General features: G+C 38.2%; 1 pseudogene; it reads right to left on the bottom strand.

The window, feature by feature from the left end:
* Positions 1-58,943: 58,943 nt before the first annotated feature.
* LOC131399733 (small ribosomal subunit protein eS6-like) lies at positions 58,944-59,688 on the bottom strand (annotated as a pseudogene).
* Positions 59,689-72,089: the final 12,401 nt, after the last annotated feature.

The following is a 72,089-nucleotide window of genomic DNA, read 5'->3' as shown; positions in this document are numbered from 1 at the left end:
CTTTGAACCACCCTACTGTATGGTCTTTTCAGCCCCATTTCCTGTCACGACACTTGGAAGCTAAGTAGGTTAGCTGTCTCCTGATGTGGTAGGGGAGAAAGCAGAAGATGAGAGAAGACATGGGTGGCAGCCTATTAAGGCAAGTGTTATTACTTGTAATCCTAGATCTACCACTATTTCTATACATCACCTTGGCTTGATAACTTGATGAATAAAATGAAGGAAAATGGACAAACTGGATCCAGATTTTTCCCTTAGATTGGAATATATTAATGGGTTTGAAGGGATCAAAGAACACTGAAATTCTGTGATGGTGGTACATATGTGTGCACATGCTAGGGCATATACATTTTTCTGGGAAGAAGATCCATGGCTTCAGATTCTGAAGCAAGTTTGTAATCCAAATATTTTAAGATGATCTTTAAGGTCCCTTTCAACTCCAACAGTCTGTGCATCTTCCATTGAGTCATAGTTCTTCTTTACCTTAATTTCTACCCGTTATAGAGACAACTTGTTTTCCTTCCAAAATGTATAATGTTTGAGGGGAAAAGAAGAGAAATAATTTTTCATTTTGAAACATTGTGCTCTAAAGTTCTTTGGTGGATGTTTGTATTTTGCCTAACAATTGCATCTGCACCTTTGAACAAATGCATTGGATATGGTCATTTCCACATCAATATCACCTATACAGGTGGACTAACTTGTATTCACTTTGTACAGTTAGAGAAGTTCTGGACAAAATCAAATGAGCATAACTCAACCATTCCCATTTTCACATATATAGTCACTGTGCCAATTTGTTGAAGCTAGAAAGTCTGGATTTTTTCAGTGATTTTAAGAAACTTATAAACTAAGGTGAAAAATAGAATTTTTTTCTTGAAGGAAAGGCTTCCTATGTTATGAGGAGAAATGTTTTATTAAGCATTTTTTAGTCAGGAAGTTATGACAAGAATCTTCACACATTCTCAGAGAAACCCTGAAATGGGTAAGTAATTCATAGGCTGGATTTGTGCAACATAATTATTCCTTGGAGATTCTAAGAAATACCTAGGGAGGATATTAGACTTTCATTAGTTATACATTTGGGACTTGACTGTGTTCACTGAATCTTAAAAAAAGAGGAATCTCCCATGAAGGACAGAAATATGAGAACAAGCAAGTAGTGATATGCTGGTAAATGTTTAACAACTGGGTTTCCAGAAAAAATAAAAAGCCCTGATTTGTAGTCTTTGCTGATTTTTGAAAGACCTTCTGAGACAGTAAGAGTAAAAATCAACGTGGACTGAAAAACAAAAGTCAGCCCTGCTGTGAATCAGGCTGGAAGGACAAACATACAAAGTCAGCTGCAAAGTTAAGAGGACAAATGGCTTATCCCAAGGTTCGGTGGGTATAAAATGTCATAACGCCCCCTTTATGAGTGATCACTACTTTCTCACCAGTGACACTCCCAGATGCTCTTTGCTATTCACAATTGGATGCCCAATTGCTAAACCTTCCTACCCTCATGGAGGCACACAACCCCTCGTTAATCCCCAGTTCTCTAATCCTGTCTCAGAAACAGCAACCAACCCAGAATGGATCTCCCCTCCCATAGGCCCTCCTTGGAATCCTCCAGCAGGAACCCAACATTTATAGACCCATCCTCTCCTCCTCCTTGGTCAGGTGACCCAGCACAGTTCCTCTGACTGCACTCCCTTGCTGTGCGTCAGTCAATAAGTCAGATTTTGCCAGACTACAGGCTGGAAGTCTTTGGCTGATGAGATTTTAACATTTTCATGGTGTTAATACTCCCACCAACGCTGATTTTAAGCTGCCCAAATGATGTCCCTGAACAAGATCTGGAAAAACATGAGCACGATCAGCAGAAGTAGGTACAAGCTGGCTCCACGGCTCAGGTTACACTCTCAACAGCCATGGAAGAGATATTTTTTAATCTCTATTTTATAGATACGGAAACCAAGGCTTAGAGTTTACATAAATTATTTAAGGTCACAAAGCTGGTGGCAGAGCCACCATTTAAATCTGTGTCATTCTGATTCAAAATACTATGATCTTTTAACTAACACCACCCTGTTCAATACATTATAATAGTATCATCTCATAATAATTTCATAGGTGTAGACCTTTTTAAAGACTGCACATTCCATTGCTTGTACAGGCTGCATTTTATAATACTTTTGTGTATCTTCCACACAGTGTATGGTAGCTGTGAAACTTTAGGTAAAATATTTATCATCAATGAGGTCTCATCTGTAACATGGGGACAAATACAGTGCTTATCCCATAGGGTTGTTGTATAGATTTTAAAAATTAATAAATATAAACTGATAAATATAAACTGCTTCGCATAATGACTAACACAGTCAGTACTTAATAAATGTTAGCTATTAAAATTACAATGCTATATATGTAAAGTGCAAAATAAATGTCATTTTTATGGGCATTCAACTTAATAAGGCTCTATAATTCTCATTCAAATCACTTTCAGATTTTCCTATACAGGTGAGATGGTTTAAAAAATCTTTCTATAATCCTGTTTCCATTAATTATTGCTGCTTTACAAACCAAAACTCATTGGTTTAAAACCACAATGATGTACTGTTTTTCACATTTCTGTGGGTTGACTGGTGGTTCTATTCCATGTAGTGTCAGCTGACGTCTCCGTACGGCTATGTTCAACTGGAAACTAGGCTGGGGAACCCTGGTCTTCTTCCAACTGGCCTCTCTCTTCACATGTGTCTCATCCTCCAGGGCCATTCCACATGGTGTCTCTCTCTAGCAATATAGTCTGGACTTCCTTATGCTATGATATCTAGGTTCCAAAATGGAGTTTTCTAAGAGGACAACTTGAATGAGCAAGCCCTCAACAAATCCTACTGTGTCACATTTGCTAATGTCCATTGACCACAGCCAGTTACACAGCCAAGCCCAGAGCCCTTGTGGAAGGGAGCTACACAAGGGCATTAGTATTGAGAGGCATAGTTTTTGGGGGGCCACCAATGCACCAGCCGGCCACAGATTCCTATGCATATTCATGTACAAACCTCTTTCAGAATCAATGAGAAGATGCCAAATAACTGATTTTATAGAGAGAGTCTTTAGTCCTGTGAATAATGAAAGCAGAATTGGAACTGACAAAGTTCCTGTCAGTCTGATTCTCTGCGCCATATGTGCATGGCCCTATCACACGATGAGAATTGAGAAATAATGGCAAAGTCATTTTAATGAGCTAGGGAAAAGTGAATAAATTATGATCCTATAAGTACCAATTTCAATCTACCTCTTTATGGACTAAAAAAAAGTGTCACAGATTATGATAATCATTCATCTAACAACACACACATAACGTCATCATCATTAGGGTTGTCATTATACCCATTACATTTTTATTAACGTTTTCTCCCTGAAATTTCCATTTGAAAGCCAATGGTAATTTCATTTTGAAATCAATTCTGACTATGAATGGCTCCAATACATATTTTGTTTCTGAAGTCAGCCTCCCCTGATAAAAGCTGGCCTGTTTCACTTTTTTCTTGTTCCTTTCCTCTGCTCTTCTGAGGGTGAAAAATAATAGCTCTTTTCAAAGAAAAGAGCTGTTATTATACGTCTACCATAATTATAAGCAAGATTCAATTACACTGCTCTAAAATATTCATTGAAAATTTATGATTTAAAGATATTTCATTTCCTATTCATGTGTAGTTCCCACACTCACAGTATAAATATTTACAGTTAATTATAGAAAATTTCACACATTAATCCCAGTAGCATGAAAATATATTAATAAATTTACATTAATAAGTGATTCTTTGAAAAATTATTTAGAAGTGAGAAAAGAGAAGAATGTCATATAACTATGGTAGTCAGAGGCTTAAGCTTTGGGATCTTTTATTTACCCAGGGCCTTTCCAAGGCCATGGTCACATAATCGTATGTTTTTGTAAAATCTATAAAATGAGGATATTTTATCTTATCTTAGGACCTTTGTCTCTTTCCACTTTGAATTCCCCTCCATCACACGTCCTCTCATGTAGGGTAGCATTGGAACGGCTGCGGCATTTTTAGACTCTGGTAAGGAAAAGTTAAGTGAGGAATACATTTAGTTTGGGTTTTGTGGGATGTACTTAAATGGCTTATGGTCACATCGATGTATAATTGTTATTGCCTATGATCTCAGCATAGGAAAGACCTTCAGAAATACTTCTTTCCAATTAAGACTATGCACACTCACACATTGTGAAGGTGCAGGCCACATGAATGTATCTTACGGTGTCTAGCATGGAAATTTGTTGGAGTAGAAGAGAAACACAGTTTGAAATTTATGGACTAAATTGTCTTTTTATTCTGAAGTGGAACCAAAAATACACACCAAAAAACTATAAAGGGGAAAAAAGTAATGTACAGGTATATCGGGCAATTCATTAATAACAAGTACATGTTTTCTTTGTGGATTTGTTCTGTTTATGGTATTTGTCAGCTTTTAAACTTTTGTAAATGGTTATGATTCCTCTTCTCAACCTAAATAAATATTCACCTTCATACTTGATTAGGTAGTAGGACTTTTGTATTCTCTTCTTAAAGAATGCCCCCCAAACTGTGCAAGCAAAACCTGGATCTGCTCCCAATGGTAACCAATCTCTAATACAGTGAAATCTTCTATTTGTGGGATTGAGCTATTGGACAATAATAAAACTATGTTAAGTAAATTCTCTTTTTGTTTCTGGATTTCCATTTTTCTTCTCTTTACTCATGAAGACTGATTCATTCATCTATAAAATGTGACTCTAGTCTCTTACTTTCACTTTAAACTCCGACACATAGGATTATAGATGAATTTTGGCCAGAGTAGATCGTTAATCCTGATTGACTGAACGTATTGGCCAGGGTTCTCCTGAGAAACAGAATAGAGAGAGCGAGAGAGAGAAATTTGTTATAAGGAATTGGCTCACCCAATTGTAGAGGCTGGCAAGCATGAAATCTGCAAGATTTGTTTTTCTGCCAGTCTAGGCCTGCAGGCTGGAGGCCCAGGAAAGAGTTGATGTTGCAGCCGGAGTCTGAAGGCAGACTGTAGGCAGAATTCCCTCTTACTTGGGAAGTTGGTCTTTTCTCTCTTAAGGCCTTCAATAGTGACGGGTGAGGCCACCCACATTTTGGAGAGTAATCTGCTTTACTCTAAGTCTACTAATTTAAATGTTGCTCTCATCATAAAGTGCCTTCACAGCAACATCTAGACTAGTTTTTGATCAAATATCTGGGTACTGTGGCCTAGCCAAGTCGACACATCCAACTAACCATCACACTGATGAACACACAGCGAAGGCAGGAAACAGCATTGCTACATTTACTTAAGTCATGACATGAAAATATATATACCATATTCTATTCTTTTGTAGGATGATGGATGCTACGAAACTAAGTATCCAAATTAGTAAAAAGGGACCAGATAAAGAAATCATGTTTTGCGTCACTATGTGAAACAAACAAGATGTCAGAAGAACACAAAAGGGCTTGACTGTAGAAACAGCAGAATGTTGAGATTTTGGCCAAAGTTATGAGACTGGCCCAGTCCCTACGAACCAGCTAGAAAAAACAGACTACTTTGAATTATAATTCCTCCAATCCCTTAGAGAATTCCAGAAAAAACAAGAGATCACAACTATGTGAACCAAGATCCGTTACAGTTTTAATATTCTGTAACTCAATTTGATGTTAAAAAATGAGATTCATAGAAGATGGGGGACGAAATATTGAAACAAGAAGATTTGATAATAGTTCTACACTAGATGTGTAGCATCTAGGTAGCTATGCTACCTTTTGCCTCAAAGAGCCTACTAAATCATCATCTTAAATTATCATCAAAAAAGACAGCTTTGAGAGGCAAAGGGGGTTTACAATCAAACATATTTATAGTTCACATCATAGTTCAGAGTAGCTGATTCTCTAAACAGTGTTTCGAAGAACTGCTTGTAAAGTGACTTTTAACAGGTGCTGACAGAAGTTAAATACAAAATAAGCCCCCTTTGTCATCCATAACTTTAACATTTTGAAAACAAAGTTTGTGGGGTGGAAAAGTCTTTAAACAAGTCTTATTAGATGACATGTCATATTTAACATCTTAGCAAAATCCCATTGTTAAGTGGAAATTATCACTCCAAATGCCAATATTCTTATTAGGAGATTTATGAGCCTTTTAATTTACGTTTCTTCCAACAAATATCATGCTCTCATGCCACTGTGCAATTTAATACAAGACAGTAGGGCCATATAGCCTATCAGTTCTAGCCTCCAAACATTTTCTCCTGTTAGTCTCTCATTTGATCCTCCTCTACATTCTGGTAAAAGGTCTGTCTGACATCATTCTCCTACACTTTCTTCACTCTCCAGCTTTTATGTCCTACTTCTTTATTCTAATCCAAATCTAATACCTCATTCAAAGATCAGACCAAGTCTTAACCCCTTAATAAATGTGAGTGCATAGAAGGGAAGCATCAAGATAATATGGCATTCAAAATTTGTAGCAGTGGTTTTCAAACTAGCGTTTTATAAAACAATGGTTTCCCTCATGCTGATCTGAGATATTTTAACTACTAAAATCTTAATATTGGAAGTTTTTTCCCAATCTGCATATTAAAAAATGTAAGTAGTAGATAAAATTTTCAATGCTAAAGAATTCTTTTATACATTTAAAGTAAAACTTTATTGTCAGCTAGTACCCACCAGACGACAAAATGAATGTATCAATAAATGAATACTAATGAAAATTGAAAAAATATTCATTTTATCTTGTACTGGGTATTAGCTGTTGCTAAATTTTACATGAACGTTCTCCTCGCTTGAAAGGAATATCCCCACTATACATTAATACATCAACATTCTGATTACTCATTAGCTTCTTTTGAAATAATAAGTTGCTGATATCCCAGTTAGCTCAAAGTGCACTGACAAATTGAGTTTCTTTATCTGAAGTTGTAGCATTAACCCTGAGCTTTCACATCCCCACCAAGGTATCACCACCATATGAGACCACACAGAAACAGTCAGCCTTCCAACCCACCATCATGTCTCATTTTAGAAACATAACACATTTTTTTTTTTATCCAGTTGTAAGTTCTTCAAATGCATGGACTAACTTTCACTTCAAATGCATGGACTAAGGCTCCACACCACCTATCACGTTACTGGCATATCAGAGATCCTTAACTATGATATTGTTATTTCTACCATTAGATGGCACCCTCTAACGTTAGATCTACCAGTCTTCACCCCACTACCCGCACATATCTTCCCAACGCCAGTCCCAGCTGCGAATCTGTTGATCAGCAGCAAAGAGTAACCGGAGACCAATGGTGTGTTTTGTTTTGTCCTTTTGTGTCCTCACCCCCACCCACCCACCCCCCATGTATCTAGTTTCTCTCCTCACTCTTAGTGACTGAAAAAGGAGCAAAAGAAAATGGTAAGCTCACCCACCTCTTTTCTGGCAACTAGACCTACGGAAACCCAACATACGTTGGCTGAGAACAAGAACAGCAGCATCAACATTAACAATAACAATTACCTTTATTAGGTGCTTAATTTGTTCAGGCATTGTGCTAAGCAGTTTACATGGATCATCTTGTTAATTCCTCTTAATGCACCTACCTGCATTAAGAGGCATTTTGTAACTGGATAACCGTTTTCCATAAATCCTAAAATGGGTCTGACATGGAAGAGAGAAATAGGGTACCCAAAAAGGGCTTGCAGTTGGGATGAGGGAAAAACAGCAGCCTTGGTGACTAAACCGCAGCCCAGCGAGAGAATGTCCCAGCTGATGCCAGCAGGGATAAATGACGACACCCAGGATCATGTGCTCTTCTTGACTTACCTTAGCACCACTTAGAGGAAAAAGAACATTTCTATATATGGGGGGAAGTTGAAGCCAGGTACCTGAGGGATACTGTACACATTAAACCAATTTGCTGTTTTTTCCTGTTTAATTTGAGGGGTGATTCAGGGGTCTCGAGGATTTGTGAGCTTGTTTTCTAGAGGATTAGTGAGCTTGTTTTGCAGAACAAAGAGAATGTCTTTGGGGAGGTTGTGATCACAAGATGGCTGGCCCTCAGCAGCTGGTGCAGCCCAGAAGTCAGATTGCCCCAGGGCGTATTGGGAGTGAGCCCTTCTTCCCTGAAGCTCCTCCTGCCCAGCCCTTTAGCTCTATAAAACCCCCCGGCTTTCTGTTCTTGGGCAGGGGGATTTGAGCGAACCCAGGCTCCCACCTACTCGTTTTGGCCAATTCAAATAAATCTTTCTCCATCTCCAAGCACTGATGTCTCGGTATTTGGCTTGCTGGGCATCGGGCACACGAACTGGAGATTGAGAGGTTCAGTATCAAAGTGACTCCTGAAACGACTGAGATTGTTCCCACCAATAGATGGATTGGGCATTCATAATAGATATTAATTTCAGTTATGGAAAAATAAATGTGTATTTCTTGCACATCTGAGTTTGTAGACCTAGGTACTAATATCACCCTATGGTTCACGGGGAAAAAAACCCCTGAGATTCAGACATTTGTCCAAGATCACACAGATATTCAGTGATGGTGTCTGGGTTTGAAGCCATGATGTCTGAATCCAGAGTTCAGTCTTTTGAGTATTGGATATATAAAAATTTTACAAACATAATGGGAATGGTGTGACATTAAAAAGGTAACCTGCCTCAGTATCATTTCTTCCAGAAGTTGTGTCCTTTCTGTGTATCCCTGGGTCACCAAGAAAAGGCACAAACGTATCTGTAGGCACAATCGTAGACTGTCCTATAGAACTATAATTCAAGCTAAATATATAATTTCAAATTTTCCAGCAGCCACAGTTTAAAAAGTGAAAAGAAACAGATAAAAATAAATTTTCATAAAATATTTCCTTTAAAAAATATCCAAAATATTATTATTTCACCATGTAATCAATATTTTAAAATTTCAAATAAACTATTTTACATTTTTTTACACTAAATCTCTAAAATCTGGTATGTATTTTTTTAATTGAGGTATAATTGACATATAACATTATATTAGTTTCAGGTGTACAACATAACGATTCGATATTTGTATATATTGCAAAATGATCACCACAAAAGTCAATATCTGTCACTACACACAGTTATAATTTTTTTTCCTTGTGATAAAGACTTTTAAGATCTATTCTCTTAGCAACTTTCAAATATGCAATACAGTGTTACTGACTATAGTCTCTGGTGTGTATTTTATCCTGACACCACATCTCAGTTCAGATTAGCCACATTTCAAGTGCTAAACGGCCACATGTGGCTAGTGGCTACCTTTTGGACAGTACTAGCCCAGATAAAACAGAGTAAGGGGGTGATTCAAATTCATCACAAAGGATTACTTTATGACCCCAATTCATGGCATCCCCAGGCGCTCCTTCCTCCACAAAATGCTGCGGGAAGCACAGCCCTCCTGTCTGTCCCAGAACTTTACCTTCCTTTGAAAAAAGTCTCAAAATTCTTAGGCGTCAAGCTAGCATTTTCTTTTAGTAAGACAATTTTCATTTAACTTTTTCTTCTCTCACTTTTATGAACAGCCTTATTGAGGAATAACTGGCATACAAAAACTTACTTTAGTGAGAAAACATTTATTTCGTTTTAGTAAGAACAAAAGTTTATCAAGCTTTTACTACCTGTCCTGTACTGTCCTAGCTTTTATTAATCTAAGTGAAATCTTGCAACCTATGAGTAGGTACTACCAGTATTATCTATCCCATTTCATATATAAGGAAATTGAGGCTTAGCGGACTAAGGCCACTTGTCAAGGTGATTCAGCTAGAAAGCATGGACACCTGAATTCCAAATCAGGCAGGCTGCCTCCACTGAGCAATACTGCCTTCAAGGTATCTAACTGCAAATATCAGGAGAAGGTAGGTTTGTATTATCGCACCATAAAATGCTAGAGGCAGAGGTGAGGAGGTGCTAGGAGCATTTTAATATAATTACCAAGAGAAATAGAAGAAACAAAAAAGTCTTTATGCAGATTTCTGGCTAGTCAAGCTAATCTCTCTTTAGATAACACCTATTTACTTATTATAGGCATGTGACTCTTCAGTCTTTTGCAACCTTAATATTTGTAAACAATGAGCTTTCCATAATAATTCTGCATAATGTTTGCTGAGCACATTACACAGTAGAAATACTTAATGAAACAGAATAGTGTTAGAGCACCTAATTTTTAGTATTATGCTCTCATGGTACATTCAAGAACGTTTGAAACTATACTCAGAGTTTCCATGAGATGTATTCTCCCTTCAAGAACAACTGCTAGAATAGTTTAGAAGCATGAGGACTGCCAGCATTTTCCACCTAGAGATGTTCCTTTCCCTTAACCTGGCACCACCACCCACTATCACCTTTGGCACCACTAATGAATATGGAGAGAACCCCCCTTGAGCCTAAGTTGCATTCTTCCTAGACTCAGACATGTCTGAGCATTTCTGGCAAACAGATAAATCAGAGCCACAAGGAATCGCGGGGCGGGGCGGGATGGGGTGGGGTGGCGGGTGCCTTTAGGCAAAGAAAGAAAGAGAACTGAAGCTCATTGTTTCTTCTATTAAAAATGTCCTGGGTAAAGAGTGAGAGGAGTAACATTAGGCGAGTGTGGCTCGTAACAATCAGTGCCTAATATCAGGCGAGTGTGGCTCATCTTGTTCTATGACTTCCCCTTCCTCCTAGGGCCCCACCTTCCCTCCCTCCAGGGACCTGGGCCAGATCCTGAGGTGAGGAGCATTTAACAGAAATGGAGGAGAGCTGCCTAGCTCAGAGGTCTGAGAAATATTGGGCACCCAAATCAGCACTGCTTTGGAAACTCTGAGAGACAATAAAACAAAGGTAGGAATTTTCCCCACTTGGAGATGAAGCCAGTGCAGACTTAAGAAATCAAAGTACAGAGTGAAGCCTTGGCATAACCTGAGCTCCAACACATCAGCAGTGTTGGGGACATTTCCAGCCACAGAGCAAAGCCCCAGTGACCTCAGCTCGCCTCAACATGGCAGGGGCAACATCCTCACAGCCACACGTTCATCAGCAGCCTACACCCACACTGACAGGCAGCACCAGGCAGCCTACACACCCCCAGAGTCTGGCATAAAGGAAGGAAAATGTTTGCCCTGCAGCTGAGTGAGCTGAATGTGAGCATTTATGGGAATTTATGGGAACTCCCAGAAATAGTTGGGATGGGGATACCTGAAGGCAGCTGGAGGTTCCACAGAGAAATAATCCATGTGTTGCTAGCCTAATTTTATTGCTAGCTTTGTGTAGTGTAGGCACAGGTTAAACATGCACTGTGCTGTCCTGCTACCATTTCTCAGACTCCAGCTCATGGTAAGTGTTCAATGATCGCTCAATTATTTGTTCCTGACCTCAGGAAAGAAAATAACATGTCAGCAGAGAACAGGCAAGGGAGACCACTGTGTGGGGGATGCCAGGGAAGGAATGGGCACCAGGATGAATTACTGGATGGTGTCTGATGACCCATCCTACAGGAACACACTTCCTGGCAATGGTGGATCCGGATCCTGGACCTATAACAAATGCGGAATGGACGGTTCCCCTTTAGTCAATTTAGTCAATGGTATTTTGGCAATTAATTATTACCAATACAAGTGATCATGTATACATGTAATACAAGTGATCATACCAACATACGATCGTATCCAACAAATCAAAAGTTTAATAAGAATTTAATTGCTTTACTGAGAGGTGTTTTTTAATGCCTTACGTTTGCTTTAATAGGAATTTATCTCAGTTACTCAGTCCTATAACTGAGCAAGAAGTGAGTCACATTGTTTCAGGAATTCAAATCACGTTGCACAAAGAAAGGGAAAAATGATTCATCCTTTCAGATTTCCCTAAACAAACTATAGCCAAGCTGCCAGTAAGACTAACACCAGGAGCATTTCTCAGCAAGAGGGCGCCAGAAGCTGACATTCTTAATATAATCTGCCTAGAGCCAGTGAAGATTTCAGAGTCTGATGACAAAGTTAAAGGGGCAAAGGAGTCAAATATATAAAAGCGATAGGCAGATGTATCTGGTTCACAGGCTTGCTTTATGCTAATGAATAAATAGTACTGAAATCTCCATAGTTGGTTCAGGATGTTAAATATGTAAATAGCAACATCTGAGCAAGGGAGATAGTGGTATCTTTCTACTTGAAATTGCCTTGCTGAATACAATGGGGTTTTTGTTAATGAATTAATTTTAATAGGCTTTTCTCCACTTAAAAGAAAACTCGAGGTGGTATTTCAATTATCAAAATCATTGGTACATATCCTTTTATGCAATGGCCAAATTGTTACACAAAACAATAGAAAGCATAACGAGGTATCTACTGTGGCATAAGTCATTGTTAATTTGCTAAGCAATGCCAATTTTAAGGATTTGGGTTTTGAAATGAAGCTGTAATGTAGGATACAGAGAGAGGGTTTTAGAATAGTCAGTTATCAAAAGAGAGAGCAGCCAAGTTGTTTTTAAAAGGGGGAGAAAGGCAAAGATATGATCCAAATTACAATAGAAATAGATTTTAAAAATAAATGTTTTTTAAAAGAGAAAAGAAAAGGTCAATGGTACTGAGGAACTAAGAGCCCGGAACTAAGAGCAGGAAAATGTCAAGCTGATGACTCTTATGACAGAGGCACACAGTATAGCTTTATTCAGATTACTCAGTCTCTCACACCTGTAGTGCTCCTACGCGTAAACAGAAACTGTATTAATGAGTTATATTCTTTCATTGTACCCTGTATTTCTCCTTTCAGCACTTAAAATAGTAACCTGAGCACCACACCCTTTATTATGGAAGAGTAGGGTAGCAGAGTTCATAGTCCTAAAGTCTTGTTTTGAGCCAATCAAGCAGACACACAGAATTCAAAAGAACAAACAAATAGCTCAGGTTAGAGAAACAAGTTCAACTCAGAATCCATAGGGCAGTGGAAACTTGAAATGGACTCTGTTACATTCATCTCTCAGTGTATTAGTTATCTCTTGCCACATAATTAATTACCCTAATACACAGCGATTTAAAACAACATAGATTTATTACTCACAATGTCATTGGGTCAGGAATTCAAGAGAAGCTCAGCTGGTGGTTCTTGCTCAGGGTCTCATGAGATTGCAGTCAAGATATCAGCGTGACCAGGCTATAGTCATTTGCAGGCTTGATTGAGGCTAGAAGATCCACCTCCTAGATTGCTCATTTACGTGGTTATTGGAAGCGGGCCTCAGTTCCTCACCTGTGGACCTCTCCATAGAGCTGCTTGAGAGTCTTCACAACATGGCAGCTGGCTTCTCCCAGACAGAGTGATCCAAGAGAGCCAGGCAGAAGCCACATGTCTTTCATGACCTAGACTCAAGACACACTCAATCATTTCCACAATATTCTATTAGTTACACAGGTCAGCCCTTTCCAGTGTGGGAGGAGACCACATAAGGACATGAATACCAGGGGGCTAGACTCACTGGGGACTGTCTTGAAAGCAGGTTACCATACCCAGCTCCTCCAGTGTTCTAGATATTCATGGCATTCCCATATGGCCAACCTAGATGTAGGCAGAACAATATTTCTGCCAAGGGACTTTTTCTATCTCCTTCCTCGCACAGCCTCTATGATTCTCTTTATATCCTTTTTTCCTCACTCTCACCCTCTTCAACCAGACCCTCATAGTCTCTCACTGGGTCTCTTCTTTGTCAGCTTCTTTATGTTCCATTGCCAAATTGTTCCAGAGATTTTCATTGCTGAAGGCAGAAGAGAAGGGAAAAAAATCTTCACTGATGTCAGTCTTTTAGATTCTCAATATAAAGCCATTAGCTTCTTCACACTAGCAAGATTCACACTTTTAGTATATCTCCTGCACTTTATTATGCCAAAGAATATTTGTCTCCTTCTTGATTCAAATTTCCAAAAACCCTGTTTTCTTGGTTTCAGTATGAGTCAGGCTCCAGGGAGGATGGGAAAGGGGGTATGTAATGAGGAGAGGGAAAGAGAACAAAAACCATATTACCATGCAACAATTGCAATCCATAAATTATTTGTAAATGATTCCTTTTGTATACACCTTATCCAATAAAATATAAGCTCCCCAAATGCAGACAGCATCTACTTGGTCACTGCTTTAGTCCTAGTACCCACAACAGTGTGTGGCACATAGAAGATACTCTAAGAATCATTTAGAAAAAAATAGGCAGCCGCCTCAATGACATTATTTGAGAGACTAAAATTGTCTCCTCTTGATATTCTAAGTGAAGATTTATAAATCTCTGTTAAAATATAATTATGTGATCTGGGACATAATATATTAAATAATGTTAATATATTGACCTCTTAAATTAATTAGTATATCTGTTCATTTCTTGATATGTATTTATAATGCATCATAATTTGAGAATAAATCTAAACTTTGTCATCCACAAAGTCATTTACCAAGCACCCACTCTATAAATGAAATCCTTCTATGGCCAGTCAATAAACAAAGTTACACCTGTTAGCAGAATTCATTATCAGATCACTGATGAATTTAAATATTTCTTCTGTTAGGTATACCATAATGGAATGATTTACCAAGGGATGCTGCCTCAATTTAAAACCACAGCTCGATACAGAGGCATCATCTTCAGTGGGGTTGAGGCCCCCAGCACCCTGGGCATTTGGAGCACTGGAATCTACAGTGTTGCACTCCATTTATCAGCCAGTATTCAGGAATAGAGGCCTCAGTGAGGCTAGTCTCAGTATACCTTTTGTGATGTTCCATCCAAGCCAAGGAGAGAGGAGATACACCATGAGAAATAGTTCAATGAGAAGGAGAGGCTATATCGCTCTGGGTCCCAACCAAAAGCAGATTACATTCACCAGATAATTCAAGGAGGAGGACTTATTTGAAAAGGGTGAGTTTTCAAGATGTGATGGGATGCAGACAAGCCTTGAGACAAAGTGCAAGTCAGAGGAGCTGGTACTGGTAGAGTGGCTCAACAGGCTTGGAAGAGAGGTGGGCTGCTGACACCCAGGTGCAGACCACTGTTAACAGCCCCCTAGAGAGGAGCCAGCCTCACTCTTCCATCCCTCCAACCTTCTACCGGAAGACGGAGAGGAGGGCACCTAGAACTTCCAAGACAGGAGAGCTTTATTTTATTCCTCTCCGAATCCTTCACACAGAGCAGTGCCTGCCACAGACAATGAGTCCTTAGGAAACGTTTTGTGTGAACTGAGCCCAGCCTCCCCTACTCTTCCCCCACACTCATGCTGTGACACCTGGCAGGTCACTTTAGCTCCTGGATACTCAACCTCCCACCTCTACCATAAGAATGATAATAACAAGAGGGATTCTTTCTGGGGAAAAAAAATGAGATAATGTGCTGTGAACTGTACATCTCTACCCAAACACGAGTCATGGGAGATCCCTAAAGGAATGCTGCCTCTATGTTTATTACACTAAAATGTCATCCCCTAGGAACATTTTAGTAGTGAAAGATAGTGCAGATTTTCTCCTTTAAATTATTCTGCTTGATAAAGTAGGTAATGTAAGGCAGAGGAATCTACATGTATTTCCATGTTACTCAATAATTCTATTTTTATTTTCCAAGGGCAAAAATCAGTCTTACGAAAGAAAAAAAAAAAGAGTTGTTTAATTGTTAGTTTAGACTTAACCAAATCTGTATAAAGATAGAAACGAGTTGTCCAATACAGAAGCCATGAGTCATATGTGGCTATTTAAATTTAAATTTTAACGAATTAAAATTAAATATAATTAATAATTCAGTCCCTCAGTCACAATTGTGACAATTCAAGTGCTCAACAGTCACATGTGTTGGACAGTGCAGAACATTTCCATTTTCACAAAAAGTTCTATTGGACGGCACTGAGCCTAGACGGATGACCTCTCAATTTTCCTCTAGAATTATATTTTGAAACTCATATGACTAAAATTAAAAATGACCACACTCTGGTTAGTTTATTCTGACCATGGCTGAGGTATGATCACAACATTAGATTCGAACTATAAATAATGGCTATCAGCATGAAATATTTGATTTTTAGAACGAAGACAAGCCTAACTATATTAGCTACTGTTAAGTTATATTTAACAAGAATGATGTATGTTTAAGTACACGGGATTAAGGGGATCTTTTTAAAGTTTATAATTTCCCTCTGCTCATATAGTAGAGGTTCTATAATAAAAATAATCACATCTTGCCAAGTGAGATCACTTATTTACATCTGTGTAAATATAAACAACGCAAAAACAAATGTGGTTCCAGGCAGTCGGAGCACGGATATGTTAGAATGTAATTTGCCACATCATTCAGCCTTTATAATAACAGAAGATGAGCTGGCCCTGTGGCGTAGCAGTTAGGTGCACGCGCTCTGCTGCTGGTGGCCCAGATTCGGATCCCGGGCCCGCACCGATGTACCACTTGTCAAGTCATGCTGTGGCGGCGTCCCATATAAAGTGGAGGAAGATGAGCACAGATGGTAGCCCAGGGCCAGTCTTCCTCAGCAAAAAGAGGAGGATTGGCATGGATGTTAGCACAGGGCTGATCTTCCTCACAAAAAGAAAATAATAATAATAATAGCAGAAAGTATGACGGAACCACTTATAGCAGGATGTGAAATAGGTTGCTCTTTGTTAGCTACAGCTGATAAAACCTGATGAACGTCCTACATTCTGAACACGTCCTCAGGGCAGAGCCAAAGAGATCTTGCAACCATCACACCCAGTGGCCCACTTAGGGAGAAGGATAGAGACTCACTGAAGAGGAGACTTTGAAATGAATTTTAGGAAGAGAGTGCCATGGTGTCCTGTGGGAAAGGGGAGTGGTGTGCTGCCCCTAAAAGCGATGCAAGTAACAGGAGCCCTAAGAGAATCACCCAGAGAGATTAAGGTTTTCTGCAGGAGATATTTCACTGCTCTGGTGGAAGTTTGCTGAATGGCAAAAATGTGTAGGCACATTCTATGAGAGTATTTTAGGAAGCTCTCACATCTGTCTCCAGGTGTTTGGAGGCATACATGAAGATACAGACTGGGGCCAGACTCAGGGCCCTCAAGGAATCTGTAGGCGAGAGGCAGCTGGGGCAGCCCGTAAGGCAGGGAGGGCAAAGAGAGAGACCAGCAAGAGGAATGGCCTGCACCAGCTGGGCCTGGATGCATGAGGTTTCCCATGTTCAATCTTTGCTGCCTGCCCATGGAAGAAAACCTCATGAGTCTAGCGCTAGGGCAGGAGCCGGAACAGGGATATTGGCAAGTGTCAGCCAACAAGTGCATTGCAAGCATCAGGAAACTACAGTGCAGAGATGCCTGTGGAGGGAGAGGAGGGCAGAAAACCCACCAAATCATCCCACAAAAGAAAACTAACTACGGACATCTGCCAAGGTAGAGAGCAATTGCATCCGAAACACAGCCCCAGGAGAAAGACCAGTACCCAGTAATAACAAACCCAGTAGGAATATGCAGAACAACTAACAATGATTGAGTAAATGCTTTACATAAATGAACTCATACAATCCTCACAACCATAACTCATTATTAAAACAGTCATTAAAAAATCATTATTGGCACTTCATAGATGAGGAACCTGAGACACTATGGAATTATAACCAAGCTCACAAAGCCAGTGAGTGGTAGAGGCTCTAACCTCAGGTATCTAATTCCAGAGTCCATGCTCTTAACCACTGTACTTACTGCCTCCCTTTTTACACCTTTACTGCTCATCACACTCCCCGCTTGAAAGCTGGAAGAGCCAGGCACAGCAGAGTGAGTGGAGAAGTGGAAGGGGATTTGAAGTAAGGATATTGAAAGAACAGTTAACACTTCCCCCTCCCCGCCCACATCACTGATCTTAAAACAGGGTCAGGGCTGAAACTAAAGGGAAAAAACTTTACACTGGAAGCAAGATTAAACTGTTGCTTTACAATAAACAAATACATAGGGACAGAGATTGGATTGGTGGTTACCAGAGGGGAAGTGGGGAGGGAGGAGGGTGAAAGGGATAATTCAGTACATGTGTGTGGTGATGGGTTGTAATTAGTATTTTGGTGGTGAACATGATGTAGACCATGCAGAAATAGAAGTACAGTGATGTACACCTGAAATTTTTACAATGTTATAAACCAATGTTACTGCAATAAACAAAAAATAAAAAAAAATAAAAAAAAAAAACCTGTTGCTTTAGAATGGACTTTTTAACATCTGTTAATGACTAACAAGCTACAAGATCTGTATAAAAACCTATCAAATACTGGGGGCCGGCCTCGTGGCGTAGTGGTTAAATTCATGCACTCTGCTTTGCGGCCCAGCGTTCTCAGGTTCGGATCCCGGGAACAGACCTATGCGTCGCTTATCAAGTCATGCTGTGGCAGGCGTCCCACATATAAAATAGAGGAAGATGGGCATGGATGTTAGCCCAGGGCCAGTCTTTCTCAGCAAAAAGAGAAGGATTGGCAACGGATGTTAGCTCAGGGCTCATCTTCCTCACCAAAAAAAAAATGCTATCAAATACTGGAGAAGGGAAAGCCTAAAAATCAGGTGTGACATCGGTTATAGAAGAATGAAGCTATTTTCTGATCGGATGCCACTGAGTTCAAAGAAGTCAATAAATGTTCCATTTTTACAAATATTTTTAATAGTTTGAATCTGACAAAGTTGTGCTTATAGCTCTGCCATGCAGATTAATAATTAAACTCACCAAGATGGGGCCAAGATTAATTTTAGTCATAGGTTTATCAAAATATAAGTCTAGAAGGACCTTGGGAAGTCATCTATCTTATCCCTTTAACAGATTGTGTTTAAGTCCAAACCAATAACGAAAAATGGTTGGGCACACAATGTAAATGGAATAGAAAAGAAAAAGGACTAATTTCTATATAATTTTTTAAAGAGCAATTGAAGCTTAATTCATTACCTAATAACACAAAAGAATAAACTAATAGAATATTTATTTGCATGTCTTTTCAAAAATTCTCAAGTTCAAAAATTCGCAACTTCAAAAATTGTGTTTCCTTATCAATTGATCCATCCTTTCACCTTAATACTGGCAGTAAGATAAATGACTTAAGAGAGTCAAACTAATGAAAGCTGTAGGATAAATGGAAAAATACGCTAACTTCCAGAAAACTACAACTTAGAGAAGTTTGAAATAAGTTGGACTAAGAACGTTTCTTTTTCTTCCACTCCCCCAAATATAAATCATTCTTGAAAATTAAACAGATTTTCCAAACAAAACTTCCTTTCTAGCAGGTTACACATTAAAACTCTTTCAGCAGTTATTGAGGGGAAAAATCTGTCAAAAACATATTGATATTTTGGAACAGATTATTTTAACCGGAAAGCCTACTCATTATGGTGAGTCATGGAAAAAAAAATCTTTTATCAGTATTTTTTTGAGTAAATGATTTTCCTAAGATATTTCACATATAAAAGTTGTCTCAAGAAAGAAACCTCATTAGAAAACCTAAATTGTCTATAGAGTCTTTAAAGTTGACTAATCTTGGAGAGAATAATCTCTAGATGAGAAAAAGAAGCATAAACACATGAAATAATTTCAAGAAGTTGAAACCCTACACAGTGGCTCAGTCTGAGGTCTGTAATTGTGCTCACAGAGGGCACAAATATAACAGCCACCTCATTTTGCTTCCTTCCTGACCTATTGTAATTTTCAAATGTTATATGTTTTCCCAAAATTAATTTTATCACCAGCTTCCTATCTTTAACTGAAGACAAAATTAAAAGGAGCCAATTCTAGCTTTTTGACCTAACAGCAATAAATGCATGGACCATCCCTCCAGAAATTCTGATTTGTAATTGATCTTGTGTTTTTAAATAGTCTCCCTGGGATGAGAACCACTGCTCTGGCTTATTTGTACATGCAGGAGTGGCTCATTATGCCTTTTACTAAAAAGACCTTCCATCCAAACCAATGAGAGGAGTTAGATGTAAAGCTCTAGTTAAATCCACAAGCAGAGGGGCCTTGTATGTTCAACATTCCTGCAATTCTGCAACCAGGTTGCCTCCTGGCCATTCACTGTAGTTTTTCCAGCACAATATATATCTTAATTGTGAATCAAAATTTTCATAATTAAATGCTAAGTAGAATTTAAAAGCTGTTTTTCAAACCATTAAATATGTTAGGTGCCCAGACACCAGGCATTTGTTGAGCCTTTGTTAAAACTGAAATTATGACATTGTTTTTACTTCAAATGACCCTCATTATAAATTTACCTAATATTCATTAGAATGACACTTTTTGTAATGACATTTGTATTCACACGCATTCATATTTATTTCTATGGATGTTTCATTTTAATTTGCCATTGATTAAGAATCAGTTGATGATTCTTCGATTGCCTTATTTGGACAGGAGAGTAGTCCTCACTGCTTTCAGAGGAGCTCCAAGCCTGGTGTAATCAGGAGCTCTGGGTGTATAAGCCAAAGTCTTTTGTCTCATTTGTCACCTAAGCCAATCATCATTTCAACTGGATTTGCACTTGCTGAGAGAATCAGGGGAAAGTTCATTCTCCAATTATAGTGTGGCGTATAAAACTGCACTATAATGGCCATGAGAGAAATGGAAACTGAGTATGAAAAATCATTTTCCATTTTCTAAATATAAAGGTGGTTTTTTAATCAGCAAGTCCATTCAGCCTTTTATTCAACTGCTGATGTTAAAATTAAATATCAGTGTCGATGCTTTTTATTCAAGAAGAAAAACACTCACTATTTAACCAGCATTTATATTACCACTCATGCATTTTCTCATTCCCATAGCAAATCTATGAGGCAGAACATCCCTCTTTTATAGACTGGTAAGGTGAGGCTCAGAAATATTTAATGATCTTTTTTTGCGACAAACAGCAAAATTATGGCAAGACCTAATTCTTAAATTCCCAATTCTTGCTTCATCCCTAATATAAATGTTAACATATATGAGTCAAATGCAGGATTATCTCTCTCAGTAATTGATCAAATAACAAGTATTTATTATTTGCCTAGCACTGTATCATCAGGCCCCATTAGGATGCCAAAGAGTAATAAAGCATGACCTCACGGAATTTACAATCTGGTTGAGTCTAGCTTAATTAACTATTTAATTTCAGTTAGTGTTAAATTTTAAATCCTGAGATTTTTTTAAGTTACATTTTCAATAATACTATGACAGCTGTAACCAGACAAACAAGAATGTGAGAAATACTATACAACTAATGATCTGATTTCTTCAACAAATGAAAAGAATGAAAAAACGAAAAAAAACAAGGAGAGAAGCCAATAGATTAAAGACTGTAAAGAAAAATGTCAACCAAATTTAATGTGTGGGTGTTGTTTTGATCCTAATTTGAATAAATCTATTGGGGAAATGTGAACACTGACTGGGCATTTAAGGGTAGCAAGGAACCTTTCATTTCTTTGAGGAGTTATAATGGTATTTTAGTGGCTTTTGTCGTTGTTGTTGAGGAACATTGGCTCTGAGCTAACATCTATGCCAGTCTTCCTCTATTTTGTATGTGGGTCACCGCCACAGCTTGGCTTGATGAGTGGTGTAGGTCCATGCCCAGGATCCAAACCAGCAAACCTGGGACGCTGAAGCAGAGCATGCAGAAATTAACCACTACGCCACCAGGCTGGCCCCAGTTGCATTTTTAAAATACCCCTCAACTTTTAGAAATAAAATTAAAAGGTTACCAACCAGTTAATAATGGTTGGTATTTTTACTGGGCATTTATATGTTCCAAGGACTGTGCTAAGTATATTACATGTACTATCTTGTTTAAAATTTATAATACTAAACATTGGGTCCCTTTTTACAGATGAAAAACTGAGATTCAGATTCCTTAAAGGTAATACCTAAAATCTTAGAGCTAGCAAATGTCTGAGCCAGTCTTTGAATCCAGGTCTGTCTGATTATAGAGCTCATGTAATAGGCACTCGACCTGTAGTTAATTGTGGGGTTTTTTTGTTTTTTTTTTTTAATCTACTGCAGTACTCTAAACTATGTTTTTAAAGGTAGAAGAGATAAGGAAATTTTGTGATTTTCTTTCTGAAACCTGAACAATCAAAACTTTTACTGCTGCTGAGTATGTAAGAAATGTCTCACTAAGAGCAACTCAGATTTTCTTTTGACTGTCACTGTAAGGAATTTAAGGAATTTCTTAGGGGAGGCACAAAGATTGTTCTTTTCCCAAATTGGTTCTATAAATTCAGCAAGTGAGTGAACACATTCAAGAACAAGGGATATGGCAGAACAAGCATTTAAATCACTTCAACTTCAAAATGCTTTGTGCTCTCCAAATCCTTTTGATCATTAAGCCAGCAGCAAGTGGATGTCTAAGTTAGAACATTTTGAGGAATATTTTCCAGAAAGTTCATAAGAAATACTGCTCCTTTGAATTGAATAAATTTTCTCCAGTAATTTATTTGAAAACAGATGAGCCACTGCTCCAAGGAGAAAGCCTATTGTCATTAATGTATTGAATCCTTTACAATGTCTTAGAAAATAATTGGACATGGTAAAACTTGAGGGGTAGAGAGATAGGATTGCAGGATGAAACACAGAAATACAGAACCAGCAATGTCTCTCAAAGGAACACATTTGTCCTAATGTCGCTCCCATGTGAGACAGTAGCGTGAACTAGCCTTAATGCATTTAAAAATTCTGGAAGGTAAAAAAGGACTATCGCCTGATCTCCAATCTGTCCTCTACTCTACATTTGTACCAGAGTCTGTACTATTCAGCACAGCAATGCTATGCATATGCAATACTTTGTGTTTGCAAAATATGTGTAAGAAAAGGCTAAATAAGGAAGGAGCTAGCAGAAGTGAATTACGGCCATTCTGTGGTCCCAGCTGCTGGCTCTTATCTCCAACTCTAGCAAAAGATTGTTGCAGGTACTTCTCTTACTACTCTCTTCAGATAATAAAATTTTAAATCTGTTACCAAAGAGTCACAGAAATTTAGAATTGAAGATGATTTTAGAAATCATCTAATCAAACTCTCTTGGTTTTCACATACAGAAAGTAAACCCAAAGAGGTCAAATAATTTGCCTAAGGTAACACAATAAAGTTGGTTAACAAAAGAGCTGGTAATGGAAATAAAACTTCTTTACCCCTAGGGCGATTTTGGAGCAAGCGACTGCCTGGATTGCTTGGGAAATTATCCTTAAAGCTTCAGAGTAACATTGCACCTTTTAGCTACATCTTGCTTTATGAAACAAACAATATTTTATGAGATGAATGATTTTAAAATCTCTATGTCATGAGAATAACCCAGTTCTGGAAAATATTTTTGTCCATTTCAAAGTGGAAACATTAATGACCCATATAGAAAATATTTAGAAAGAACTATAAATAAGTGATAGTTTCCTTAAGAAGTGATACATATCAGCCATTCTATTAAAAATGGCAAGCATTGAACATTGTATGCACTTTAAAGTATTCTTACACCAGGAAAAATCTTTAAGGAAGTCCTGTAATTTAACATTTCTGAACAATACTGGATTGTTCATCTGAAAGTCCCTGTGGTATTTTGATTTTTTGAATCTCTAGCCAGATTCAGAATTCTGAAGGTATGTTAAATTCCAACTCATCTAATTTAAAAATCCATAAGAAATAATATCATAAGACAGTCAACACTAAGAAAGAGGTGTTGAGTAGAATGTTGCAGGTAAAGTTACATCAAGAAGGAAACATCAATTTAAGGTCCGTTGTTCCCATCTCCAATGTTAGTCTTTGAACTTAACAGGAAGAATTTTTCTTAAAAAGACATAATTTACCATGGAATATAAGAATATCAAATTTTATATATATATGTATTTTAAAATCTTGCCCTAAAGACATTGAACAAACCAAGTAATTATTTCAAATTACTAAATCATTCATATGTGTAGGAGATGCATGTGGGAGAAAGCAAAATAGTAGCAAACCTGAAGGTGAAATCTTCTAAGACATGAAATCAAGAGGAATTAAAATATAACAGATGAATATGATCATGTCAAAAGCATAAAGGAGATAGTCTTAAGGGGCTCCCTCTGCTCAAATTTGGGACAATTTGACATCAAAATATTAATAGTGCTATTGAATTATTATGCATTGAAAAAAATTCGTAGTGTTAAAGAGGAGAGAGAGAAATTGAGAGAGGGAAAGGAGATAAAGCTAGTTTGGAAAACTATTAACAACTGGTAAATCTAAGTAAGAGATACACAAGAATTCATTGTACTACTCTTTTAACTTTACTGTAATTTTGAAATATTTCAAAATAAAATGTTGAGGAAAACAGCATTCCCTGCTATATATATATATATATAGCAGGGGGAAAAAAGTAAAGGATAAGATTATACATCTTTTGGTAGAGAATTAAAATTCAAATAAAGTGACCTAGGTAAGAGCTCAGAGGTGATAGGATTAAGTGATTAGTTATGGTCATAACTGGGAAGCTTAAAACCAATCAATTTTATGGACATTAACTTTTTTTTTTTTGCTGAGGAAGATTCACCCTGAGCTAACATCCATGCCAATCTTCCTCTATTTTGTATGTGGCTCACAACCACAGCATGTCCGCCTATGAGCGGTATAGGTCCGCGCCCAGGAACCAAACCCAGGCTGCCAAAGCACGGCACACTGAACTCAACCACCAGGCCACAGGGCTGGCCCCAACATTAGCTATTTTTTAAAAAAAGAATATATAAACAAGAATGGAGGGCTGGCCCCGTGGCTTAGCAGTTAAGTGCCCGCACTCCGCTACTGGTGGCCTGGGTTCGGATCCTGGGCGCACACCGACGCCCCGCTTCTCCGGCCATGCTGAGGCCGTGTCCCACATACAGCAACTAGAAGGATGTGCAACTACAACATACAACTATCTACTGGGGCATTGGGGAAAAAAAAAAGGAGGAGGATTGGCAATAGATGTTAGCTCAGAGCCGGTCTTTCTCAGCAAAAAGAGGAGGATTAGCATGGATGTTAGCTCAGGGCTGATCTTCCTCACAAAAAAAAAAAAAAACAAGAATGGAATAGTCTGCTTGTTATGTATGAAAGGGGAATTTGAAGAGCCTAATTTGACTAGTGCTGGGCTTCTAGCACTCTGTAGAGGACAAAGGGGTCTGACAAGCATAGAGCTTTGTGATAATTTGGCAGTCAAACCACTATCATGGAAATGGATATATCAAGTACCAGGTATGGTGGCACATGGCATTAAAATCATCTAATTTCCTGCTCATGAAGCTCTTTCTGTAGATTTTGGTAGGGGAAAGGGAGGAGAGGAACCATGTGGACTAGTCAATAAAGCTCTGTCCCACTGGCAGATATATTTCTGTTGACATTGTGATTGGTACATCAGTCTCCTCTAGTTTTAGTGAGTATACATGGTTAAATACGTCTAGGCGATTAGGAAAAATTGCGTTTCTGAGTTTTTAGATACATAAACATGGGAAACAGAACCTGAGAAATGACAGATATCAGGATGTTTTCTTCGAGTAGTGCCTTTATTTTACTGCCGAGTATTTCTGAAGTGACCTTGAAATTTAGTAATAATATCAGTAAGAAACTGATGTTGGAGGGTAAGAAATAGGTCTTCTTTTAGTGTTGTAAACACCCACAGGAAAGGCAAAAGAACTTTGACACATTTTCCTATAGAAGAAAATACAGACTCTCAGTGGAGAGAGATCAACAAGAAGATTTTTCCAACTCTCATCTGTGCTGCTTTAGAGGATCTTTGATTCCCACAGAAATGAGCGAGTTGAAATTAATTCATTCAAAAAACATTTGTGGGGCCGGCCCCGTGGCTTAGCGGTTAAGTGCACGCGCTCCGCTGATGGCAGCCCGGGTTCGGATCCCGGGCTCCCACTAACGCACTGCTTCTCCGGCCATGCTGAGGCCGCGTCCCACATACAGCAACTAGAAGGATGTGCAGCTATGACATACAACTATCTACTGGGGCTTTGGGGGAAAAAATAAATAAATAAAATTACAAAAAAACATTTGTGGGGCCAGCCCGGTGGCACAAGCGGTTAAGTGCGCGTGCTCTGCTGCAGCAGCCCTGGGTTCGCCGGTTCGGATCCCGGGCGCGCACCAACACACCGCTTGGCAGGCCATGCTGTGGCAGTGTCCCATATAAAGTGGAGGAAAATGGGCACGGGTGTTAACCCAGGGCCAGTCTTCCTCAGCAAAAAAAAAAAAAAAAAAAGAGGAGAATTGGCAGATGTTAGCACAGGGCTGATCTTCCTCACACACACACAAAAAAGAAACATTTGTTCATTTTCCATTACGTGTGAGGCTTCACTCTGGGGATTCAGCACTGGTCCCTCCTCTCATTGAGGTTTTGTTCCATTGTCTGTAATTTATTTTAAAATTCTTCAACATGGAGAGCTAAGTAATTTTCTTTCACAGGGGCCCTTATCTCTCAAACCACACTCTACTTCATGTGTTACACTGGCCTAACTATTGTATCAAATTATTTCACTGTTCAGCACAACACCAGAAGATGAACTAGTGGGATCCCATAATAACAAATCCAGGTATTGTCAAATCTAAGTCAGTTTTACAACCAACTAAAATTTTCAAGAGAGGATTTCCTGCCTGATGTACTAAATCTTTGGTATTTATCCTTAAACAAATTTTGGCCATATGAATTGTTTCCGAGATCACATGCAAGAGAGTTCCATTATCTGTTTAGATACCCAAGGAGAGTGTTAGTGATTGCAGAATGTGAGTAACAGGATATTAGCATTGGAACATGACCAATTTGTGGGAATCAATTCAGCACCAAATATACATTATAAATGAAATAATCTGAACACAACAGAAATTGTGGAACACCATGGGAATACCCTGGCAGGAAAAGATTACAATAAATGAATCAAGTACATCCTTACAAGGAATACAATGAATAGAGTAAGAGCAGTGATTACTAAGGGAACTTTACATAACAACAAGAAACAGATAGGAAATGCAATACACCGTAATAATTGTTCCCAGATAGCCATTTTGGCACAAGCACAATGAGAATTATAAAACAAAGAAATTATAGAATATGCATTAGAAAGCAGCCACATTGTGCAGAATCAATTAGAATTCTGGAGACAGATATCTGCTCAGTAAATTACCTCCAAACTCTAGAGGCAAAGGAAAGAGATAACATTTTTTTCACTTTCCAGAAGAAACTGAGGCCTAGAGTAATTAAATAGCCCTCATTGAAAAGAGAAAGTCTACTTGACAGAAGAAATTCAGCTAACAACTGTGAAATAGGGATAGAATTATAAATATAACTACATTTCAAGCCCTAAGGAGATTATTGATTCTGCTAAGTCTTATCAATTCATGTTAACAGCATTAGGCAAATGGCTGCTGGGAACCTGGAAATTCACATAGTTCCAACCAAATAATTTTGGTCACAAGCAGAGAGATATAACTTTACAATGGAAGAATCAGACTTTAAAACCCCTTAATCCTATGGCCACATTTAATATCACCACTGGTGGGACTACCAGACATTTGTGACCCCCAATCTGAGACAATGTAAAGTATTAAACATGACCTGTGATTTTAACTTTGACAAAAACATTTAAATTGAATTTTAGAAAGCTTTTAGATTTGACTCCTAGATTACACAGATTACTGGGTGTGAAGGAACAAGGAAAACACCACCACAAGAAAGGGACCAAGCAACATAAGATATTCTAAAGGACCACTAGGGGAACTTCAGCAAGTCAGAATGTCATCACAAAAGGTACTGCAACTCCGAAAGAGACTCAAGGGATTTAACACAGCGTGTTGGGATTGGATCTTGATTCAAATAGACCACTTGCAAAGGGACAATAAAAGAAATTTAAATATGGCCTGAGTATTACGTAATAGTAATAAATTATTAAATATTGTTAGGTGTGATAATGTCATTTTGGTTATGTAAGATGTTTTTATTTTTAAAGAAACATATTGAAGTATTAGGATGGAATGTTATATTTATTTTACTTAAAATACATCACCATAGGCAGTGTGATATATATGTACACATTAGCTTTAATCTACAAACTATAAGCAGAATACATACACCAGGGAGAGTTAGTTAGCATCTGGAAGACTATTCAAAAGCCCTTCAAAAGTAGCTGCTTCTAGTTTCAATGATCTCTATCTCCAGTCACCAAAGTATTTATTAACTGATATAATGGATGTTAGAAATTATTATTTTTTAATTATTTTGTATTGGTGAAATACCTGCTGTACAATGTACATGGATTGGCCAGAAATATTTTGCAGGCACACTGGTCCTGAATTCTGTTGCTATAATATTATTGCATTTTGCTTTGAGTAAACCTTCTATGCAAGTTGCTTGTCAGAGAACCCAAAAAGAAAGGGAACTGGACTTTACGGGGAATACAGACAGGTGGTATGACTGTGCTGGTGTTTGCATGCTAATAAATGCTTGCTGAGTTTCAAAATTCAGTCTGAGGCTTGCTTTATTTCTCACATTGTAATGTGTATCATCTCATACCTAGGTTGAGGGAAAAGAGACCTATAATCTTCACCTACATCTACGGGAAGTCATTAACTACCTAACTACCAAAGGAACTGAATTGTGAAGGAGCAATGCAGTCTTGACATTGTCAGCCTGAAATAGGGTCTAATGGACCACAATGGAGAGTAACTTCAGGTGCCCTTATGTGTAAACACTGTGTTGATTGCAAAAACGATGGTTGACCAGACCGGGAATCGTCCTCAAGTACCTTATTTTATGTAAAGACAAAACTCAAGGGCATAAAACTTTGTTTTTGTCTAATCTAAATTAAAGGAACTGTTAGAAAATGATTATTCTTTATTTAGCTTATCATATAAAAGTAACATCTGGGTATCTATTTTCAATCCAAAATTTAGCGCTCAGTTTAACTTCAACTAGTTTAATTTCCAATTCCTTGCCTTTTTATTTTATCTACAAAGTACATCACACTCCCTAAAATAGATTCTGAATATCTTCTTAACATCAAAAGTATAGGTATGCTAGTTCTTTGAAGCTAATCATAAAACATATTAAATCTAGAATTCCCACCAAAGTAAAAAAAACAAAGGATATTTTCTAGGACTCCAGGTTCCATCTAATTAATTGATCATAAAATCATTGCTTGCCATTTATATACTAATTCTAAATAAGGCCAAGAAAAAAATTCTCAGGTTTTTTTGTTCAAAAAAGCCTTCCTGGTACTGACTCTTGTCAAATAACTCCCAGCTTTGTGGAAGCACAGGGGGACAGAAGCTGTTTACTATTAGATCATTCAGGACTTGACATTCTTGCAGAGTCAGCAATGTATTTTTAAAAATCAAAGGTCAGATGTCAAACTTTTCTTGTCAAGTGATGACTTGTTTTAAGATTCCCTAGTCACAATTTGTTAGAGCTCTTTCAATATTTTCTACCATTAACCATTTGTGCATGAAGTGGCTTATATAACTAAATAATACATATTTTGTTATTTTAATTTGAAACTAATTACATGGTATTTAAATACAGATATTTTTGCCCCATTTTATGTAATAGGCCTACTTCTGAAAATTGTCCAAACATCAAATATTTGTGGAGTATATCTTTGAACCTCACCAGAAGTCCTTACTTAAAATAAGAGCACAATGAAAAACACAATGAAAAAAATCCTTATGTAATAAGAAAAATAATTGACACTAAATTTGTATGTGGTTTAAGACATTAACTTCATGTTTGAATATATTTCAAGAGCATCTTTGGAATTTCTAAATAAAGTAACACATAAATTTTAAGGCTCATTATTTCAGCCAAACAAGTGGAATTAAAATTTATTGATATTTCTTATATATGGGTTTATGAGTCAAACTTAGAAGTGAACAATCATTTCTTTCTTCTTATGACATTTGCAAAGTTAGGTTTGATAAGGCCAGCTTAGGAAAGGTTGCCATATTTCCTCCAGGTCAATATCACTGCCATTCATGTTGCTTTTACCAGTGAAGGGTGATGTTTTGAGATATAACGATGTCCTTGAACTTTTCTCTCCAAGGCTAAGAAAGAGCAGAAGTGGCTCACTGCTCATTCGATTATTCCTTTTTTATTAAAAGTTTGTTTTCCCCACAAAGTAAATTCTAATTACTAACATTTTCAGAAATATTTCAGGAAAAATAATGAATATGAAGCACTATTTCAAGAAACACGGAAAAGTGGTTAAAGCCTTCCAAGATCACCAGGTCTAAGGTAGATAGACTTTGTCCAACTTGAATCTTTTTCAGACACTTCCTCCTTCCTATTTTAATCTACTTCCAGAAAACTGCTTCCTTTTGGCAGGTGATGATGTTAATTGCACTGTTGACTGAATTGCCCTAAGGAAGAACTGGTTTATAGTCCTCAAGAATCTCAAGTCCCCACCCTATGTTTGCCTCAAGGAAACAATTTCCCCTCAAGAGAGTTTCTCTCTCTCCTGACTGAGTCCTGTCCACTCAAAAATCGCAAAGATTAGTCTGTAATGAATAAGTTTCCAAACATGCCTGTTGAAGTCAGGTACCTGAGGGTTATTGTAAATATTCAATAAGAACATGATTACCCTTTGACTTTGTTCCCAACACAGACACAGATGAAAAGAAATTAATCTTGTTAATTTTCTGTTTTCTTGTTTAACCTGAAGGGTGACTCAAGGGTCACAAGGATTTATGAGCTTGTTTTTCAGAAGAAAAAGAATGCCTTTAAGGAAGTTACAACCACCAGATAACCAGCTGCCACTGAAGCCCAGAAGTCTGGTAGCCCAAGGGCTTATCTGGAGTGAAAGAAACAGGACTCCCCTTTGTTTCTCCAAAACTCCTCCTCCCAAGCCCCTTAGCTCTATAAAGACCCCCTGCTTTCTTCTTTTATTAAAGTGGATTTGAGAGAACTTATCCTCCCGCCTTCTCATTTTGGCCAATTTGAATAAACCTGTCTCCATCTTCAAGCACCCCGGTGTCTCAGTGTTTGGCTTATTGCACATCAGGCACATGAATCTGAGATTAAGAGGTTTGGTATCACTGTCCCTTTTCTCTAATTAGTAGACAATCATCTTTGATGATAGTTACATATTCATTGTATTCCTGAGCCTTCCTTATCAGTTCAGTACTGTATTTCCACTGAATAGTTTTTGGTTTCCTATAGAAAAGTCAAGTCTTAAAGGATCCAAACATTTCTTTTTTCTTTTGTTGTGTGTGCACACTATCTTCAAAGTAGACTGAGGGAAACAGTACTTATTTGCTTTTTTTATCATAATATTTTTAAATATAAAATTCACATACTTCTGACCAGATAAAAATCACCCATTATTCCATGATCCAAAGGTAACAGTAATAAAATTGCATTGTCTATCTTCCCAATATGTTTTATATATATGCATACATCTGTTACTTAATTTATTTTTCTTTTTTGACAAAAAAGCTCATATTACATATTCTTAGCCTATTTTTCCCCTAGCAATATACTATAATATTTTCACATATCAAAAAATATTCTGCAATATGATTCTAGTGAAACCATAGTAATAAGGGTGTTTTAAAGGAGCTGTACAGTGTTCATCTTATGCCTATCTTTAGAGGTAAAGCAACAGAAAAAAAATCCATAACAACAAAAAGTATATTGAGTTTTTATTCATTTTTATATATTGAAGTAGTTTTTGTCAAACGCCTACTATTTGCCTCTTATATGCTAGGAAAACGAAGATAAACAATGAATTCTTAGTCCAGTTGCAACATAGAAAAGTCAGTCAAATATCTGTGTGCTGGGTACTATGACAGAAATAGGCCTAGGTGGTATAGAAGCACAGAAAAGGGGCATCTAAATCAAAATGAGGGTCACTTGATGAGGACTGCCTGGAAACATTCAGACAGTATTTCACAAACTGACCCCATCATAAAAATCAGTAGAGATTCCTAAAGCTCACCCCTGGTGATTCCAATTCAATAAGTTTAGGGCCAGGCCAAGAATCTACATGTTTAACAATGCGCCCAAGAAATTCTTATATTTAGGCAAGGCAAAACAATTCTAGTACCTCCAACTGGAAGCCTGGTTGTTTTACAGTAAAGAGGTAAGACACCAGCCATCAGCAAGGCTTAGAAAGTAGCCAAAGACAGAATGTGTGGAATAAACTTTGAAGTTTACCCCGAAAGATGAAGGACTGAATCCAAGTTTGCAGATCAGATTAGCATTTTAGAAAGATCACTCTGAAAAATGGAGTGTGATATGGTAGGAAAGTTGGTGTTAAGGAGGCTAATGGTGGCAATCTAAGTGAGAAGTTGTGAAGACCTTAATCAAAAGAGTGGTTATAAACATAGGAAAGAGGAGAACAAAAAATATTTAGAAAGTAGATGTCTCAGGGTTTAGTGACTGATTGGTGAGTGTTAGGTGTGAACTTGGCCTGGGAAGACTTCCAGGAAAGTGATTGGAAGACTGATAAGAGATGTGCCATTCACCAAAACAGAAGAGCAGAATTGGGGGAAACAAGAAAGTTCTCTTTTAAATACACTGGAATTTTATTGGATAATTCAAGTGTAGAATTCATTCCAAAACTTAAGAGAAAGATTTGACTGGAAGTATAGTTTGTGCTATAACAGTGGTGGAAGTTGAAGCTATGCATCTGAGAGGAGAAGAACCATAGATCCCTGGGGAAAGCAACACTTAACGTTTAAGCAGAAAAAATGAACCTACAATGGAACCAAAGAAGAGTGCCAAATTTTTTTTTAACGGAGAGAAGAATGTCACAGATATCAAAGAAAGAGAAGGAGTCAGGAAGGAGAAAATGTTCATCTGTGTCAAGTGCTACAGAGAAATCTAGCAAGATAAGGGCAAACAATGTCCACTGAACTGTGCTATATGGACATCAACGGTGAACATATCAAGAATGTCTCCTCTACACATGTTTCTGGTGGGCTAGGCCAATCAAATGACTCCTTCCTCGGAGCTGAATCTTGAGCAGCGACACACAGGGAGGGAAGGTGGTTGAACCTGAGTTTGTAAATATATGTGATCATAAAGGTCCATAGTTCCATCTTTTACGATCCTGAACTTTCTGCCCTCAGGAGGCTTGGTTGTATAGCATTTTCTTCTATGCTATGAGTTACATCAGTATCTTTTCAATGAATTCTATTTTTTCTATAAATTATTCTGAGTTGGTTTCTGTTGCTTATAGTTAAAAAGCCCAAACTGATAAGGTAGTCTTGCTTTTTGCTTTCATTTTTGATGAGATAAACCATTGTTCTGTTTATTTTCTGAGGTAAAGGAGAGCGGGGAGATGATTAATATAGTAAACTCATTGACTAGGCAGGTAGGGATGGAATCCAAGCCACAGGTTGAGCAAAGAGTCATTAGTTGGGCACCTCTTCCATCAAGGAGGGGAAGTACAGATGCCAATAAGCTTCTAAGAAAGAGAGAGAGGAAGATGCAGTTCTCACTTCATGCCCTTGGCTTTTCTCGGTGAAATGGCAGAACCATCATCTGCTGAGTCTAAGAAAGGTTGGTGGCAGGAAGGGGATTTGAGAAGAGAGGGAAGATTTAGACTTTAGATTTAGCACCACCCTTCTTTACTGCCGCTGTCAGTTGATCAGAATATATTGACCATAACTGAGGACCCTACCTTAGTCAAAAAAGCAGTGATATGTACTGACATCAATTGTCATAGCTGGGTGATTTTTTTCCAGAAACTCTCAGCTGCTCGGTTTCAGTGCCACAGAAACAGCATGGCTATATTAGAGTTGAAAGTAATATTGAAAGCATGATTTAAGTGGTGGACACCAGTGTCTGGGGCTGGACAGGAGAAAATGGGAAGACAGAAGGGGGCTGATTGATTAAGAGAAAATGGAGGACTCAAAGCACATAGGGTCATGAGGTCAAAGAGCAAGCATAGTTCAAGTAAGGACAAGAAAGTTACCAGAAACAAATGGTGGAGAGAAGCAGATGTCTTGCTTAAACATGAAGCCTGAATCTGAATCTCTCTACAGATGGAGGATTCACGTTCACCCATTTTCTGTCCTACCACTCTTTCTTAAAAGGATTCCTAATCTGTTTTTCTGTGACTTTCACCCATAGGCTGGATGGCCACTTGGTGGGGCTCTTGCAGAGAGAATGTCAGCCTGTTGGCTGAATATTAAGATCCTCAGAAAAACTGAGATTCTATGAAATTATGCCGTTTAGTTTAACCTAGTACATTAAGTGATGGACTTTCTTTTTTTTTTCATTTTTACTAACTACTCTATTGTTTCCAATAGAAAAATAGCTGACTGCTGATAACTCTGAGCAACTCAGATTTTGGAAGTTTCTTTGATCTTAACTCAACATTACTGTTCCCTGTAACGGGAACAGTAGGCTAAGGTTATTAGCCTAACCCTAAGCTTTTTTTTCTAGTCCTTCACTAGCAGTAGACATTATCTTTAAGAGAGAATCAGAAAAGGGAACCATAATTAAGACATTGCTCTTTTAGTCTTAGTCTATTAATTATATCTTTACTATTTTACCTCACAGGTTTAAAAAATATTTTATTGCTTGGTGCCACCCTTCTTTACTGCTGACTGTAAAACAACGTTCTGTTGCATAAATTGCCACCTACCTTTTATTCTGTAGCAGCCATGTATTAAAATTGTAAGGCCGGTAATTATCAGTGAAGAGGGTGTGGCATTATCTGCTGTGACTTCCTGTTCAGTTTTACTTTGAAAGTGTCATAGCTGATTAGCTTACTTGGATACTAAGTGCCGTAGACTACTTATTCTCCTATCCTTGGCACAGTCCCCCAAAATGTGCCTTATCTCTGCAAGGAAAGAGTGTGGCTGAATTGCTGCACATTCACCTTTGTCACTGGCAAGACAACTCAAACCACAAAATTTCATTACATGGCGCTCTCCTTGGTTTATGACTGACAGCACACACTTTCTAATGCAGTATGAGAAAAGCAAGAAAATGTAGTTAGACTAATAACTTTGCAACAAAATGCTTGTGTACTCCTCACAAATGCCACTCAGTGGTTGAAATTATTAGACTGAAAAAGCTATTTGTTAGGTATGCTGTGGAGAGACTTCCTACACTGTGCAGGATGTTGGATGAAAGAATCTCTGGTCTCGTCCAGCTCTGAGAGTTTATAATCAAAATATCAACTTAATTAAATTGCAGCACCTGTCAACCATCCAAGGGCAAAAGTTTGCTCCAGGCCTACAATCCAGCCTTAATATCCTAAGTGAGATGTGACAGAATATTATATAACACAACCAGTGTGAAAAGAAAGTAAGCCACATGCCTGCATGATTATAGGGGCAGAGAAGAAGAAATTGATTACATGATATTGAAGATTTTTCTTGTGTCACCTGAAAACATGTTAAAATCATATTATCTCATTATCTCAGATTTCTTTTCCGTTCTATGCTAGCTAAAGTTAGCCATTATATCCTTTAATTAAAAGAAGAGGGAATTGGTTATGGAAGTTTTAAAATTTGATGTATGTCATAAAGTGGAACTGGAAGTAATTGTCAGTCTTCCTAATGTCCAAGACAGGGAATTCTCCAATTCTCAAAACTTTTCATTCCACAGACCTATCAAGGGGTCTTCCTTGATTTCATTAGCATCCCAAATTATTTACTGAGTGATTAATCGTGGTGCTGCTTTCTTCTAGGAAACACACGCACAGAATGCTCTGTTCTATTCTGCAACTAAACAGCAATAAATAATAGTCTCATCTTTTCTGTGTTATTTTCTTTCCACAAGGAGAATGAGTTGCCTATGAGAAAGAAATGAGCAAGGACAAAGTGGAAATAATTAGTGGAAAGAAAAAGCAAAGTTACAGGACAGACAGTGAGAAAGAGGAGGGGGGGGTGCAGCAGGCAATTAAGCAGAGCAATCATGTTCACTAAGCCCTTTCCATTCTCTTGCAATGCTCTCGGGGATTACAGTTTAGAAGGCACAGCACCGGTAGGGGAAGGGAAAGGAAGAGATGTGGGACTGGACAGAAGTGTCAATGGCATAGTCAGAGCCTAAATAAAGTGGAATTAACATAGAAGAGGTGTGTTTTGTTTTGGGGATAAGAAGGAAGGTCTGGTCAGGTCAGCCCCTAAGAAAGAGGGCTCACTCTATTTGTACTGCTGTATTCCAATTTGTCATCTCCCTGATCCACCAACTCCAGTAACCTGTAGGCATAATCATTTTAGTCTAGGTCCCAGAAAGAGAAGAGAATATGAGACAAGGACTTATATGGAAGGGATTATTTTGGGAAATGATCCTAAGGACCAGACGTGGAGGGGCTGAGGAGAATAACATGGAAGAAAGGAAAGCAGCTCCTGGGACATTCTCAAGATGGACACGAACACAGGCAGCTAGGGCATGTTCCACTGGGACTCGCTAAAGAGCCATGTGGAATGAGCCTCAGAATTGTGCATACAAGGGATAGAAGAGGGGAGCATTTATCCACTGCGGTGTGTCCTTGATTGGCCAAGAGTGGCCCCACAGGCATTAATTCTCTCTCATGCAATGTATGAGGCAGGTCTGCTACTTGCCATAGGCATCCCAGCCGCTGTGTAGATGAGCAGTGGGGCAGAAATGGAGGTATTCTCAGTGCAGGTGAGGAGAGAGAGGCCGTGAGGCTATGAGCTGGGGCACACCTGTTGCCTATACAACAATTAACCCCACTAGAGATTAAAAAATAAAAAAGCCCCGGGCACAACTAAAAATGGGAAAATAGTAACTTTACAAAGAAAAGAAACCTGGCAGACATCACCAATGATGAGACAAGCTGACATCACGTGCCTCCTGGTGTGATACCCTGAGAAGGAAACACCATCACTCTTAAGTAATATTCTGCTAAAATGCATAACCTAGATCTAACCATGAGGAAACATCAGACGAACCCAAATTAAATTACATTCTACAAAATAAATGCCCTGAACTCTTCAAAAATATCAATATCATGAAATAAAAAGAAAGAATGAGGGACACTTCCAGATTAAAGGAGGCCAAAAAGATATAAAAATTAAATGCAATGTGTGATCCTGTTCAATACTGAACCAGAAAAAAAAGTCATAAAAGACACAATTAGGAAAATTCGCAAACTTTTAATAAGTCTGTTGGTTAAAGCATTATATCAATGTTAAATTTCCTGATTTTGATAATTTTACTATGGTATGTAAATGAATATCCTTGTTCTTAAGAAATGTGCATTGATGTCTTTAGTGGTAAAGGAGCATGATGTCTGCAACTTACTTTCAAATGGTTCAGAAAATGATCGATAGATAGACAGCAGAGAAAGAGATCAAATGTGGCAAAAGGACAACAACGGGTGAATATGGGTGAAGTACACAAGAGTCCTTTGCACTGTTCGTACAACTTTTCTATGTTTGAAACTATTTCAAAATAAAAAGTTAAAAAATAATCAAGCTCTGAATCAGATGGAATTACACCGAGCATTCAAAAGACCTGAGTTCTGGGGCCGGCCCGGTGGCGCAGGTGGTTAGGTGCGCGCGCTCTGCTGCGGCGGCCCGGGGTTCGCTGGTTCGGATCCCGGGCGCGCACCGACGCACTGCTTGGCAGGCCATGCTGTGGCGGCGTCCCATATAAAGTGGAGGAAGATGGGCATGGATGTTAGCCCAGGGCCGTCTTCCTCAGCAAAAAAAGAGGAGGATTGGCGGATGTTAGCACAGGGCTGATCTCCTCACAAAAATAAAAAAATAAAAAAATAAAAAATAAAAAAAAAAAAGACCTGAGTTCTAGTTCAAGTCATTCATGCTTGTTAAGTTTCAGTTTTCTCATCTGGAACCTTGTAGAATTGCCGTAAAAACTAAATAAGGTAATACATGCAAAAGGGGTAAAATATATGAAAGAGGTAAAAATACATGAAAAGTTTAAAATAACACACAGATGTGTAGCATTGTTAGAAATGAGAGTTTGACATTTGAAAGATGGCTTAACAGATGTGGTATCTGCTCATGCGTCATCTAAGCAGCAACAGACATATCCAGAGAAATGGAGGAATGTGTAGGATAAACTGAAAAAAGGGGGCATTTTAGGTCATTTTCAGTTACCAACTCCCTGTTCCAAATTGGTTCCCCAAAAAGCAGGCTTTTATTGTCTACTATACACTAGACAATGTGCATAATGCAAGAATTGCAAGGATAAATGTTTCATATCCTCAAGGGACTCAGAATCAATCATGGGATAAAAAATACAAAAATAAAAATCGATAATATGATGTGTTAAGAAGCATCTAGGGGCTGGCCCAGTGGCGTAGCGGTTAAGTACGCGCGTTCTGCTTCAGCGGCCCGGGGTTCGCAGGTTCGGATCCCAAGCACACACCAATGCACCACTTGTCAAGCCATGCTGTGGTGGTATCCCATATAAAGCAGAGGAAGATGGGCACGGATCTTAGCCCAGGGCCAGTCTTCCTCAGCAAAAAAGAGGAAGATTGGCATCAGATGTTAGCTCAGGGCTAATCTTCCTCACCAAAAAAAAAAAAAAAAGTATCTACAGAAACACAAATAAGAAACCAGTAAATCTGAGGTTTGGGAACAGATATAAGAGAGTTTCTGACAGGAAGTAATATTTGAACTGAGCCTTGATGAATGAGACCACTTAGAAATAAGAAAAGAGCATTTCAGGCAAAGAGAATGGCTGAGGAAGTTATGAAAGCAACTCACATATTTAGTCTCTTGGCAATTCTTTGCCTCTTCTGTGACACGTCCCCCACAATACCCCTCCTAACACCCATGATGCCATGAGAATCCCTTCTACTTTTATTTCTTTTCTGTCACTATCTTTAAAATTTTAAAGTATACTAAAATACTGGGTGGCCCATCATAGTCATGAAGAATGAATGGGACCTCTTGATAAAAGTTTATTGACTTTTTTTTGAGTGGGGGAACACTAATTAATTCTCTCAAATCTGATCCTGGATCCCAACAAGGTTATAGAATTATTTAAAATAAAGAAGAAGCCAACATCTGCATACCATGCAGTTCTCTTCTTTGCATCGAGATTTGGGCTATTTCATAGAGCATTTTGATTAATGGTACAGATTAGTCTAATTACCAAATCAGACAAAAGCTCTCAGAAGTGATGTCAATAAATACACATGCTGTGGAAAGGAAAAGAAGCAAGATTCTTCATTTGGCCACTAAAAACTATTTTGGGTACCCATAAAATGACTTGGTTACTAATGAAAACAGTAAGATGTGTCCAGATTTAGGATGGAAGTAAAAGACATCTCTGTGGTTAATTACTTCACTTGCAACCAGGGAGCAGATGCCCCCAGCAGATCTACTTTACTGGTGCTACAAATAAGCAAAGTAGAGTGTCAGTTTCCATTTTGCTTTCTCTATCTCTGAAATGATTCTAGCTTCTGCTTTTGAACAAACAGTAAGTTTCTGATCCCTGTTTTACAGCCCTGAAGATCAAAGTGAGAACTTGTTTTTGAGACAGGAAATGGTGGTGAAAGTCCTAGCTCTGTCAGCACTTTCTCAGCAAATTTAGACACATTGCTTCCATTCTCTGTGCTTTGAGGTCTTCCTCTCTACAGGACCCTCATTGGAATCTAGAAGCTAGAATAATCCAGACCCAGGGCATCAATAGTCCAATCCTCTCATTTCACACTTGAAAAACTGAAATCATAGTACTACAACTTTTTTTTAAGTGGGCCAATGACATGCAAGGCAATGTTGGAAAAGCGTTCTAATCACCTAATCACCTTGGAAGAAAATTATATACTCTAAAATCATAAATTTGGAAAGCATTGTTAGAAACATGCTCCAGCTCTGCAATATTTGGACCAAGAATCATTTGCAGGGCACAGTGAATTAAGATGGGTATTCTGGGCCTTTTGTTTTGAAAAGTTATCAAAATGCAACTTGTTAGAAAAGTTTTGGCTCTGTAGCCTTTGGCTGCCAATTTATGCTAAAATAAGTCATTTTTTATACACACAAATTCTTTCTTTTCTTCTGCCCTCTTTACCAAATCAATCTATATAAGGAAGATCTCCCTCTACTCAGTTTAGGCCATCTCTGGCTCTTCTGGAATATTCTATCCTTTTCAGGGCTGCCTTTGATGTGCATTCTAAATGTATTTGACCTATAATGAAAATGATAGCAGCTGGCAGGCAGGGAAGGCAGTGAGGAAGATTTCTTAAAATCTAGAATTCTCAGGATGGATTCTGAAATCCTCAGAGTATTTCAGATATTCTCTAGAGGTAGCTTTGTTAACATACAGCCACTTGTAACCCATATTGTTTTTTCTCCCTTAGAGTGCAAGGCCTTAATTAACAATGTTTAACTTAAATAGTTGTACAGTGCCACAGCTTTATATGCCTTTCCCAGGTAAGCCAACCAGACTGAGAGGCCTCACCAGAACTACCTCCTGTTTCCAAGTCCCTAGCCAAGTCTCTCTCCAACTGCTCTCTCTCCGTTACAACAAACAAATTCTTTCAGTTAATACTTAAAATCTATTCATTTGAGCTTTATTTTTTTGGCCTAAAGTTTTAATTTCTGCTAAAATTAAAATGCTTTTTGCATTATTATTATTTACATTCTACTGTGATAGAAGAATCTGAACAATTTTAATAGATGTCTGCTCCAGACTGAGAGTGAATTAACTGTTATCGATCATTTTGGGAATTACTTAATGGTTATTGCTTACTTACCATGTTATATGCTCATGACTAGATACTTTTTTAAAGGTACTTTTGGTATATTACTTTTTTTAAGTCTCACAATAATTCTGCCAAGTAGGCATTCTTATCTCTATTTTTCAGAAGGGAAAATTGAGGTTCAGAAGGCAGGGAAGATTTACACCACTTGTAAGTGGTAGCCAGAAACTATACTCATGCCAGTCTGGTCAGATGCCAAAGCTGAGGCTACAGTTTTGCTTAGACCCAAAATGGCGAACGCACATTCTTATCTTGGATGGTAGCAGGGAGACAGTGGGTGGATGAGGACCAGCGATCTGGGGGAAGATCGTTTGCGGCTGTGGTGGAGGGAAAATAAGAATGAAAGAAAATGGAATGAGAGAAGTGAAACATGAGGAGAAGAATATCTACTCACTTAAGAACGTTTATTAAGTGACTACTTTGAGGAAGGCACTGTGTTAAATCCTGGCACCTGGGAAGAAGCAAAAGGCTCAAAGAGCTCAGGCAAGAGCACAGATGGGAAGCTCGGTGACCAGCAGGCCAAGGGCAGTCTGCAAATTAGTGACCCATTCAGCGTTGGTCTACTCAAAGTTTTTTAAATTTTTAATTAGTTGCCCATATTTTTTTGTTATTTTTTCAAATAAACGATATATGCACATGAAACAAGCCTTAAAAAGTAACAAAGGATGTACAGTGAAAAGTAAGTAACCTTCCCCACTCTGCTCTCAACCACCCAGCTCCTCGTCACAGAGACAAGCCTTGTGTTCAGTTTTTTTATATTCTTTCAGACATAATTTTAAATATATATACAATAATATATACATATGTATTGTATATAATATATGTACAATAATATATACATATGTATTGTATATAATATATGTACAATAATATATACATATGTATTGTATATAATATATGTACAATAATATATACATACGTATTATATAGTTTATATATATATTTTTAAAGATAAAGTGTACACACATTATTTAAAAAAATAAGACAAATGGTAGCATACAATATAAATTGATTATTCTACACGTTGCTTTTCTTAACAATATACATCATGTCAGTACATACGGGCTGCTTTATTCATCCTAATGGCTACATAGCATTCCATTGTATTCAAGTACCATAACTTATTTAACCAGCTCCCTTTTGATGTACATTTAGGATGTTTCCAACATTTTCCTCTTAGATAAGTGCTGCAGTGAATATCCTCATGCACATAGCATTTTGCAAGTATGCAAGTATATTTGTAGGGTAAATTTCTAGAAGTAGAATGTCTGAGTCAAAGAAAGTGCGCATCCGCGGAGTCTACCAGCCTCGGATGGAAAGGCCTACGATGGTTGTGTCTGTACTGAAGATGCACAGACTTTTTTTTCTTGTCATTATTCCCTAAACAATACAGTATAACAACTATTTACATAGCATTTGCATTGCATTAGGTACCATAAGTAATCTAGAGTTGATTTAAAGTATACTAGAGGATGTGCGTAGGTTATATGCAAATATTAGGCTATTTATATAAGGGACTTGAGGGTCTGTGGATTTTGGTATCCGTGCACAGGGGCGTGATGTCCTACAACCAAACCCCCACAGATACCGAGAGACGACTGTACTTAATTTTGATGGGCTTTGCCAAAATGCTCTCCATAGAGGTATTCTTAACTCACATTCCCACCAACAATATATGAAAGCATCTGTTTCCCTACACCACACCATTTGACCCTAGCCAATCTGTAGGTGGAATATAGTGTCTGTATAGTTTTTATTTGAATAGCCAACATTTTTAAATGCAGGGTATTTCATGAGGGAAAAAAAAAAAAAAAAAAAACGGATTTCCAATTTCTCTTAAAAAAAATCTGAGGGGCCGGCCCTGTGGCGCAAGCGGTTAAGTGCGCGCGCTCCGCTGCGGCGGCCCGGGGTTCGCTGGTTCGGATCCCGGGCTCGCACCGACGCACTGCTTGGTAAGCCATGCTGTGGCGGCGTCCCATATAAAGTGGAGGAAGATGGGCACAGATGTTAGCCCAGGGCCGTCTTCCTCAGCAAAAAAAGAGGAGGATTGGCGGATGTTAGCTCAGGGCTGATCTCCTCACAAAAAAAAAAAAAAAAATACATTAAAAAAAAAATCTGAAATCTGGCAACTCTGGACCCACATTCCCACGTGGTTAACAGCTGAATGGCGACTACTCTGCTTAGATAGGGCACGTGTACTCAATATTGTGCCCAGGCACACACACCCCCCTCCACATTCTTCCCTGACACTGAAGCCAAGAGCCAGTTACCATTTATCATCTTTCAATACGACTCCATTTACTAATTTATATTACCTTCCTGGCTTTAGATATTTGAGTTTTCAACAGGTCTAGAGAGGGATTAACAATAAAAGAGAAAAGAAATGATGCAAGAAAAGAGAGTAGATAAAAGAGACCGAATAGTGGGTGAATAGAGAAGAAAGATGTGTTAACATGGTGCATCAACAACAAATTTTAGGCTCTTCTGAATGATCACCCAGCCTCCTAGAATTTTGTCATCAGATTATTTGCACAAACTTAATCCAGCATTGAATAACTTTATGCATCTGGCATAAACATCCCAGAGTAACTTTGAAAATCTTGGGGACCGCTCTGGATGTGAATCTAATCTTACAACAAACTTGACTCTGGCCTTCTAGAAGGCAAATGTCTTCTATACAGCCAGGTGCAGGAAGCATCCCATCGCTTATTTTCCTAAAGCAAATTAATCACGCCTACACTCACAAGGGAAGTAAAATGAGCAGATATTGGTTATCATGGGGAGGCAGGAGAGGAAGTCCTCCCTGGGCTGGGTTAATGCTGCCCTGATAACTTGGAGAAGGACTCTAGTCTGCGTTCTGTCATTGTCCAACCTGTAATGTCCTCTAAAGACCAGCAGCTCACTCCCTTTAAGGCAATTATAGGCAGAGGGAAATTTCACCATGATTTACTTTACTTTCCCCTGGCAAATTAGGGGCAGAAAAAGAAGTTCTAACTCAGGCCTTTAGAAACAAATTGCTAGCCACTCCTCTCTTGTTTGGGGAAAGGAGATGCCTTATTCTTCCCTTTTTAAAACACAATGAGAGAAAACATCTCTTCGGCTTGATTTGCTTAATAACTTACGCTGCTGCTGAAGGAGGAAAGTTCTGCAGGTTCTGCAATTTAAAAGGAGGTTAGGTCTTCTTTAGATTGGAACCATATGATAGATTAGGTCCTAGATCAACCAGGCCAATCTAGAAAATATTTCAATTGCCATAGATGAACCTGACTATCAAGAATCCTCTGCTGTCCACGGGACCCTTTTTCTATAGAACTATTTACAGAAATACATCTGGCCTGGACCCGGCTCCCACCATCTTGGGGTTTTTACCATGTGTTAATCTCTTTAATGCTGATCTCTCATTTAATCCATTCTCTTCATGAATTTGAAATCATCTGTTTGGAGTAAAAGATAGTTACATTTACTATTCTTAAGCTTTCAGTTGAAGGAAAGGATGGGGAGAGGAGGGGAGGATAGTTCGATTCAGTTTTAATTAAAACTGGAAAGCAGATATGAGTCAGAACAAGTCATCACTCACACAGATTTTCCTTCCTTCCACTATTGACAGACTGCCAAACAAATGTGTCTGAATAAGTCTCCCTTTCTTGTAATAAAGTCACTACAGGGAAATAACTCCCATGGCAAAGAATAGGGATATATACAGCAGTTTTCCTACTTTTATAAGATCCCAACAACTGAATACTTTGCTCATTGTCTGTTTTCCCCAATATTTTGTGACATTTCTAATAAATAATCTGAAATTTTTGAGACCAAAAGGAAAGAAGATATTTTGCCAATGCTTAAAAATATATGAACTATTACATTTAAACTAGTTTTAGTTATAAGATTACTTGACTTTCAACTTATTGTGACGGCCTCAGAGATAAGTGTAGAAAGTTGGAATCCTAATTGTTTACACCTTATGTGAGAGAACAGGTAAGCCTCTATAAAAACTCGACTCTGTACTTTGCCCTCTCAAGTGTGAGCTTGCATCCAGAATTCAAACTTTGAGAATATAATTAAGTTGCACTTGCAATGATAGAGTCTTTAACAAGGTATTTAATATTATGGTGAGAGGCTTTTGCACTGCTTCAATGCAAAATGGCTATCGATAAACAAATTTTAGAGCAGAGTTTTCCAGAAATAAATTTGTTCTTAAATGAGAATGATGTCATAATAAAGCCATATATCAAGGACAATTACCCAACACGTGGTCTGTGGAAATTAAACTCATTATAGGTTTTATGTGATGCGTCACCACAGTTATAGGCACTGGACAGTATCAACAGTGCAAATTTTGAATGGACTTTCCAGTTCATAGAAATTTTTGGCACCTTTTCTACATAAAACATTGCAGATTTCTCCAAGTCCCACTTGTTTTGTTTTGTTTTGCATGGAGTCAGCCCAGAGCTTCTCCAGAACCCTCCTAGGGAGAACAGAGCTTCCCTCCCCCATCCCAGGCAGCTGCTCCCTCTGTTCTTTCTCCGTCCATCTGACACCATTTGCTTTCTACCTTCCACGTATTCCTCATATCTTACCTATTTAAGAGTGAGGTTATGGTTTCAATACCAAAACAAAAAAACAAAACCAAAAAACAAATAAAGCTTTCCTGTCATTTCAGTGGGAGCTTGACAGGAAAGTGAGGGAGATGCGTGAGCTCAGTCCCTCAACCCCCTACACCCATTCCCTGAAGTCACTCCCACTAGCCAGAGACACAGCTCTGGGTGGTACTCGGGATGGGAATATGAGGTTGTGGTTTTAAACTATTTACTTCTCCTTTAACAACAAAGTCACTACAAGTTTGGACTCTGTCCAAGAAAGTGATAAGTGATGAAAAAGAAAATTCAACACGGCACATTTTCAAGTAATGATTTTTAAAAAAACTATTTCATTTACATATCTCAACAAGTAGAAACAGCTCAATGACACATTATACTTAATAATATAAAGTGCTTCTTACTTCTGGCAAAATGTTACTATGTGTTGGAAACAGTTTTCTCAATTTGTCTCTTGCCTTTTATTTAAGTTTGTTACTTAATGTACCATGTTACATTAAAACTATTGGTCTATCTTGCACTCTAAATGAATCTTTTACCAGGGATGATTTTGTAACATCATGCTTTGATCATTTCAAAAATATTCTTTCATTGGGGGGCCACAGATGTTAGCTCAGGGCCAATCTTTCCCAGCAAAAAGAGAAAGATTGGCAATGGATGTTAGCTCAGGGCCAATCTTCCTCACAAAAAATAAATTAATTAAATAAATAAAAGAAAACCATGGGGCCAGCCTAGTGGCATAGCAGTTAAGCTCACATGCTCCACTTCGGCAGCCCAGGGTTTGCAGGTGCGGATCCCAGACGCAGACCTACACACCGCTCATCAAGTCATGCTGTGGCAGCATCCCACATACAAAATAGAAGAAGATTGGCACAGATGTTAGCTCAGGGCTAATCTTCCTCAAGCAAAAAGAGGAAGATTGGCAACAGATTTTAGCTCAGGGCCAATCTTCCTCACCAAAAATAAAATAAAATAAAGTAAAATCACATTCATTAATATCACCATCAATAGCATTTAAAAAGTCTTTAATGCAAAGCTTTCAAGCTCACAGGGGTGGATAGTTTTCCAAAATTCTAACTTTCAGTTGAAAGCTTGAATTTTTTCATTGGAAACAAAATACTGTCAATTATTTCTCTTGAAATGACAGGCTCACTTTATTCATTTTTGAGAAAATATCTGCCAAATACGCAAGTCTGAATAATCTTAATTTGTCTGTCAGTTGTTCTTTCAAGTAAAAACAGTGCCCCATGAAAAAAGGCAGCTAGTTCAACTTGCAACTTACATAATGACAAAAGTGCTTTTCCACAAGACAAACATTGCATTTTGGTATGTAGCAAAAGTGCTATATGCATAGTTTCTCATTTGTCACACAGAATATTAAGAAGACATGTATTAAAGGATCAAATGTTAGTAAAATTAAACATTTTTACTACCTCATCAGTATATTCTTGATGTGAAATTTTTTGTGAGAACCTAATGGTGAAGAATCCTATGACTCTTAGTCCAGTTTGGTGCCCCTTCCTTGATTCACACTAACGGGCCAGAGGTTTTACCCACCATTGCTTTTGTACCATCAGTATAAATAAACACAAAGAAAATGGCAAATAATCTTAGTTATATTAAAATATAGTTTTGCCTTAGAGACTCCCTGAAAGAGTCTTAGAAATCCCTAGATTCCATGAACCATACTTGGAGAAACATGGTTGTATGGGATACCACAAGAGTGAATACAATATTAGTAGTTTCATTGATCGTGGTGCTGATAGAGACATTTCAGGCAGGGAAGGTAAATTTAAAGCCAAATTTATCCAAAATAAGAGTGTATTGAAGGAAATCAACCTGCCACCAGATTACTAGCCAGTCTCCCAGGGGAATGTTGTCATTTCAGAGACTCAGCTATGATCTACGCTACTGGCCAGTCAAGCACTCAGCAGTGGTGGTAGCCAGATAAGCTTTGATAAGAGTAAATTCATGTTGTTGAGCCCATGCATAATCTCCATCCCTGCTGTCATGCCACTTTGTAAGCCCTTGAGTGAGCACTGGGGTAGCTGCAGATAAAGGCGAGCTTTATCCATATAATTGGTCATCTTGTCTAGCTGTCAATTGCCAAACTCTAATTAGTGACTTTTGGTGGGAATTCACATGAGATAAATCTTCATATTTTGTCCTCATTTTAAGGGGTACATCTACATACCTCTTGCCCAGATCTCCTTGTCTCCGATTCTCCAATCTTGTATCTTCCAAGTCCCTGAATATCCAGCATCAACCATTAGCCACTGCCCACGCAATCCATACCTTTGATCATCTCTCCTTTCAGACAGAGTGGGCAAGCAAATATACTGCTTGAAGTTCTGCTCAGTGGAAGTATTTCGTTTCCTTACCATCATTCAGACAACCCCTGAATTGGGCCATAATTGTGCAACAATTCACTTCCATCTGTAGCAGTATATCATAAAGAATCATCTGTAAACTGAGTCTGAACTTCTTCCTCAGTCATCTGATCAGAGAGAATGCCCCATGAGGTCATAGATATGAACTGAAGGAGAGGCAGCAATGTGGTAGGAGGAGACGTCATGAGTGTCTGAACCTCAACTCACACAAATTATATATTCAATATCACTTTGAATTCAGTCTTACACCATTGTCACTTTATGATGTAGTGCTGCTGTTCACGCCCAACTTTAGAGCTTTATGGATCAGATAATACCCAGTTCATAACAGTCATCTCAGACTGTCCGGTCACTTCGTGTCCCATAATTAGGTATTTAGTCCCAACGAGCACCAAGAAGCAAGAAAGGTGCCATTTCTCAAAAGGAAAATGGATATCTGCATGGTTTTGCTTTAAAATCCTAGGTGCATGCATTGTCATTCTCTTGTGGAGGGCTGCCAGAAGATCCCGAAAACAGCCCTAAATGCCAAAGACCTGCTGATTCATATGGCCTAAATGGTAAAATAGCTTATACTGTACCCTGGACCAGCTTCAGAGACTTCTTTTGCTCTGAGCCCCATTTGAAACTCGGTAAATATGCAAAGTAAATCACTCAAATGAGACACATATTGGCTCCAGAACCCAAAGAGGCCTACAAAGCATTGGATCTTTTTTAACGTTAATAGGTGGAAGATACATCAACTTAACTTTCACTTTGAAGGAGGGATCTCAGTATGCCCCAGAACCCTAGAGCCCTACAAACCCACCAAGTCTTCATGGGGTTTATCTCCCATTTATATATCTTACTAAAGCTTCCAGGGTATTTGCTACTTGCTGCCCAACAAATCTATTAGCATGATTTCATGGATTATGTAGCCTCGATCATGACAGAGAGGGCTAGAGCTGAAAGCAACAGTCAATGTTTTGTTGACCTGATCATGTGGAAGCAAATTACTTCTTGGTTGATATAGAGAGAATAAAGCATTTGCCAGAACAATAGTTGCATACCAGTTTTTAGACTGTGCTGTTTTGCTCCAGTAGGGAGACTACATCTGTAAAAGCAGCAGCATTTCGGATCACCACCTGATTAAGTGTATGAAAATCTGCTACCACTCTCCAAAACCCCACTACCATGTGTACAGGCCAAGTCAACACTCTTGCATCTCTCAAGACTTTCATGGTGGCATTACTCTTCACAGACCTCCTCAGGGATGCAATATTGCTTTTGATTTATTATTTTGGTTGAGCAGGGAAATTCCAGTGGTTTCCAGTTGGTTTTTCCTATTATATAAGCCATTGTTCTACAGGCAGGGAGCCAGTGTGAAGAGTCTGCTAGTTTGCAAATGTGTTCTTGAGAACTATAAATTCAGGTAAAATTTAGATACAAAGAGAATTCCTATTGGGTTGTATGTGGGGATCCACTGGGCCCACCGTGAGAAGGAATCAGACCAAAGAACTATTTCTCATCTAATCTCTATCAATCTCCACTCTGACTATTTGACCAAAAAGCATTTGGGATCCCCAGGAATTAGCATCAACTCCAATTCTATCTTAGTCATGCCAAAAAAATCTGGCTGCCCTCTTCCCATGCACAGATACCTTGGTAAAGGGTCCCAGGTCACTTTCAGAAGGGCAAGGAGGAAGATTTACAGTATACTATGTTGGCAGGGTTATAGCATTCTTCCTCAAAGGGACCCCACTCATATCTCAATTTTGAATATCTATTCCTGCACCAGTACCAAACTGTTTCTATTAATACAGCTTTATAATGTGTCTTGAAAACTGATAAGGCAATTCCTAATATATTCAAAGATTATTTTGGCATTCTTTGTTTTTTTTTTTTGGAAGATTGGCCCTGAGCTAACATCTACTGGCAATCTTCCTCTTTTTTCTTGAGGAAGATTGTCCCTGAGCTAACATCTGTGCCAACGTTCCTCTATTTTGTGTATGGGATGCTGCCACAGCATGGCTCAATGAGCAGTGTGTAGGTCCGCGCCCAGGATCCGAATCCTCAAACCCCAGGTCGTTGAAGCAGAGTGCAAGAACTTAACCACTATGCACTGGGCCAGCCCCATATTTTGGCATTCTTATATATTTGCTTGTCCTAATGAATTTTGGAATCCATTTGGCAAAATCCACACACACAAAAATTCTATTAGCATTTTTATTGAGATTGTTTGGATTTATAAATTAATTCAGGGAACACAGAAATTTTTCATAACATTAAGTTATCCCATCAGTGAACATGATATATCTAGTTACTTGGCCATTTTATATCTTTTATTAAATTCTATAATTTTCTCAGTAGAAGTCTTGTACATTTTTGTTAGTTTTAGTCCTAATCGGTCTCACATAAAAAAATTTAAAACTTTTATGGACTCACATTCTCATCCCGCTATTTCCCTTTCCACTTTATAGCCAAACATCTTGAAAGAGTTGTCTACACTACATGTTTCCATTTACTCATCTCACTTCCTCTTAAACACAAAGCAATTTGGATTCAATGAGCTCCACTTCATCAAAACTGCTCAGTCACTGATGACACACACAACTTTAAAAATCCACAAGTTTTTTCCTGACCCTTATCTTGCTTGATTTTTAAAAAATTTATATGTTTTCACTTTCAGTTTCCAGTTCTGCTCGTAAGGAGCTTGGAAGTTACCACTCCATCCTGATAACAAGTAAAAAGCTGAACAGACTGAAAAATCAACAAACAACTATTCTTGGATCCATAAGAGAGGGGAGGACACAGGGTAAACTGCTGCCCCCAAGAGTAGAGAGATGGACAGGCAAATACAGAGAGCCGCAGCTTACCAGAGCAGAGACTCGCGCGCAGAAACCACCTCCGGAACCAGTGCCAGGGTAGGAAAACCTGAACTGTAATGGACAGATTGGTGAAGGCTCAGTGTGGACAACTCTGAAAGTGAAGAACTCTGGGGTGATCCAGTCATAGAGGGGCCCCCATAACATTGTGAGATTTACCTCCAGGAGCTTGACTAGGTTCCCACAGTAAATATCTGAGAAAAATCCCCTTGTGCTCCTGGCAGGCGGAGGGGAAAAGGAACCATTCTGAAATACTCCAGAGCACTCTGTTCTTCTTAACAAGGCCCATCCTCAGGGAAAACTACCTAACAAGAGCTTAACCTACTGGAGTATTATCAGAGCCTAACTGACCTAGGGGAGGGGAAATACCCAACTCCAGCCCACTCAAGAAATCCTGTCTCACCTAAGGGGGCAAAAAAAAGCCCTGAGAAACAGTCATGAAGTTCACAGTGCGGAGGCATAGGCTCACTGAAAGACTGAAACCTAATCATAGGACTATAGAATGCTTCCCCTCCCCAACACCTCACCACTACATCACTAAAGGCCTATTTACAGTAGCTCCTTTTACCCAGTGAATCATATACAGCTATCAAGAAAATTTACCAGGCATATACCAAAACACAAAAAACATAATTTCAAGAGACAGAGTAAGTATCAAAATCAAACATGGCAAGGATGTTGGAATCATCAGACTGGGAATTTAAAACAACTGTGATTAATATGCTAAGAGCTCTAATGGATAAAGTAAACAGCATGCAAGAACAGATGGGTAATGTAAGCAGAGAGATGGAAACCCTAAGAAAGATTCAGAAAGAAATGCTAGCAATAAAAATCACTGTAACAGAAACAAAGAATGGCTTTGAGGAGCTTATTAGTAGGCCAGACATGGCTGAGGACAGAATCTCTGAGCTAGAGGATATATCAATAGAATCCTTGAAAACTGTAGAGCAAAAAGAACAAAGACTGAAAAAAAAAAAAAGAACAGAATATCCAAGGACTGTGGGACAACTACAAAAGATGTAACATATGTGTAATGGGATTACCAGAAGGAGAAAAAAGAGAGAAAGGAACAGAAGAACTATTTGAAAAAATAATGACCAAGAATTTTCCCAAATTAATGTCAGACACCAAACCACAGATCCAGGAAGCTCAAAGCATACTGAGCAAGATAAATGCCCCCAAAAATTACACTTAGGTATATCTTCAAATTATAACCAAAAACAAAGAAAAAATCCTGAAAGTAGCCAGAGCATAAAAACTTCTTACCTATACAGGAACAAAGATAAGAATTACATCTAACTTCTCAGAAACCATGCAAGCAAGTAGAGAATTGAGTAAAATATTTAAAGTGTTCAGAGAAAAAAACCCACCAACCTAGAATTCTATACTCTATGAAATTATTCTTCAAAAGTGAAGCAGAAATAAAGACTTTCTCAGGCAAAGAAAAATTGAGGGACTATGTTGCCAATAGACCTGCTCTGCAAGAAATGTTAAAAGAGGTTCTTTAGAGAGAAGGAAAATAATATAGGTCAGAAATTCAGATCTACATAAAGAAAGGATGAGAGTTGAAGAAGGAATAAGTGAAAGTAAACCAAAAACTCTTATTTTTCTTATTCTTAATCTATCTAACAGATAATAGTTTGTTCAAAATAACAATGTATTTGATTATCTACGCTTATGAATATGTATGCTTATGTGTGCTTACATATAAGTGAAATGAATAACAGCAATGATACAAAGGATAGGAGTAGGAATTAGGATTATTTTGTTATTATAAAATACTTATGCTACCCAGGAAGTAGTATAGTGTTATTTGAAAATGGACTTGGATTAGTTGTAAATATATATTGCACTCTAGGGTACCCACTAAAAAAGTTTTAAAAAAGTGTAACTGATATGCTAAGAAAGGAGAGAAAATGGAATCATACAAAATGCTCAATTAAAACCATAAAAGGCAGAAAAAGAGTGGAAGACAAAAACAGGAACAAAAAACAAGAGAAACAGGGGCCAGCCCCATGGCGCAGTGGTTAATTGTGCGTGCTCTGCTGCGGCAGCCCGGGGTTCGCAGGTTCAGATCCCGGGCGTGCACCAACGCACCACTTGCTAAGCCATGCTGTGGCGGCGTCCCATATAAAGTAGAAGAGGATGTTAGCCCAGGGCCAGTCTTCCTTAAGAAAAAAGAGGAGGATTGGCATTGGATGTTAGCTCAGGGCTAGTCCTCCTCACAAACAAAAAAAAACAACAACAAGAGAAACAAATAGAAAACAGTAATGAATATAGTAAATATATGTCAGCTATATCAAAAAACACTTTAAATGTCAATGATCTAAATGTACCAATTAAAAACCAGAGAATGTCAGAGGGGTCAAAAAACACGACCTAACTATATGTTGTCTACCAGAAACCCACTTTCAATACAAAGACACATATAGATTAAAAGTAAATGGGTAGAGAGAAATATACCATGCTAACAATAATCAAAACAAAGCAGCAGTAGCTATAGTAATCTCAGACAGAGCAGACTTTAAAGTAAGGAAAGTTATCAGAGATAAATAACAGCATTATATAATGATAAAGGGGTCAATTCTCAAAGAAAGCATAACAATTCTGAACGTGCATGTGCCTAACAACAGAGTGTCAAATTATATGAGGCAAAAACTGATAGAACTATAAGCAGAAATAGACAAATCCACTATAATAGTTGGCGACTTCAACACCCCTCTCTCAGAAATGGACAGATCTAGCAGGCAGAAAATCAGTAAGGATATAGTTGAACTCAACAGCACCATCAATCAACTAGATATAATTGACATCTATAGAGCACTTCATCCAATGATAGCAGATTACACTTTCTTCTCAAGCTTGCATGGAGCATTCACCAAGATAGACCACATCCTGAGACATAAAACACCTTAACAAATTTAAAAAAATAGAAATCATACAATGCCTGCTTTCAGACCACAATGGAATTAAACTAGAAATCAACAATAACACTTTACATGTTTTAAATTTACATAATTCACTCTTTGTGATGTATATTTCTATGGATTTTGACAAATGCATAGAACTGTGTATACCATCACAGTCATGATCCAAAAAGTTTCATCACCCCAAAAATTCCCGCTTGCTGCCTCTTTGTGATCAACCCCTCCCCACACCCCACTCCTGGCAACCTCAGATTTGTCTTCCATCTCAATAGTTTAGCCTTTCCCAGAATGTCATATAAATGGAATCATACAATATGATGCCTTTGGGTTCTAGCTTCTTTCACTTAACAAAATACCTTTGAGATTCACTCATGTTGTTGCATGAATCCATCAGGGTTACTTTCTCCCTTGTGTTGCTAAGTAGTATTCCAATGTATAGATATACCACAAACTGTTTATTCATTTATTCACATTTGAGTTGTTTCCAAGTTTTAACAATTAAAAATAAAGCTGAAATAAACATGCGTGTACAGATTTTTGTGTGCACATAAGTTTTTAGTTCTCTTTGGTAAATATTTGGGAGTAGGACTGCTACTCCCATATAAGAATAAGTAAACATATAAGCACTGTATATGTTTAAATTTGTTTGTTAAAAAAACTATTAAACAGGGCCGGCCCCGTGGCTTAGCGGTTAAGTGTGTGCGCTCCGATGCAGGCAGCCCAGGTTCGGATCCCGGGCGTGCACAGACGCACTGCTTCTCCAGCCATGCTGGGGCCGCGTCCCACATGCAGCAACTAGGAGAGTGTGCAACTGTGACATACAACTGTCTACTGGAGCTTTGGGGGGAAAATAAATAAATAAATAAAATTATAAAAAACAAAACAAAACAAAAAAACTATTAAACAGTTTTTCAAAGTGGCCATACTGTTTTACAGTCTTATCAGCAAAGCATGAGGATTCCAGTTGTTCCACATCTTTGTCAACACTTAGTAGTGTCAGGATTTTTTTTTTTTACCTTCTAATAGACGTATAGTGGTATTTCACTGTGATTTTACTTTGTGTTTCCATCATGAGTATTGGCGTCTTTTCATATCAATACGTCTTTTTGAGTAAAGTGTCAGTTCAAAACTTATGTTTATGTTTTTTGAGTTATTTCTTGTTGAATTTTGTGAATTCTTTATATTCTGAATAAAAGTCTTATTTTATTGAGGTATAATTGATATATAACATTATATTAGTTTCAGGTGTATAAAATAATGATTTGCTATTTGTATATATTGGGAAATGATCACCACAATAAGTCTAGTTAACATCTGTCACCATGCATAGTTACAAAATTTTTTCTTGTGATGAGAACTTTGAAGATTTACTCCTTTAGCAACTTTCAACTATGCAGTACAGTATTAACTATAGTTATTATGCTGTATATTACATCCCGACTACTTATTTATTTTATAACTGGAAATTTGTACCTTTTGATCTCCCTCCCTCACTTTGCCCACCCCCCACCCCTCACCTTTGGCAACCAGCAATCTGTTCTCTGTAGGCATGAGCTTGTTTTTTTGTTTGTTTGTTTTAGATCCCACATGTAAGTGAAATCCTACAGTATTTGTCTTTCTCTGTCTGACTTATTTCACTTAGCATAATGCCCTCAAGGTCCATCCATGTTGTCACAAATGGCAAGATTTCATTCCTTTTTATGGCTGAATAATATTTCAGTGTATATATACACCACATTTTCTTTATCCATTCATCCATCAGTGGACACTTAGGTTGTTTCCATGTCTTGGCCATGGCAAATAATGCTGCAATGAACATGCAATGAATATGAAGTCTTTTGTCAGAAATGAGACTTCTAAATATTTTCTCTCAGTCTGTAGGTTTATCTTTTCCTTCTCTTAACAGTGATTGTTTCAGAACAAAAAGTTTTAATGTTTATAATTGCTCACTTTTTGGCAGCATTTGACATTGGCTTTCTCATCCTTCAAGACTCAGTTTCAGGAGGCCTACCTGAATTAGGCTCCTCCAGCTCCTTTATCTTAGCAAATTTCTATCATATTACCCTATACATTTTCTTTATGGCACCTTATTATTTTATTCATTTATTATGTTTATTATCTGTATTCCCCACTACATTATAAGCTCCATGAGGAATGGGGGCTGCTTTTTCACTACTACTATCAATGACTAATACAGTGCCTGGCAAATAACTATGGAAAGGAAGGAAACAAGGAGAGAAAGAAGGAAGGCACAAAGGAAGAAAAGGAAAATCTTGAAGGAGAGGTCAAAGATTATTCTGAGAATTCAACTTCAAGAAACTAGCTAATTGTTATGATTTAAATGGAAATAGAAAATACAGGATTGAACAGCAGCTCCCCACTTCCAGCCCACCCCTCATCAGCCCTTGGCAACCACCATTTTACTTTCTGTTTCTACGAGTTTGACTACATTAGATACCTTATATAAGTGGAATCATGCAGTATTTGTCCTTCTGTGACTGACTTATTTCACTTAGCATAATGTCCTCAAGGTTCATCCATATTGTAGCATATGATAGCATTCTCTTCTTTTTTAAGGCTGAATAATATTCCATTGTATGTATGTACCACATTTTCTTTATTCATTCATCTGTTAATGAACATGTAAGTTGTTTCCACCTCTTGCCTATCGTAAATAATGCTGCAATGAACATGGGAACGCAAACATATCTTTGAGATTCTGTTTTCCATTCTTTTAAATAAATATCCAAAAGTAGGATGGCTGGATCATATGGTAGTTCTATTTTCAATTTTTTGAGGAACCTCATACTGTTCTCCGTAGTGGCTGCACCATTTTAATTACCATCAACAGTGCACAAGTGTTCCAATTTTTCCTTACCAACACTTGTTATTTTCTGTTTTTTTGACAATGGACATCCTAACAGGTGTGAGGTCATATCTCATTGTGGTTTTGATTTGCATCTCCCTGATAATTAGTGATGTTGAGCATTTTTCGTATACCTGTTGGCCATTTGTATATCTTTTTTTGTGTGTGAGGAAGATCAGCCCTGAGCCAACATCGGATGCCAATCCTCCTCTTTTTGCCGAGGCAGATTGGCCCTGGGATAACATCTGGGTCCATCTTCCTCTACTTTATATGGGACACCACCACAGCACGGCTTGACAAGCTGTGCGTCGGTGTGCTACCAGGATCCAAACCTGCAAACCCTCGGGCCACGGAAGCAGAGCACGCACATTTAACCACTGCGCCACCGGGCCGACCCCTGTATGTCTTTTTTGAAGAAATGTCTATTCAAGTTTTTAGCCCACTTTTTAATTGGTTATTAGTTTTTCGGCTATTGAGTTTTATGAGTTTCTTATATATTTTAGATATTAACCCCTTATTGGATAACTGGTTTGCAAATATTTTCTCCCATTCTGTAGGTTGCCTCTTCATTCTGTTGATGGTTTCCTTTGCTGCACAGAAACTTTTCAGTTTGATGCAGTCTCACTTATCTATTTTTGCTTTTGTTGCCTGTGCTTTTGGTGTTATATAAGAACAAAGCTTTTAGCAAGGTATTCCAGGCTTTCAAATTCTGACCCCAGTCTGCCTTTCTTCTTTGAGCTTTCACCATTACACCACTGCACACCATAGTCCAGACCCCTGGACCACTCCCAGTCCCTGAAAATGCCATGCACATATATGTGTCTCTGCATATTGTCCTTTCTTCTTGGAATATCCACCCTCTGCTGTCTACCCAGCAGGTGCAGTATTACAAAAGTCTCTGGTGGCTTTCCTGATCCTCTTCTTCCCAAGGAAGAATTAGTTGCATTCAGCTTTGTTTGGTCCCCTAGTGAAGTATGTACTAGAGTTGTTTACAAAATTGTTTCCTATTCTAGACTATATCCCAGAAATTAATATCTACCAGATAGTGTATGCTATTTTTTAAATAAATTTGGTCATTTTGTCTCGATTTCTTTATCTATAAAATGACAGTGCTTTTAAATTTGCTTGCAATAATAACCAGCTGAAACTCATTTTTGAAATACAGATTCTAGGCTCCCTCCCATAGATTATGATTGCAGGGTTCCAGGAATTCATATTCGAAATGACCTCACTATGTGATTCTTATAATCAGGTATGTTTAAGAGAACTGAGTTAGATTATTCTAGGGCCCTACCCTGCTCTAAATTTTTTTCTTTTTTTGTCTATAATTTCTTATGGCATAGAAGAGAATAAAAATGAAGGACAAAGGTGAAGGGCATGTTTTAAGATAACTAGCTGGAGTTTTGGTAACTGACACCCATCCCTTCTCCTTCAGTCCTTATTTTCAAGGGCAATTTTGAAATTTTAAGCCTGGTAAACATGTGGAAATATGATTAGAGTAAAGAGAAAGTAAGAGGAGAAACTGATTCGATGTATATATAAATTACAAAAATACCTTAGACAATTTTCCATCAATAATCAAAATAACACCTTACACCGGTACAATGCTTACAACTTGCAAAATACTTTCCACTTCCTTTATCTTTTTTACACTTTATAACCACACTGTAAGTTCAGCAGGGAAAAGCAGGACAGCAATCATTATTTCCATTTTATACAAATATTTTTTAAGTGTCTATGTCATATGAGGAAAAAATAGAGTATTTCATATAGAAAAAGGCTATGATCTTCTATGCGTTTAAAAGAGGTAAAGTTCTCAAACTGTATATGCCCAGGTAAAGAGTTATTGGACTGAGTTGGAAAGATATATTATCCAGATATTTCAAGGCCATTGAAATCTTTTTTTCCCACCACCTATGCAGAGTTATTTAGGGAACTGCTACAAACGCCCTCTTGACTTTTCAAATTTGAAATAATTTCAGAATTACAGAAAAGTTGCAAAAATAGTAGTTTCCATATACCTTTCATCCAGCTTCCTCTAATGTTAACATTTTACATACCACAGTACAGTTATCAAAATCAGGAAATTAATATTGGTACAATACTAGTGACTAAACTACAGACTTTAAACATTTTTCCACGAAGGTCCATTTTCTGATGCAGGATCTAATCCAGTATCCCACATTGCATTTAGTTGTCAAGTCTCCTTAGTCTCCTTCAATCTGAGATAGTTCCTCGGTCTTTCTCTCTCTTTCGTGACCTTGACACTTTGGCAGAGATACTGGTGGAGTTATTTTGTCACATATCCCTCGATTTGGGTTTGTCTGATGCTTTCTCATGTTTAGATGAAGGTTATGCATTTTTGGCAAGAACACCACAGAAATGGCATTGTGCCCTTCTCAGAGCATAAAGTCAGGAGACATGGTGGTCTCTGCCAAGTTTCTCCATGTAATTATTCCCCTTCCCTTGTCATCAATAAATATCTTAGGGGAAATACTGAGACTATGCAAATATCCTCCTTCTCCTCAAACTTTTACCCACTAATTTTAGCATCCTTCAATATATTTTGCCTCTGATAATTATCACTATGGGGTTTGTCTAATGAAGATTTTCTTTCTTCTTCTTTTTTTTTGGATATCTGATCTTATTTGTTACTCTTACAAAATTTCATTTTTGACTGGACTCAGACTTCGAGGTAGAAGCTCTCAGGACAGCCCCTGTCTCTTGGCCATCTGTTCCTGGTGTTTTTCTTTGTCCTCCTTCACTCTCTTGGCCAAAAGTTCAGCGTATTCTGCAGCCTCTTCCCTGTTTTTCTTAGTACACTGTTTCTTCAGAGCAATAGGCCGCCGTTTGTATTGCAGGACACATGGAGTAACAAGATGCTGAATCTTGGGTGCTTTGGTCCTAGGTTCTTACCTTCTTTGTCTAGAGGCTTTCTCACAACATTCCGGCGGACATCATCTTCTTTAGAGAGATTGAAAAGTTTGCGGATTCTGCTAGCTCTTTTGAGCCCCACACGATGAGTCACAGTAGTATCAGTGAGTCCAGGAATATCCTTCTCCCCTTTTTTCACAATGAACAAGTTGAGAACACTCAGATTGGCAACCACAATGCAACCCCGAACAGATTTGCGCTTTCTTTCTCCAGTCCTCCTCCGTCTGTAACAGGAATGCCCCTCACTCAATAGCAGGCAGACACGGCCATGGGTCAAGACACCCTGCTTGATGAGGAAACCCTGCTTGTCGTTCCCACCACTGATTCGGACCACATAACCCTTCCACTCTTCACCCAGAGTGTCAGCAGCAAGTTCTGTGGCCATACGCTTCTCACAAAATGTACAAAGTTTGCATTCTTCGTCCACTTCCATGAGTTTCTGGCAGCCAGTGGCTGGGAAAGAGATGTTCAGTTTCATCCTGAAGCAGCCGACTACCTCCTGAGGCACCACAAAAAAAGAGGCTAATGAAGACTTTCAATTTTCCTCATTCCTCTATATATATTAGTTGGAATTTTTCTATAAGGAGAAGCTATCCCTTCTCTCTCAATTATTTATTCATTCATTTGTGCCCTTCATTTTTGCTTGTGTGTTCCCTCTGTTTCCCTTCTTTGCCAGGCCAGTAGGAATTTAGCAAAGCAATAGATAAAAACAAATATCATTTAAAAAGACAACTCCCAAAGTATTTTCAAATTTTTTGCACTATCTTGTCTAGCCAGATGGACTAGTCAAACAACAAAAAACTTAGATTAAGATCAGACACACAAACAACATTGATCAAAGCAACATGAATCCATAAGAAACAAACTGACCAAAAAAAAGACAAAAGTCCTTACTCACTGACTGTGTGTGGTATGTTAGGGGCAAAAATTAAATCAATGCATTTTGACAACCAATGTTCATTTTGTTTGTCTCCAACTCTCTAACCGGGTAAAGTTTCTAAATAAAAGAAGAAGCTAATTGCTTTATTTCAAAATGGATAGTGGTTTTTAATGGTTTATTTTGGCTTGGGGCTTTTTCTCTCCAACCAGGACATCTATTATTCTTCAGAGAACAAAACAGAAAATAAATTATTGGTATCGAAGTAGTATGAATATTGATACCATCAGATGTTTCTACCCTAAGAAAGATTATTTCCACATCTATCATCAACGAAACGTTTTGCAAAACAGGTTGTTTTTCCAACAGATTGGTGTATGGTGAATCAAAAAAGTTTGCATGTGAGGAGAATAAGCATTGATTCTAGAAATGAGCCACAATCTCTTGGGTGGCCTAAGAACAAGTTACCAAACTTGCCTAGACCTGATTTTTCCATCTGTGAAATGATGATAGTTTTTACCTACCTCATTAAGAGACGTCAGACATTAATTAATGTTCATAATGGGCTTGAGATCTGTCATTAAATCTGTTATCCTTGATGGAAAACAGAGCCATTCAACCACTGAGGAGCAGTAAACAAATCAGGGGGATGTATAGTCCATGGAAAGAAATATTGAAGAGTGAAAAGTTAGTCAAGAATTAGGAGTGGGGGCTGGGACAAGAACCTCTTTTGGTGTGTAAGTATTCGTACATTGTTATTCTTCATGGAATTAAGAAATACACCTCTCTGATGTCTCAATATGCGGACTCTTCTTCGCTACACTAAGGTTCTTAACCTTTTTCGTGTCATGGATATTTTTAACACTTCAGTGAAGCCACAGACCTCTTCTCATAATGCTTTTTAAATACATTAAAAAGTATGTAGGATTATGAAAGAAACCAATTTTATTAAGGCACAGTTATCATAATGTTTTTAAAAATTTAGTCTTAGAATTATATGTATGCTTCTTTATTAAATTAGATGAGATCCAATAGCAGTCTAATAACTACCATAATTTCACAGTTGCGATGGTTGTAAACAACATTTTAAGATATTTGCAACAACTCTAATGTGATATAAAAATATCCGTGTTTTCTGTTAGTGATAAGGTTAGAGAAACTGCTCTTATTATTGCGGTTTGTTGCCTACATTTATAATTTTTAAATTGCTAAGTTTCAGTTGGAAGTTACTGAAAATAAAGATGTATTATTTTTCCCATCCAATTTCATGGACCCTCTAAATTTTATCCATGGGCTTCTTGGGGTATTTGGATCTCAGGTTAAGAAACTCTATTCTAAACCTACCCTGGAAACCCTCAGATAGCCAAATACTTGATATTATTTCTCCAAGTGCAATCAGGTGATCATAGCTATGGAGTGTTTATTAAAAATGCAAATCTCTTGACCTTTTCCTAGACCTGCCGAATCTGTATTTTTAACAAGCATTCAAGTGACTGATATACACACTAAAGTTTGAGAACTGCTTCAAAGGTGGTTACATCAATACTTATCTTCAATAGAATCACAATTATCAAGCCACAGATTCTTAAATATTAGTTTGAGGTATTATAATATGGTATAATATTATAATATGGTAGGTCTGGAAGGGGTCTAGAAATTTCAATTTTTTAATAGGGCTTTCAAATATTGTGATGAATATGTTCTCAACTCCATTATGAGAAATATTCCTAAACGAAGACACTAAAAGTCAAAGTATAAAATCTGCCCAGGAATGAGAGGAACCCAATCAGGAGCTTTCCATCAGAATCATCATCACAATACTCCACTACCCTTTCCTTTTCTGCACCAGTTAACACCCTCCAAAAGAAAATCTTTAGATAGAAGAATTAAATATGGAATCAATGCATTTTATCACAAAAGACACAAAAGGTGAGTGACATTCTCTGTAACTTTTAACATCATGCTTTAAACTGGTAGGCAAAAATTAAATTTGTCATCAACAACATGAAAAGCAGGAAAGCAGAGTAAAAGGGCTGCAGAAGATCTAAAGATCATCTTGAGTTTCAACTACTTCCTTTTTTCTTCTGCCTCACAAATCTTTATCCCTATCCCAAAAATTCTCTGTAATTTGAGCTTCAGACCAGTAGATCCAATTGTCTACTAAACATTTACCCCTGCATACCCCAGACAACTCAGGCACTACAACCAAAACTGAACTCATCACATTCCTCTGCAGAATGGCTTTCTCTTTCATATTGTTGGTCTTGGGTATTGGTACCATCTAGCAAGATATTCAGAAATTGCCCTAGACATCTCCCATTTCTCACTAAGTTTTCCTTTGCTAGGGGACACTTTTGGAGTGATGATCAGTTTTAAAGCTCCAGCAGTGACCTACTGTTCTTCGTGTCTGCATTTTTGGAGTGCCAACCTCCAATGTGGCTGATGCTGTAAGATTGACATAGTGATTGGAAGAGTCCTTCTCAGACAGGTCTCATGCCCCAAACTAACTCCAAAAACACAACTGCAGCCCTAGGAAGGCTTAGGAGATGTGGCTTACCCCAGCTCAGATTTCAGACTCTGAAAGAAACGCCTTTTACTTCTATGATTCACTTTTTCCTCGTATTTATGTTTTCTTGCCCTTCACTCCATTCAAGTAGTAAGACTTTGAGGTTTAAGTTTAGGGTGTAGTTCTTGGAGAATGCCCTCTCAGACTGCCTGTGACCTAGGCAAGAGAAATCCTTAGGGGTTCACAGGGTCCTGGCTGAATCATGGAGGTTGGAGGCCAAAGACACCTAATAACATATGATTCGGAATTTGGAATTCTCATCACCAACATCTGGTGTAGGTAAGCTGACCAAAGTGAGTACATAGAGAGGTTCAGGAGGTAAGATCACTCAAGAACCTCAAACCTGAAGGGCTGTTGCACTATTTATGGGTAAATCCCCCTAAGAAGAGCAAGGCTACCGCACCAGGACAGGATCTAGTAAGTGGACCATGGTCTTGATGAAGACAAAGATTCAGTTCTAAAGTAGTGGGCTGATCTCAAGACAGAGCCTCAGTATGTAAACTTCTGATCCAGTCATATTGCTAGACTGCTCTGTGTTCTTCACTCCAGGATCGATTTTCCTTTTCATCCTATTCCTCAGTCAGGGCGGAAGGAGTAATATGTAACTCCAAAGAAAATAGAGCAAATTCCTGCTGGAGAAGAAAAATAGGTGGCGGAAAAGAATGTCTGCATCACTATGAGAAGGATAATTTTAACCAAGGCTATGTGGTTTCAACGCTGACAAAAGGTGAGATTTGGGGAATGAGACATGGCAGAGATAATATACTTCTCAACGGGCCCCTGCATGTAGAGGGGTAGGAAGTGATTACAGCAGCAGTAGGAACAAACAAAGCTGGTTCCACTGGGATTAAAGCAGCTCACAGAGTGGGGTCTATGTTACTGAGCGCGGGCCACCCTCAATTCAGGATTGTGAGGCCAAAACAATGGGAACCTTATGGGACAACAGGAATAATTCAAAAAAGAAAGAAGAAGAGGATCCCAGGAAAGGCCTACATCATGAAGGTGCAAACCTTGCAGTCACTGGTAGTGGACTCTGAACAACAGACAGGAATGGATTGGTCTCTTGGTGCAGTTGGGACCAAAAAGTCTTTATTTATTATTTTATTTTATTTTATTTTTCATACTGATGCCTTTTCTTTTTTTTAAAGATTGATCCTAAGCTAACATCTCTTGCCCATCTTCCTCTTTTTTTTAATCATTTTCTCCCCAAAGCCCCAGTACATAGTTGTATATCCTAGTTGTAGGTCCTTCTAGTTCTTCTATGTGGGACGCCACCCCAGCATGGCTTCTTGAGCTGTGAGCAGGTCTGCGCCCAGGATTCGAACCAGCGTACCCCAGGTCCCTGAAGTGGAGCGTGCAAAGTTAACCGCTATGCCACTGGGCCAGGCCCCTATTTTATTTTATTTTATTTTATTTTATTTTATTTTATTTTTCTGACTACTCCCTCACCCCAGAAAATACCAGTGCTCTTTTGGCATATGGCTGGTAGCAGTAATTGGATCTAGACCTGCTTTCTCAAATCCAGTAGGCACTAACCACATGTAGCTATTGAGCACTTGAAATGTGGTTAGTCTGAATTGAGAGATTCTTTACATGTAAAATATCTATCGAATTTCAAAAACTTAGTACAAAAAAAATGTAAAATATCTCATTAATTTTTATATTAACTACATGTTGAAAATATACTATTTTGGAGATATTGCTTTAAATAAATATATCACTAAAATTAATTTCATCTGTTTCTTTATTCTTTTTTAATGTAACTGTTAGAAAATTCAAAATTACATATATGGCTTGCATTATTTCTCCATTGGACAGTGCTGATCTAGACCAAGACACATCTTGGTTCCAGGGCCATTGTTCTTTTTGTATGTGCTAAGGAACTAGTATTTAACCAATGATTCTAAAACTTAGTGTGTTTAAAAATCATCTGGGGAACATAAGAAAATATCTTTCTTGCCTCCACCCTCCTAGCAAGATTCTAACTATTGCATTTGGGATGTAGACAATGAATTCGTATTTTCAACCAGTTCCCTAGGAGATTCTGATACAGGAAGTCCTCTGACCGTACCTTGAGAAATATTGGCTTAGGGTGAACAGCACTGCACTGATCATGTTTGATTCTAGGATGTTCTTCTCTTTTTCTAAATTTTGTGGGTGGGAGAAGCTGCTGTGATAATCTCATGTTCATGCTGACTCTCTGAACCTTGGGCTAAGTACATCCAATGATGGTTTTAGGATTGGATTAACCAAACTTTAAAAATGCTAAAACCTTTACCTCAGATTTAGTGGAAGATGGCCCAGGATACAGCTGCAGAGGAGAAATCTCAGGCTGCAGTGAGGGCCCTGAATTAGTTCCCTTGTATATGAGAATGTAAGAACTGAAAAGAAAATGTGCATGGGTGCAGGCAAGAAGGAGGGAGGCATGCAAGAGGGCCTGAGACACTGGATCCTACATTGAAGCTTTGACTTCTCTGTAGGAACAAGGGGTTGGCTTGATGCTGGGAAGAGATTTATATTACTAAAATGTATACGGTGTATTCACAAAATGACTAACATTATGTGCTGAAGTCAACAAGGGCTCACTGCATACCATGTGGTTAAGAGATGGATTTTGGAGCTAGACCATCTGAGTTCTAATAGTATCTCTGCCTTGGGCAAGTCTTTTAACCTCTTTGCTTTTCTTTAAAATAGGAACTGTACCTACCCGTAAATTTGTTGTGAGAATTAAGTGATCTGATATATGTAGAAAATACAGAATTGTGTCCGGCACATAAGAGCTATATGAATGTTAGGTATTATTCTTGTATTACAGGGTGGTGAAATTTGCTGGGCAATATAGAGCTAAAGATACTTTACAATAAGGAAAGGAACAGAAGGAGACCACTCTACCTATTGCAGACAGCAATAGGAAGCAGCAAGTCCAAATGCTTGGAGAGGACAGGGAAGTTGCACAAATACTGATCTTACTCAGCTTACGACCGGGTTACGACTCGATAAACCCATTGTAAGTTGAAAATATCATGTCGAAAATGCATTTAATACATCTTACCTACCAAACATTATAGCTTAGCCTAGCCTACCTTAAATGTGCTCAAAACCCTTACATTAGCCTACAGTTGGGCAAAATCATCTAACACAGAGCCAATTTTATAATAAAGTGTTGAATATCTCATGTAGTTTATTGAATACTTACTGAAAGTGAAAACAAAATGGTTGTGTGGGTACAGAATGGTTGTGAGTGTGTCAGTTATTCACCCCTGTGGTCGCGTCGTTGACTGGGAGCTGCGGCTCCCCGCTGCTGCCCAGCATCACAGGCGAGTACCGTTCAGCATATTGCTAGCCCGCGAAAAGATCAAAATTCAAAAATCGAAGTATAGTTTCTACTGAATGCATATCACTTTCACACCATCATACAGTCAAAAAATCACAAGTCGAACCATCGTAAGTGGAGAATCGTTTGTATATGTATAAGGTATACTGGGAGATGAGGAGAGAGGGCAATAAAATAGGAAATAATAGAATCTGAAAGAAGGAGTTGCTTTTTGTAGATTGGAGTAAGCATATCTAGCCTAATTTAAATATACATTCAAATTCAGTATTTGCTTATTAAAAGTGCAAGCCAAATATAAAAAATATCTTTGGGTCAGATTACCCTAAGGGCTAGCTCCCAGTCCCAGCCACACGTGCAGTTTCCAGAGTTGTCATGCGCCCTCTCAGTTAGAGTATTGCTCCTTCCTATTTCAGATGTTTCTGGGGGAAACTTCAGGCCTTGAGGAGGCTGAATGGCCCATCTCTGGATGATGCGGGGGAGCTGTGGTGAGGATTATGTGCAGTTAAGGCATTTCTGATACTCTGCGATCTCCCTCAAATGGAGCAGCAACACCCCAAGTGTTAAGACCATGTGGGTTAAGAGGAGGAGGACAAAATAGCAGCTACTATCGGCTGTGTACTTGAGGGAACTCAAGGTGTTTCTTGCTTCACTTCGCCTCCAAAGGAGGGCAAGTAGAGATAAAAACAAAAGTAGGCAACAACGCTGGGGGCTGGAGTTCCTAATGCGACAAGTGAAAAGGTTAAAGCAGTACTTTCTCAACCTTTTTCAGTTTATGTCACGGACGGAGGCAACTGACGTGGAGTCCTAGCTGCCGGGCTCCTATCCCCCTACCTGCCCCAAAGGCACACTTCTGACCCTTTCGTTTGAGAAGGACTATTTACAGTCCCAGGAATACATGTAGTGTTACATCTGGCTTTTCCTCACTCAGTTTTTCTCTAAGAAACTTGCTTCCTTTATGGATAAAAGGCAGATGGCCCCAGGGCATCTCCTAATTGGGAAGGTGGTTTCCCCTTTGCTTTCCTCTCTTCTTCTCTTCCTAAACCTTCCCTTTATTAAAGGTCACGCGGGGAAGGAGAGAAAAGAAGATTATTTGAGCTTTCTGTTCTTGGTCTTCAAGAAAAACATTTTTTCTGCTTATGATACACTTTGCTTGGGGTTGTTCTTCCTAAGCTCTTCTTACCATCTATAAGCCCCTCAAGGGCCCAAATGAGTATGTGGACTTAAGAGAAAGTGGCCAAGGGTGACAGGTGGACATTGGAAAGTGTGTAAAGATGTAGACCCAGAGCAAAAGGAAAGCAAAGCTGCCCAAGCAAAACACAAAACTGAGAATCATAGCACTGACTTCCATCTGCCAAGAACTAGAATAATTGTATTTAATATTAATTAAATACACTAATATAACTCTGGAAAGTTTAGTTGCCCCAGGTTTCAGATATTCAGAAGTATTAAGCATGGGAATGCGGTGGTTATAGAAAACCTCAATAGTATTCCATAAAATCAGTCACAGTGGTAGCTCTCCTAATTGACATTTACTTAACTCCTCACTCCCACTGGCTGACGCCCCATGGTCTGATGAATCTTGCCCTGAGGCTCCTTTCTAGTGCCTCCTAGTATGCTACTCTCCCAGATGAGTTGCGAGATTTCTAAGAGTTACATATGTGTAACCCAACCTATTTAAGCCAACTGTGCTTGTTAGTATAATCACTTAATTTAATAAAATATTTATTCTTATTAAATTATAAATGAATATTAATATTTTAATATTTTTAAATTTAATACAATATTTTCCATTTTATTAAGTTATAAATAAATGCCAAAATATAACAGCAAAATTTAAAACCAAAGAAATACGAATGTGAAAAGAAAGATTTATATCTATAAAAACTAAATTTAATGCCTTGTAAAGCCTCAATAAAGGTGAGTCACTTTTAAAATGTTGCTATCAAATTAGTGTTCAAGGCAACTGTAAAAATTGGGGGGAAAGTCTTAAAAGTCTAAAAAGGCTGCACTCAAATTGCTTTATAAGTATCATCAACTCCTATTTCACTTTAAAGAAACAGAAACTAGAAATCAGAAATGAGGCAATTTGTGTATTCCATCACGCCATTTTGAGTATTTTTTCATGCCAGAAGGAATATATCAGGAGACTTGTACTCAAGGAAAATTCATGAATAATGGACATTTATATATTTTAAGTAAAGATAAAATGTTTAAGATATGTTTGTACCATTTGTTTTTTATGATTTCCCAATCTTAACTGACTTTTTTGGTGTGAACCAAACAATTCTGGGTCATCTTTAGGTCCCAACTGCATGGTGGAAGATGGTTACTATTGAGTTTTTTTGAAATTTGTAACCGAATGTGTTTATGTAATTGCTTCATGGGATCGCATTGTTTTACTTCCAGGGAAAGAAATGACATCATATTACTGGAGGATATTTTCTAGTACCTACAAAATAATGTACAGGTGGTGAGAGGGGGACAAATAGGTAGGTGATGAGATAGCCTTCTCAGAACACCAATAAACCATAACTTTTGAAACAGCCTTAAATAGCTAAATAGAATTTATTTGGGAGGGTTTTTTTTTTGCATTTAACTTTTGTTATTTAATAATTATTTTCTTGTAATAAAATATCTCAATAATATTGCACAACAATTTTTATATCGAACCCTAATTTTAGTAAGTTTCTGTAGGAATTAGTGAAAATAAAGTTATTTATGTAAACTGAAACTTAAGATTTCTAGCACAAATTCACACTATTATTGGGGTTCATCAGGGTTTCATCAGGGATGCAGCACTCAGGTTCCTTTCCTTCTTTCTATCTGAAATTATATTATTCAGTTGTAAGTTTTTATAAAATGCATAATGAATATGCTAATCTGCAGGTAACTGTCAACAGACTCTAATTTTACTAGGAAAACTGTGTAGCTAAAAAAGTGGTTACCCGGGGCAGCCCCATGGCTTAGCGGTTAAGTGCATGCACTCCGCTACTGGCAGCCCAGGTTGGGATCCTGAGCGCACACCTACGCACCACTTCTCTGGCCATGCTGAGGCCGTGTCCCACATACAGCAACTAGAAGGATGTGCAACTATGACATACAACTATCTACTGGTGCTTTGGGGAAAAAAAAGGAGGAAGATTGGCAATAGATGTTAGCTCAGAGCCAGTCTTCCTCAGCAAAAAAAAAAGAGGAGGATTAGCATGGATGTTAGCTCAGGGCTGATCTTCCTCACAAAAAAAAAAAGTGGTAACCCATTCATCTCTTTTTTTTTTTTGCTAAGGAAGATTAACCCTCAGCTAACATCTGCTGCCAATCTTCCTCTCTTTGCTTGAGGAAGATTCACCGCGAGCTAACATCTGGGCCAGTCTTCCTCTATTTTGTATGTGGGTCACTGTCACAGCATGGCCACTGACGAGTGGTGTAGGTCCATGCCTGGGAATCGAACCTGGGCTGCCAAAGTGGAGTGCACCGAACTTAACCACTAGGTCACAGGGCCAGCTCCTGCATTCACCTCTTTTTAATGCCCTAACACATTTTAAAAGTCAAGAGATGAGAAGGAGCAATATTAAATTCAGTATTCAAAATTAAGAATTTTTACATTAATGCTATCAAATAACTTTTACTCATTTAATATGTATAAGCTTGGTTTTTTCATAGATCAATTTTATTATATCAGGCATAACAGGAAAACTTTTCAATCACAATAACAGGTGACTAAGGGAAAACTTTTCTACCTAAGGGAAATTTTGAATTCTACTTAAATTTTTCTTTTTTTTTTTTTTGTGAATAAGATCAGCTCTGAGCTAACATCCATGCCAATCCTCCTCTTTTTGCTGAGGAAGACTGGGCCTGGGCTAACATCCATGCCCATCTTCCTCTACTTTATATGAGACGCCGCCACAGGATGGCCTGACAAGCGGTGCATGGGTGCACGCCCGGGATCTGAACCTGGGCCGCCAGCTGCGGAGTGAGCGCACTTAACCTCTATGCCACAGGGCCAGCCCCCGACTTATACTTAATGAAATATAAACAGAAAAAAAAGAAGTCCAAGTAAACTCCTGTCATAACTCACCTGTGTTCCGTTACAAAGAAAATTCTTTATCTGTTTTAATTTATATTGCCAGGAACAGTGGCATATTCAACATTTCAGCAGAATGACTGATCGGCTTTAAATAAAACTCTATAACTCTTCTCATTAGCGCAGTTTTATGTGACAAATTATGCCTCAAAAAATTATAATAAAACTCCTCTCTCTACTTGGAGATCCCAAAAGGATATAAAACACATTATGAGGTTCTACAACGATAATTAATTATAAAACTTAATCTGCACTCTTAATGGCACATGTTTTTAAGTTGCATTTTTTTTTAACAACAAAGGACATACACTTTTTAAATAATTACATATCCCTATTCATTTATAACGAATATGGCAATGAACCTATTTTGCACTAACTGGATAGAAATCTTTATTTCCTCTTTTAAAAACTATTTATTGAGTGCTAAATATGCCTGGCACTATTCTAGATGCTGGAGATATAGCAGTAAACAAACAACTCTTATGGACTTTATATTATAGCAGAGGGAATTAACAATAATAAAGTTAATAAGTAATTAATGACTAAGCTTTTCAACAAGGACTATGGAAAAAAATAAAGCAGAGAAGGGAGATAAAGAGTGGAGCGGATATGGGGGAACATAGAAGGGGGTCTGAAATTTTAAATAGAATGGTCAAGAAAGGCCTCACTAAAAAGATATCGCTAGGGCAGGCTGACCCGGTGACTTAGTGGTTAAGCACACGCACTCTGCTACTGGCGGCCCGGGTTCGGATCCTGGGCGCGCACCGACGCCCCGATTCTCTGGCCATGCTGAGGCTGCGTCCCACGTACAGCAACTAGAAGGATATGCAACTATGACATACAGCTATCTACTGGGGCCTTTGGGGGGGCGGGGGAAGGAGGAATATTGGCAATAGATGTTAGCTCAGAGCCAGTCTTCCTCAGCAGAAAAAGAGGAGGATTAGCACAGATGTTAGCTCAGGGCTGATCTTCCTCACAAAAAAAAAAAAAAAAGAGAGAGAGAGAAGATATCGGTAGGGCTTGTAGACATTTGTAACGACTTTGACTTTTATGTTAAGCAAAATGGGAAGCTTTGGAAGTTTGGAAAAGAGAAGTAGCATGATCTGACTTACTCTTCAAAAGGATCCCTAGCTGCTGTGTTGAGCATAGACTGGGGAGGGAGGCGGGGATGCAGAAGATGAGTTAAGAGGCTATTGTAGTAATCCAGATAAAAGATTAAGATGGTTTAAAAGTAGTGAAAAGTTTTTGGATTTGTGATGTCTTTTGAAGGTGAATTCTAAAAGAATTATTAATAGATTGAATGTAGGTATAAAAAAAGAAAAATCAATGATTACTCCAAATTACAAATTCCTTATTGGAAAGCAGCATTCCAAAATAATTAAATTCAGCACTTGTTAAATAAGAGCATCTTTTGAGATAATAATAACAACAACAATAATAGCTGTATTAGTCAGGAAGGCCTAGGTTATGCTTCTATGAGAAAAAAAAGAAAAGAAAGGAAGAAAAGAAAAATCTCAGATAAAAGTCAATTTGTTCTTGGGGCCGGCCCGGTGGCGCAAGCGGTTAAGTGCGCGCGCTCCGCTGCGGCGGCCCGGGGTTCGCTGGTTCGGATCCCAGGCGTGCACCGACGCACTGCTTGGTAAGCCATGCTGTGGCGGCGTCCCATATAAAGTGGAGGAAGATGGGCACCGATGTTAGCCCAGGGCCGTCTTCCTCAGCAAAAAAAAAAAAAAAAAAAAAAAAAAAAAAAGAGGAGGATTGGCGGATGTTAGCTCAGGGCTGATCTCCTCACAAAAAAAAAAAAAAAAAAAAAAAAAAAAAATATATATATATATAAAAAAAAAAAAAAAAAAAAAAAAAAGTCAATTTGTTCTTTTACGCAAAGTTCACTGCAGGTTCAGGAGTGATTCTAGGGCAGCTGTGTTCCATGGATTTTCCAGTGATCCAGTTTACTTTGATGTGTTGGCTTTTTCGTCTCAACTTGAGGCCTCCTCCATGACCAGTAGGTAAAGAAAGATGAA

Source organism: Diceros bicornis, chromosome 1 (genome assembly GCF_020826845.1).
Source record: "Diceros bicornis minor isolate mBicDic1 chromosome 1, mDicBic1.mat.cur, whole genome shotgun sequence".
Taxonomy (NCBI): domain Eukaryota; kingdom Metazoa; phylum Chordata; class Mammalia; order Perissodactyla; family Rhinocerotidae; genus Diceros; species Diceros bicornis.
This window is presented reverse-complemented; position numbering and strand designations above follow the sequence as displayed.